General features: G+C 40.1%; 1 protein-coding gene and 1 long non-coding RNA gene across 2 annotated transcripts; one reads left to right on the plus strand and one right to left on the minus strand.

The window, feature by feature from the left end:
- Positions 1-18,248: 18,248 nt before the first annotated feature.
- On the minus strand, positions 18,249-32,934 carry LOC122649013. Its single transcript, XR_006331157.1, has 3 exons — positions 32,867-32,934; positions 31,787-31,789; positions 18,249-18,259 (listed from the first exon to the last, which is right to left on the minus strand). It is a non-coding gene; the product is annotated as an uncharacterized LOC122649013 (long non-coding RNA).
- Positions 32,935-32,980: 46 nt separating this feature from the next.
- Positions 32,981-34,127, plus strand: LOC122649086 (caffeic acid 3-O-methyltransferase-like). The gene is made up of 3 exons (XM_043842454.1): positions 32,981-33,173; positions 33,304-33,368; positions 33,815-34,127. Exons 1-3 carry the CDS (start codon positions 32,981-32,983, stop codon positions 34,109-34,111), a joined length of 555 nt encoding a protein of 184 aa, XP_043698389.1. The 3' UTR covers positions 34,112-34,127.
- Positions 34,128-72,089: the final 37,962 nt, after the last annotated feature.

Raw genomic sequence — 72,089 nt, forward strand, 5'->3', positions numbered from 1 at the left:
TTTACCCACTTGCAATTAAAATGCGATTTTAATTTTATAAGCTTGGATACATATTATCACATGTGATGTGGTGGTTTAATAATTGTAGAAATCCATGTTAATTTTGGTTTACTTGGTTTAAATGCCCATGCATGAAATTATATTATGATGTGATTATGGGAATGGCATTCTAATAAAATGGATGGATTATTTATGTATGTGATACTTGGGGTTATGGGTGGATGTGATGCTTCTCTCTCTTTCTCTCCCTTCCCCTATCTTTTTTATAAACAAATGTACTCCATCCCATGGGCAACCCAAATGGTGGGTTGGTTTCTCCATGCGGGGTTTCTTTATTATTATAGAAAGGAAAGTGTATAGAATTTTTCCTAGGTTTCCATTATAATTTTAGAGGAGCTAGGACTCCCAGGGCATGTTGATGGTGATCCACATGTGGCGCTCAAAGCTTATGGAGATGCAAATCACTTACTTTGAAGACGTGATCGGGTGGAGGAGATGATCGAGGCGTGGCATCCATGGCATAGTTGATGCACCCAAGTTATTAGTTTATTTTTATTGGGAGGATTATTTAATTGCTTCTAATAAAATTGCTGCCATCCTATAATCACCTTTAATTAATGTTGATTAATTATGAATGTTTAGATCTATCCATGATATATGAGAGTTGATTAATCCCTCTTTATTCATAATACATGTATGATATGGACTAGTCTTAATCGGTAGACATGTCCATGGCCTCCTATTGAAGATAAATGTAGAAAATGTGTGACATGACTCCGCATAAGCCGACAGGACATTGCCAGAACCTCTGTCACACATTTATCTATATTTACCTCTATCTAGATACGTTAGGTTATAGATAGTGAGAGGGCACTACGATAGTGGGCGATCTTTCATGATTTCATGATTCTAACTAATGCAATAGGTAAGTACATGACTTGGGTGTATGTCAACCGACAGGATCTGGACATGACACCCAGGTGACAAAAAATATTGGAAGTCCATGAGGTGGCAGCTTAGTCCACACTACCACGGTGTGTACAATGACTCCCGACAGGGTAAGTTATGCATACAAGGATTGTAGATATCTAATTCATCATTTGGGTTATGAGGGAAACCCAAATCACGAAAGACCATTGATGTGTATGCTCAATTTATTAATTTCAGTCATTGTTAATTAGCATGTGGTTGTTACTTGTGCATGTGTAGATTAATATATGATGGCTGCCATTAATTCCAACCTTTTGACACTCATTAGTGAATACAAACTTAATAGTACAAACTATGTTGATTGGTACTGGAGCATTAAGTTGCTCCTGACGGCTGAAGGACTGTATACAGTTCTAGATGAACAAGTTCCTCCTTAACCCGACCCAAACGATTTTGAGGCAAATGAAGAGATGCAGGATTTCCTCATGAGGGATTCCAAGGCATCGATTTATATCCTAGGATCGTTGGAAAAGTCAGTTCTGGACTCGGTCAAGGATATACGCACTTCTGGGGGTAACATGGATAAGCTTGCTGAATTGTTCAACAGGCAGTTGACACATGCCCATTCTGATGTGGTGAGTCAAATCTACAATACCAAGATGCCCCAAGGGACTCCAGTGATGGATCATGTAATGAAAATGATCAATCTATTTAAAAAATTGGAATCCATGGGGATTGATTTCAGCCTATGATACAAGACCGATGTGATCTTAGCGTCACTCACCCCTGCCTATGCACCCTTTAAGATGTCCTACAAGATGTCTGACAAGGAGATGGAGCTAACCGAGCTTGCTAACGCACTGGTAGAGGCTGAAGCGTCCTTGAAAAAGGATAAGGCTGAGGTCAATGCAATTAAGGTAAAACCTTCTTCAACTAGGAAGAAGAAGAAAAAGAGAAGTAAGGGTGAGACCCTGAAAACCAAGGGTGGGAAGTTTAGCAATAAAGGCAAAGGCAAGTGCTTCTATTGCAAGAAGGAGGGTCATTGGAAAAGGAACTGTCGTGCTTACTTGGCAACTTTAAAAGACAAGAAGCTGGATGAAACAGAGGCTGTTAAAGAAGGTACATGTGATGTTCACGTTCTTTACAGGTCTAATTTATCTTTTGAACCGATCAATTCTTGGTTGGTGGATAGTGGTTCCACTGCTCACATTTACAATGATTTGCAGAGGTTCAAGAAGACAAAGAACCTGAAAAGAAATGAGGTGCATCTTCGGATGGGCACTGGAGCTGAGACCATGGCAATGGCTATGGGGACTTTTATTTTAAATTTTAGTTCTGCTTGTTTAGTTTTAAAGGATTGCTATTATGTACCCTCTTTTAAGAGGAAGATCATTTTAGTTTCAAAACTTGTTTTGGACGGGTATAGCTTTTCCTTTAATACTAAGTTAATTATTCATTTTAATAATTCCTTTGTGGCATCCGATTATATGCAAAGTGGTTTGTATTTTCTAGATTGCGCTATTGTTTCAAATGTTGATTTGAAACGGAAAGCAACTCCAATGAACTCAACATACCTGTGGCATCTAAGATTAGGTCACATTAATTTAGACCGAATCAGTAGATTGGTGAGGGATGGGCCCTTAGAGAATCTAAGGGTGGAACCATTCCCTACCTGTGAGTCATGCCTTCAAGGCAAAATGATCAAGAAACCCTTTAGCAATAAAGGTGCTAGAGCCACAAATCTGTTGGAGTTGATACACACTGACGTGTGTGGACCCATAAACATACAAGCAAGGTATGGGTATGAGTACTTTATCACATTCACCGATGATTACTCTAGATATGGTTACATATACTTGATGCGTAGGAAATCGAAAGCCTTTGATAAATTCAAGAATTTCAAGCCGAGGTCGAAAGATAGCTCGATAAACGTGTCAAGTCCTTACGATCAGATCATGGAGGGGAGTGTCTATCGGATGAATTTAAAGAATATCTCATATCACAGGGGATAGTTAGTCAACTAACTAATCCAGGCACACCACAACAAAATGGTGTATCCGAACGACGCAATCGGACCCTATTGGATATGGTCCGGATGATGCTCACTTATAATGAGCTGCATCTTTCTTTTTGGGGGTATGCTTTAGAGGCGCCGATTTATATCTTGAATAGGGTTCCATCCAAGTCTATAGCTAAGACACCCTTTGAGTTGTGGAAAGGGCACAAGCCCAGTATTCAACACCTTAGGGTATGGGGTTGCATAGCACACGTGCGAAAGCAATAGACAGATAAGTTGGAATCCAGGACTTCAAGATGCTATTTCTTGGGCTACCCCAAAGGCACGATAGGCTATTATTTCTATGACCCGGTTGACCAAAAGGTCATTGTAAGTAAACACATCACATTTCTGGAGGAAGAAATGATGACCTAGAGGTCCGAACCAATAGTCATTAAGGAGCTATCAGATAGCTCAGAAACATCACTTCCAGAAGTGAGACCAATTGACATACCCGCTGAAATACCAACACCTGAAGAACCTCGATGCAATGGGAGGACTATTAGACCACCCACCAGGTTTACTCTTCTAACCGAAAAGAAAATAGTGGAAGAGTTTCACATGGTATCGATTGAATCGGATGATGATCCGATGACATACTCTGAGGCTCTAAAGGATGTTGATGCCACTAGGTGGCTGGAGGCAATGCGCTCTAAAATCGATTCGATGCATTCCAACAAGGTCTGAACTCTAGTCGATCCACCACTTGGCATTAAGCCGATTGGATGCAAATGGATCTTCAAGAGGAAGAAGGGCGTAGATGGAAAGGTCAAAAGATTCAAAGTGAGACTGGTGGCAAAGGGCTATACCCAGAAAGAGGGTATAGACTATGAGAAAACCTTTTCACCAGTGGCGATGATGAAATCCATCAGGATTTTATTGGCTATCACTGCACATTTTGATTATAAGATCTGGCAAATGGATGTGCAGACTGCATTTTTTAACGGGTTCCTACAAGAGAAAATCTACATGGAATAGCCAGAGGGGTTCTCTTCCTTGAAGGAAGAAAGAAAGGTGTGCAAATTACAGAGATCCATTTATGGACTGAAGCTGGCTTCCAGGAGCTGGAACATCAGGTTTGATCAATCAATCAAATCATTTGGTTTTGATCAAAAAATGGATGAACCATGTATTTTTAAGAAGATTAGTGGGAGGGTAGTATGTTTTCTTATTTTATACGTAGATGACATATTGCTGATTGGTAACGATGTAGGTTTTCTTTCATTAGTAAAACAATGGTTAACCACAACGTTTTCGATGAAAGACCTTGGTGAAGCTATGTCCTTGGGATCAAACTCGTAAGAGATTGCCAGAAAAGGATGTTAGGCTTGTCACAGGCTACCTATATAGACAAAGTCCTGGCCAGATTTTGCATGGAGAACTCCAAGAGGGGAAGTGTTCCCTTCCAACATGGAGTCAGTCTTTCCAGATCTTAATGTCCTCAGTCTCAGACGGACATTGAAGAGATGAAGAGGATTCCCTATGCCTCAGTAGTAGGGAGTCTTATGTACGCTATGTTGTATACGAGGCCGGAAATTTACTATGCAGTAGGTATGGTAAGTCGTTATCAATCTAACCCTGGACGCGAGTATTGGAGTGCTGTCAAGAATATCCTTAAGTACCTCATAAGGGCTAAGGAATATTTCTTGGTTTTTGGATTTGATCAGTTGTTAGTATTGGGATACACAGATTCGGATTTTCAAACTGACAAGGATGACAGAAAATCCACTTTTGGGATGGTATATCTAATGGGTGGAGGTGTCATTGTGTGGCGGACTGCGAAACAGAAGTCTATAGCTGATTCCACTACCGAAGTAGAATACCTTGCAACTTGTGATGCGACAAAGGAAGGTGTTTGGCTGAGGAAATTCCTATCAGATTTGGAGGTAGTCCCTGACCTTATCAAGGGCCCCATTCCCCTGTTATGTGACAACAGAGGGGCCATTGCACAAGCTAAGGAGACTAGGGCTCATCAGAGGAACAAGCACATGCAGCGGAAGTATCACCTCATTATAGAGATTATCCAGTAGGGTGACGTGAATATCTCCAAAGTAGACACAACTGAAAATGTGTCTGATGCCATGACAAAGGGTTTGTCTCCAGGAGTGTTTGAGAAACACATGGAGGACATGGGTTTAAAATGTATGAGAAATTGGCTTTGATGTACAAGTGGGAGATTGTTGGACAAGTGTGTGTCCATCAAACCCGGTTCGGTCCGGTTCAACCCGGTTCACCTTTGTATTGAACTTTTATACATTTTAGTTTAATATTATCACATGTGATATAAAATTTTTGAGCATTATGTGTCCGTAAGTTTTACTTAAAATGGTAGTCACGACTAGGGTTTGGGCTGGGCACCCTTATCATATGGTCGTCGCATTGAGTACGCCTAGACATGTGATGTCAGGGTACGAATGCGAGTGCTCACATGTTTGATGTGTGCATTGGCGAAGAATCTACTTTGTCGATTCCCTCATGTATTACTGCCAAATGTAGGAAGGGATAGACATGTGTCACCGACACCCTATGCCTGAGGGAACCCTATCACTACAAAGTGTGACCGCATTCTTTGGTTCATCAATGACTGAGACTCAAGCGAGTCAAAGCCGGTGTTCTGGGAATGTGTGAACACTTTGTGTAAAGGAGTTATCCAACATGGTCACCACTGTCCGATTGGGGAACACCAAGATTTGGACTGTTTGTGTATGGTCGGATCAAAATCTGGATCCAGTGCCATTTTGGAAATGGTTTTGCAAAAATCTATTTTACATAAAATGATAGATTATTTATAATTATTTGAACAAAGTGTTTTGTCGAGTTTTTACGGGACCCGATCAGCTGCACATACGCTCGTATATGGACATGTACTATGGGTTGGGGTTTGGCAGTACATGTGTACATGCCCTAGATTCCATAATGATGGTGTTGATTAGTGGGGGGGTTGTATATGATAAATTGTTATCATACAGGGAATTATTTGGAATTTACTATTTTAATTGGTTCTTTATTTAATTAATGGATATGGTGCTAATTATAATTATCCATAGCTATTAAATAAAGTAATTAATTAATACTTTCCCTATTAGATTCTGCTTCTTCACCAAGCAAAGGACTCTGAGATAAACCGATAAAGCCAATTTGAGATAAATGTATAAAGCCTATCTGAGATAAACAGATAGAGAAAAATAGGAGAGAGAGTGTCAAACTCTCACAGGGATTCTTCCCATCTGGGTTTTGAAACCCAACTATAAATAGAACCCAAAATGCAGGAGGGAGGCAGGCTTCCACGTTTTCCATAGCCACCCCCTCCCACATTTTGGCTCTCCTTCTTTCTCTCATGATTTCTTCTTCTTACTCTCTAGTTTTGAGAGCTAGGGTTTTAGAAACCCAGATTTGGTTGGAGAAATATTCGGATTGGCTTAGAGAACCTTGGTAGCACCATTGGAGGTTCAGATCTGTCTGCTTGGAGTGCTTCTTGGAGGAAGATCCACTGTCTATTGGAGGAGCAACACTTGAGGGTCACCAGGTTAGCAGTTCTTGATTAATTCCTTTTGTTTTAATTGTTTAATATTTATGGGATGCGAAAGAAACTCGAATCGATTCATTTTCGCTGCGCATTCGAGTATGGGATGGATTACTCATGCCATGTGATGACTGGAGATGTATTTTCTCTGTCCCTAATGTATTCTATAATTGCGTGGGATACATGAGGGAAGGAGAAACCCTGTTAGGGATGCACCACGGTTCCCATGGGCAACCATGGGAAACCTTAAAATTAAAATGGGGCACCCATGGGACACCATGGGATAACCCAGGGCGTGCAATACCCTAATTGGTTTCCCTAGGGAACCATGGTTGGGAAACCATGGTTTGATCCCTGGACCGTAGTTTTGCCTATAGAATCTTTAAAATACTTGGATTTTAATAGTTTTGCCCACATCTCTTCTGGTTGGTTGAGAAGTCTCCATCCTACTTTCAATATCAAGGATTTATTATGAATTTTAGCCTTTCTTAACCCAAGACCTCCAGCAGAAGGGGGGGAACAAATTCTATCCCATGAGATCAAATAGATTTTCCTCCACCATTCCAAAAATTTAGGCATATTGAATCAATGCTCCTACAAACCTTTAAAGGAAAAATGGAAAGAGGACATTAGGTAAGCAGGTATAGAACTAACGATAGGTTGGATAAGAATTTTTTGACCTGCAAAAGAGAGATGATTTGCTTTCCAAATAGATAACCTAGACTTGATTTTATTCACTAGGCTTCCCAATTCTTTGGCTTCAGATCTCAAGGGTAGAAGGTTTGTACCCAAATAAGATGTGCTAGGATTGTCATTTTGGATGCCTAGAATAGATCCAAGTCTATTTCTTTTAGACTGTGGGACATTTCTACTGAAAAATAATCTATTTTCCCCAAAATTAATTTCTTGACCAGAGAGATCTGCAAAGAGGTCAAGGACTGCTTTAATGGTAAGCAGATCATTTTCAGTAGCTCTGCAAAAAATAAATGTATCATTTGCAAAGAAAAGATGAGAGATTTCAAGGGCTGATCTTGAGATTTTTATACCTTTAAACATCCCCATATCTCTGTAGACATTTAGTAACTTGGACAAAACTTCCATTATGATAAGGAATAGGTAAGGGCTTAAAGGACAACCTTGTCGAAGTCCTCGGGAGCCATGGAAGAACCCAAAAGGACTGCCCTTAATCATAATGGAAAAGGAAGAGTTTGAAATCAAATTATGGATTAGATTTCCCCACGATGTCCCAAAACCAAGAAACTTGAAAATGCTTTCAAATAATCTCCATTCAACTTTATCATAAGCCTTAGACATATCTAATTTTATTGCCACTACACCAGATTTACCCTTTTTTATGGGACAAACAATGGAAGATTTCTTGGGTAATAATAATATATGTTGTTTGAAATTTTCCTGCCAGAGATAAAAGCCGCTTGGAATGGAGAAATAAAGGATGAAAGAAGAGGTTTCAATCTGCCAGCTAACAATTTGTTAATTAATTTATATGACACATTACAAAGACTAATTGGTCTGAAATCAGTCACCTTCATTGCATCCTCTTTTTTGGGAATGAGGCACAAGAGTATGTGATTAGTTCAAGAGGGGAGGGGGTGTCCCTAAAAGAATTGTTGAACAAAAACAAGAACATCACAAGCAATCAATTTTCAAAAGTTTTGGTAGAAACAAGCCTGGAACCCATCAAAACCTAGAGCTTTAAGAGCTCTAATAGAAAAGTATATCAATTCTGCCAACGATGACCTTTTCTGTCCTGTCAACCTCCCTATAACATGCATCATGTAAGAAAATAGACCATATATGATTAGGCTACGCCACAAGCTAACCTAACTTTTTCTGTGAGGACCGGAGTCGAGATTCTCGATAATACATCTTGTCTTCACATAAGGTGTCTAAGTAGGAATTCCATAGTCCCTCGATAGTCCCTCAGAATGGGTATGTCTCTAAGATAACGTGTCATTGGTCTTCCAAGATACACTATTTAAAGACGATACACCAATGGAATCCTACATATCTCGTGATAAGAGGCACTATATATTAAATCAGCGTGTATTGTTAAGAAAGATTGATTAGATCCTCTTTCATGAAACAAAAGTGGGTTACGTTAGGAAAAGTAACAAAATGGTGAAAAGACTAATAAACGTGAGCAATAGGATATTGGGACAAACTAGATATTTCATTTTCTTTTATTAGAATCTCATAACTATATTGTAAATTGACATTTAGAATGGTGTTTGTGTCATTTCATCAGACTGTCTGTGTTACCGATCTCGTTTCCTATAGGGATCAAGCTCTCAAGCTCTCTTGAGCTGAAGTAGCTCTGGTGCTTAAAGAGGTTAAGGATTTGATTTGCTAAAATTGAAGCCTCCTAAGCCTCTTCTCTCATGTGCCTTCCTCTATTCTTCTCCAATCTGAAACCTAATCGTCCTTTATGATGCGTGCCTAATCATAGAGTAGAGCTTCCCACTTTCAATCTTTCTTGTTAAAGTATTTCTTTCAATTTTCATAATGATTTTGATTGATTAAAATCAAGTTATTTGATTTCCTAACATCAAAATACGTAATCAACAAATGAAAATGCCAAATTAGTTAGGACATTTTGACAATTACATATGTTTTGATGAGTTTGTGTGATTCAAAAGTGACTTGGCCATTCTGCTGGTGAACATAGACGGCGTTTGAATTCTGAGATCAATTCTTAATGCTCTAATCATCTCCCAAGATCGATTTGGGTACCCACTATAACAGAAATGTGGTTTAGAAATGCCTGAAATATGTTGGAGAAGAAGGTTGCCCTCGAATCATTTAGGAACTAACAATTAACTCTCGAATTGATCGAATCTTGCTGGACCCTTATGGAAATTATGTTATTCTAGCAGCACTTAATCAGTCTAAGGTAGGACTATGCTGGAATTTCTCTCTTTCTCACACACTATTCTCTATCTATCTGGTTTATTTTCCTAGTTGCAAGTTTCTATGGATCTTATAAAAGTGTTTGATAAAGAGTAAAGAAGAAAGCCTTTGATAAAGAGTAAAGAAGAAAGCCTTGAATTTAGCTATTGAGACTTGATTTTCTATCTAGAAGGTGAACTCAAGAAAGAATGGTAGAGATGACTTGTATAGGCCATCTGAACAGTTGAAGGTGGATTTTGCATTTTATTGCCTTTTTTCTCTTAGTCAATTAGTGCTTATTTAGAGGTGACATGAGTCTGTATGTTAATGAACTCGTATTGTTGCTTGGTAATAAAAGCATAAGCAGAAGAGGTTTTGAGTTTCTTTATGCATGTGGGGAGAATACTGTTCAATTATTTTACTGAAGTTAAGCTGGTAAGAGAGTTGTAGGTTGGATACTTAAATTTATCTAATTTCTTGCTAAAACATCCATTTGGTGATGTACTCCCTTATAGACTCTCCTTCTAATGCTCATGCTATTAATTTATGGTTAACATGCTTCTTTTTCTCATATAATGCTTTAGTCATTTAAATTAATTGTTTAGTTTTTCTCTCCTCCTTTTTGAAAACATTTGTGAGGAATACCAAATTGTTATAATATTGGTTAGAGTTTCAGATATCCACATTGAATCTAATTTTTTATTATGGAATTCCCCTTATGATTTAGTTCTATCTTGATTTATTAGTAGCTTTCTCAGGAATGTTGTCATTGCAGATTATATTAATACAACCAAAAATATTATTGTGTTTTTGGTGATAATCAGTCTTTTTGCTTGGCGTTTATTGATGGGGAAAATTCCTACTGATGATGTGGTAAGGTCGAAGGAGATTTCTGTGGTTTCCGGTTGTGAGTTGTGTGGCCTTGCTTCCGAGTCATCCCTCCATCTTTTTCTGGACTGTAATTTCTCATGCCTTGTGTGGAATGATTTTTTGGATTTTTTTGGGTTGCTGTGGCCTGACCCTGAATTGTTTGAGGCATTGGTCCATTGGTCGAGGAGGAAGGGTAATGTTGTTCCTATGCATGATGCGTGGAAGGCAGGGGTGATTCTGATTCCTTATTTTTGTGGACGGAACGAAATGGCAGGAAATTCGAGAATAAATCGAGGTCAATGCAAGGCTTCTGTGCTTCGGTTTTGGGCTCCCTCATTGAGATTGCAGGATCCTTCAAATGCCCTATTTCTTCTACTTCAGATCTGGTATGTGCTAGACGGCTGAACCTCCCCCTTCTTGCCAAGGCCCCTCATGTGATTAGGGAAGTTCTGTGGTGCCACCCTCATCAGGGCTGGATTAAACTTAATATTGATGGCTTTTCTTTAAGGAACCCGGGAAGGGCAGGCACTGGTGGCATGTTTAGGGATGACCAGGCTGTCCCAGTCTCTGCGTTTTGGGTTTTTCTGGGGGTGACCACGAATTATGTGACTTAGTTTTGGGCGTTGTTTCACGGCATCCTTAAACTAAGAAGATGGGCATCACTCGGCTTTGGATTGAATGTGACCCAACCTCTGTGACTGGAGCTCTTCAGTCAGGGAAGATTCTATGGTTTGTTAGGCAATATTGTTTTGGCCTTCAGCCCTTTCTTCAATCGATTCAATGGAAAATTTTGCATTGTTTTCAGGAGGCTAATCCAGTTGCAGCCTTTCTTGCTAAGAAGGCTGCTTCTAGTGGTGGCTCTTCCCCCTCGGTGCCTAACTTTCCTACAGCTGTCAATGGTTTCTTGCTTGAGGATGCTCTAGGGAGAGCAAGATACATATTCTGTTAGTTTGGGGGTCTTCCCTCGTTTGTGTTTTAGGTAAGGCCCTCCCTTTGGGGCCTTACTATGTATCGATCTTTTGTATCCGTCTGGGTTTGCCTGGACGTTAAATAGTTGTATTTCTTTTTTTCTCTAATATATTTCTTGCTGACCTTTAGCAAAAAAGAATGGCAATGAGAAGACCTTATAGTAGTTGTCATGCATTGCGACAAGAGTGATTTCCATCACACTTTTACAGTCCTGATGAGAGTTGATAATGTCTTCTTAGCAAAACAAGCAATTCTTCATTGAGTTTATATATTAGTGCGATCCAAGAGGTGGCCATTTAGTGGGTGTTAAGATTTGTTGAACTCTTTAATTGTCTTAAGAAAACTAGTATGCTTTTCTTGCCAAATCATTTCTTGCATTTTGTAGATTTATGCAAAACAGGCAATTCTTCATTGAGTTTATATATTAGGCTGATTATTTGGTCTGTGCTAGATTTTTCATAATTATGAACTGTGCACATAGGTGATTCTTTTACTGGTTACAAGGTGTTAGTTTATAGTCTTGGTCATGACTTCATTGTATGAGAGGAGATAAGTTGAGAGAGTTGGAGAAATCCATTTGTTTCACTCTATAGATTTGCTTGTAGGAATTGTTTTGTTGCTTATGTGGAGGATATGTACAGTAACGAAGTCCTCCCCCCCCCCCCCCCCCCCCCCCCCAAAAAAAAAAAAAAGAAAAGAAAAGAAAAACAATTGTTATGACTTTTCTGAATCCAATAGGAAGGTCTTTTTTTTTTTCTTTTTTTTTTTGAAATGCATTGAAAGTTCAAGAGGTGGCCACCAAGATCAATGTGATCGACAATGGTTCTACCTTAGAAACTCAATTTGCGAACCTAGGGTTTTGTATTGCTATTGCAATGTTTGGGTGAAAGAGAAACTGTTGGTTTAGGGTTTTGAACAAAGATGTTCAAGGTATAGCTCTCTGTCACAAACTATCTATTGCTATTTCTTTCAATCTTTGTAGTTAATTGGAGATGTCTGGGTATTCTATGGCAGAAAGTGATAATAATGAAGTATTAATTTGTATTGCAACATTTATTGGGGATGAATCTGTCTTTGTCTTTGATGTTTGTTCATGTAAAAGAATCTGCTTGATCTACAAAGCATTTTGAGTGGGACTAGGATTTATCTTTCTACTCCAATATTGGGTCCATTTATTTCCCTTTACACTTTCATCATGAAATTATTACAAGGTATTTTGATTCTAGTAAGCTCATTACTTTATTTTTTGGTAACAAGTGAAAACATTAATTATGAAACCCTTTCCACTTCCCCCTCAATCCTCCATCTCTCTCTCTACTCCCCCGTCCTCGTCTATACTATTTGCAATCCCTCCTTTCTCTCTCTCTCTCTGTTTGTAGCTCTCTCGTCTCTGCAAACCTTTTCACTCCTCTTTCTGTCTCTCTCTCTCGGGCGAAGGCACGCAACTCCATTTCCTCTCCACTTCGCGTGATGACTGATTTTCTCTCCACTTCTCACCAACCCGTGTTTAACCGAATCAAAACGCACCTTATCGACTTTGATCTTCTTCAACGAGCTCCTGGCTGCAGTTGTTCCTCTACGATACGGCCTTTTGAGATCTGCTGCTGCTGCTGCTGCTGCACCTTAGCGATCCACCATGTTTTGTGTGCTTCAATCAACCCAAGAATTTGAAGATGTGTAACAACCGAGAGATATCCTTTCTCCCTATTTTCTCTCTAAAAACTATGAGTTGGCCAAGTTCCTTGGAGAAGTAGCACTTAATTACCATCTTGGTTATTATCACATATACAATCTCTAGTTTCCTATTTCATGTAGATCTCTAAAAGATCTCACAAGATGTAATTTTAATTTCCTAACCGATTGGGATTTCTTGTAATTAATTATCTTATAAATATCTGCACTATTATGGAGACAATTAAGGTTATTGAATCACAATCTAAATCTAAAGTTTATCATGGTATCCAGAGCCATATGCTCAAACGAGCCTCTGTCCTCTAAACATTGATTTTTTTTTTTTTTAAATTTTCTTTCTCTTCCATCTCCAACGAGTAGAAGCTATGGGCGATCCCAACACCTCCATTGTTTCAACACCCGCTCCTCCTACACATAGTTTTGGCGCTCATCACTACCTCTCCATCAAATTGTCTTCCAAAAACTATATCTATTGGAAGACGCAGGTTGTCTCTTACCTGACTGGACAACGCCTTTATGATTATGTCACCAACGATAAACCATGCCTTGCTGATCCGGTCCAAGCTGCAGACTAGCGTGTTCAAGATGTCACCATCATGAGTCTACTAATTACCTCTCTTGATAAAGATGCTCTCCCTTTGGCCATTGGATGGCTTACCAGCAAAGAGATTTGGGATGCCTTTACTGTCGCCTTTAGTAATCCCAATACTCCTCGTCTGCTCTCTCTCAATGTTGCGTTACAAAACTTGGTGCACAAACATGATGAGATCACCACTCAATTCCTTCATCGTGCAAATGAGCTTGCAGCTGTTAGGAAGCCCCTACTAGCTGTAGACACTTGATTTTTGCCACCCCCTGGCGATGACGATACATGAAGTACCGGCAATCTATACATCAAAAAATAAAAAAGGAGAGAGAATATATGGACTTGGCCCATGGAAAAACCCATTGGTGCCAAGTCCATAAGGGTGCCACATGGCATCCAAAGGGAATCAGATAAGAAAGAAGGGGAAGGTAAAAAAGGAAAATAAAAAGAACGAAATAAAACCCTAACTATTAAAGGGAGGGGTCAAATAGGAAAAAAATCTAAAAAAGGAGGGAGGGAAGGTAAAAAAGGAAAATAAAAAGAACGAAATAAAACTCTAACTATTAAAGGGAGGGGTCAAATAGGGAAAAAATCTAAAAAAGGAGGGACATAAGAAGGGATTCCATTTAATGAAAAAAAGCAAAAGATACCTAAAACCCAAAAAAAAATGAGATATTTGTTTGAGAGGGCAAAAGGATAAAATACCTAAAACCCTAAAAAGAATGAGATATTTGTTTGAAAGGATAAAAGGTTAAAATACCTAAAACCTTAAACTAAGAAAAGATTTTTAAAAGAGAAAGAGAAGGAATGTTTCACGGGGAGCTGTCATTCAAAAGGGTAGTTTCCAAAAATAGAAAGGGGGACAAAAGGAGAGAAAATAGGAAGAGGCAGAGAAAGGGAACAGAAGGGAACAAATGAAAAAAAAGGGAAAAAGAGGGGAGAGTACACAGAAAAAGAGGGAGAAAAGAGGAGAAAATAAAAGAAAAGAGAGGAAAGAGAGAAAAGAGATAGAGTGGAGGGGATTTAAAAAAAGGAAGAAACAGACAGTGAGGAACAGGGAGGGGAAAAAACGCAAGAGAGAAGAGAGTGAAAAGAGTGAAACAGCCCGAGACACTGGAGCCGCAGAGCCTCTCCTGAGCCGAGGGAGAAAACGCAGCAACAGGATCTACTCTTCTTCTTCCTCTTCTTCTACTACCTTTTATTTTTTTATTCCCATCATCTACCGTAGCTCACCCATCTGGTTTTGATCCTCACCATGACCCTTTCCCCCATTTCTCTCTTAGTTTCACTTACGACCTAAACCCATTTCCCTTTCTTTTTTTTTTTAATTCCCTATTGTGGCGGAAATTCGTCCCGCACTGATCGGCACATACGAAGTCGAAGTGTGTAATAAAGACTCACGGAAAAGTAAAAAGATGCAAAGACACAGGATTTATGTGGTTCGGCAAAGTGGCCTACGTCCACGGGGCAATAACACGGAGTTTACTTCACTAGTACAGGAAAAATTACAACACACACCCCTCACTCACAACACGGTATGTGGGACCCACTCAACAAGGAAACTCACTCACAATATAACTCTCACAAATTCCCCAAAGGAATTATACACAGAGATAATACCCAGAGTACCCTACAAGTGTAACCCAAACCCAAACACAAGAACACACTCATATCTCTCTGAGAATCCCGTTCTTGGTTCTCTGTTCTGTGTCTCAACTCTTCTCCCTTCCTCCCTATTTATAAGCAATTGTAGAGGCTATTCACCATGTTTGCACCCTACACCGACAGTCCCATTTTCTTCAAAGTTAGGCGTGGTAGATATGTGCTGTGCTGAACTTCTTGAATTCCAATTTGCCGACTTGTGAGAGAGAGAGAGAGATGCATTTGTTCCATCTTCATTAGTAGCATTCAAATTGCATTGAATGCAATCTACAACCAACGAAACAAAGAGTCCAATCCATGGTGAGGTACGTCTTCATGCATTTGTTGTTTTGCTATTCATGACATCATCTATCACAGTCTCCCACTTGAAGACTAGTTTGGAAAATAGTCTTCACAACTCCGATTTGCCCAAACGTCACCTCTGATCAGGTAACCACAAGCCCAAGAGAAGTTATGCACCATCTGAACTTCTCTCTCACAACAAGCTTCGTTAGAATATCTGCAACGTTGTCGTTGGTGTGAATCTTCTGCAGAGAGATTACTCCATCTTCCACCACATCTCGAACAAAATGATATTTTACATCAATGTGTTTAGTCCGAGAATGAAACATTGGATTTACGACCAAATGTAACGCACTCTGACTGTCACAATGAACAATTATCATCTTCTGCTTGATTCTCAGCTCATCAAGCAACCTCTTCAACCAGATACCTTCTTTACATGCATCTGTAGCTGCGATGTACTCTGCCTCTGTAATAGATAATGCCACCACAAGCTGTAACCTGGACATCCAACTAATAGCACCACTGCCTAATGAAAAATAGAATCCAGTGGTGGATCTCTGTCTATCGCAGTCTCCTGCAAAATCTGCATCCACAAAACCAGCCAACTATAAATCTTGGCCACTATAACAAATAGCCATGTCAGAAGTACCCTTCAAGTAACAAAGGATCCACTTCACAACAGTCCAATGATCTTGACCCGGCTTTGCCATGTATTTACTAAATGCTCCCACTGCTTGTGCAATGTCTGGTCTGGTGCACACCATGGCAAACATAAGACTTCCCACTATTGATGCATATGGTACTCAAGACATCTCTGTCTTCTTTGCTTCTGTGCAAGGACTCTGTTCTGAAGACAGTTTGCAGCCAATAGAAAGTGGGGTGTTAATTGGTTTAGCGTTCTGCAAATTGAAGCGACGCAGAACCTTTTCAACATAACTCTTCTGAGTTATCTAGATCTTCCTATTTTCACGGTCTCTAAGTACAATCATCCCAAGAATATGATTTACGGCACCCAGGTCTTTCATATCAAATTCCCTTGCTAAACGAGCTTTTAGGTCTGCAATACCTTCTTTATTGGTACCTACAACCAGCATGTCATCAACATACAACAATAAGATAATGAAACCACCATTACCATGATTGCGAACATAGGCACAATGGTCTGTTTCACATCTCTTAAACCCCAAGCTCACAATGAAAGAATCAAATCGCTTGTACCAGCATCTTGGCGCCTACTTCAAGTCATATAGCGATTTGTTCAGCCGACAAACCAAATCCTTCTTATTTTCTTCAACAAATCCTTCAAGCTGTGTCATATAAGTCTCATCATCAAGATTCCCATGCAAAAAGGCAGTTTTAACATCCAACTGCTGAAGCTCTAAATTAAGCACAGCTGCCATACTTAACACAATACGAATAGTCATCAGACGAACAACTAGAGAAAAGATTTCGTTGAAATCAATACCTAACTTTTGTGCATAACCTTTCACCACTAATCGGGATTTGTATCTTTCAACATTCCCATTAGTGTCTCTTTTCAGCTTGTAAACCCATCTGCAACCAATAGCTTTATGTCCCTTGGGTAACTTAACAAGATCCCAAGTTTTGTTCTTGTACAGGGCCTCCATCTCCTCTTCCATAGATGCTCTCCATTGGGGAGCGTCGCTGGACTTACAGGCCTCCAGATATGTACAAGGCTCATGCTCTTCAGTGATACAAGCGTAAGCCATGACATAATCTTTATGCCAAGTAGGACGTTTCGAAGCTCTCTTGGACCACCTTTGGTCACCCTGAGTTTCAACACCTAGTTCTTCTATATGCTCTTCATCAACTTCATCTCCACCAGCTTCATCAGTATTGGTCAGCTATTCTTCAACCAGTTGATTTTGAACTTCTTCAAAAGATTCAAGTTCAATTACTTTTGGGAGGTCAGAACTTGGCTGTTCTTTGTCTTTCTGCAATGAATCTTCATTGAAAACAACATCTCGGCTAACGACCAGTTTGTGGGCAGTAGGATCCCATAATCTGTACCCCTTTACTTCTTCTACATAGCCAAGAAAAATACATTTTTTGGACCTCACGTCGAGCTTAGTCCTTAACTCTTTTGGAATCCACATATAAGCATCACAACCAAAGGTACGGAGAAACGAATAATCAACAGATTTTCCAGACCATACCTCTTCAGGAATCTTTCCATTGAGAGCAGTTGTTGGGGAATGTTTCACAATGTAACAAGCAATACATACAGCTTCAGCCCAAAAACTCTGCTCCAATCCTGCACAACTCAACATACTTCTAGCACGATCCATAAGCGCACGGTTCATACGCTCAACCACTCCACTTTGTTGTGGAGTTCTCGGAACCGTGTAGTGTCTCTGAATGCCGTGTTCAGTGCAAAAATCTCTGAATTCTTGCAAGGTGTATTCTCCACCATTATCGGATCTCAGATACTTAATCTTTGATTCCTTTTGATTTTCCACCAATGCTTTAAATTCTTAAACGAAACAAAAGCATCACTCTTCCTTCTAATGATATAAATCCAAACTTTTTTGGAATAATCATCAATAAAAGAAATAAAGTACTTCGAGCCACTCAAAGACTCAACATCTGCTTCCCAAGTGTCAGAATGTATCAAATCAAGAATATTCTTACTTCTAGCAGTGGAACGGGGAAGGGAAGCTCTGTGGAGCTTTCCAAATAGGCAATCCTCACAAAAAACTAAATTAATAGATTTTAAACCAGGTAGAAGTCCACGATCAAGAAGTACGTGTAGTCCTTGCTTGCTCATGTGTCCCAAGCGCCTGTGCCAGATTGTAGTAGACTGTGTCACAGCATTGGCGACAATAGCTTCACCAACCAGGGTATCTCCGATTAGCCTATATAAGCTGCCTATCAATTCTCCTTTTGCCACGATGAGTGCTCCTTTGACAATCTTCAATCGACCATTTTCTAGTGTAATTTTGTAGCTATCATCATCGAACTTTCCTAAGGACAGTAGACTCTTCCGCAGGTCTTGTATGTGTCGTATACTAGAAATGATACGAGTTGTGCCATCAAACATCGTAACTCGAACATCTCCAATACCTACAATTTTACATGAGTTATCATTACCCATGTATACTGTACCACCACCACATGACTGATATGTATGGAACTAGTCTTTATGCGGCGTCATATGAAAAGAAGCTCCCGAGTCTAGAATCCTTTGATGGTTCACACTCTCAACTGGAACCGCGGACATCACCACGCCATCATCGGATGAATCCTCCATCTCAACAATATTGCCTTGAGAACTTGTTGAAGTAGATGCAATATGAGAATCATATTTTGAGTGTTGCTGATTCTCCTTGGATTTACAATTTTTACGCAAATGACCCTTCTGTCCACATTTCCAACAAGGACCACTTTTACGCCATTTTGATTTGGATCTTGACAATCGACTCCCACTGGAACTTCTGTCTGTGGATCTCCCTCTGGCCATTATTGCAATGCCAAAAGAGCTCTCAAGAGTTTTTCTGCGAGACTCTTCCATAAGCAACGTAGCCACGACCGACTCCGTATCAAGATCAGCTCCAGTACTGAGATTCATGATTAAAGAATCCCACGAATCCGGCATAGAACATAGAAGAAGTGTTACCTTTTTGTTATCATCGATTTTCACTCCGATGAAGGTCAATCTGCTCCACAGGGTATTGAAACCATTTAAGTGTTCTTAGAAAAATGCGCCCTGCTTCATCTTCAGACTCTACAACTGTCGACGAAGAAAAATTTTGTTGGACATTGATTTCCCTTCGTAGAGATTCTTTAACTTGTCCCACAAATCTTTGGCAGTGGTTTGATCAGAGACATTAAAAAGTACAGAATCATCTAAGGCAAGAAGTAAGTCTACCATCGCCGTCTGATCTTTTGCTGCGAAATCAGCATCCAACATATCTCTTGGCTTCTTATCTTTTCTGTCAAGGGCAATTGCACATCCGTCTTTCACCAACACAGCTTGGATTTTCAGTTTCCACAATGGATAATTTGATCCGTTGAATTTTGGCACCTCGAACTTTGACGAAGCCATATCGCAAAGCTGAAACATGTACGCCGACACCGATCAAGTGCCAACAAGGCTTTTCAACCTTGGGCTCTGATACCAATTGTGGCAGAAATTTATCCCACATTGATCGGCACGTACGAAGCCGAAGTGTGTAATAAAGACTCACGAAAAAGTAAAAAGATGTAAAGACACAGGATTTACGTGGTTCGGCACAGTGGCCTACGTCCACGGGGCAATAACATGGAGTTTACTTCACTAGTACAGGAAAAATTACAACACACACCTCACTCACAACACTATATGTGGGACCCACTCAACAAGGAAACTCACTCACAATATAACTCTCACAAATTCCCCAAAGGAATTATACTCAGAGATAATACCCAGAGTACCCTACAAGTGTAACCCAAACCCAAACACAAGAACACACTCAAATCTCTCTGAGAATCCCGTTCTTGGTTATCTGTTCTGTGTCTCAACTCTTCTCCCTTCCTTCCTATTTATAAGCAATTGCAAAGGCTATTCACCACGTTTGCACCGTGCACTGACCGTCCCATTTTCTTCAAAGTTAGGTGTGGTAGATATGGGCTGTGCCGAACTTCTTGAATTCCAATTTGCCAACTTGAAAGAGAGAAAGAGAGAGATGCATTTGTTCCATCTTCATTAGTAGCATTCAAAATGCATTGAATGCAATCTGCAACCAACTAAACAAAGAGTCCAAGCCATGGTGAGGTAAGTCTTCATGCATTTGTTGTTTTACTATTCATGACATCATCTATCACACCTATCTTTTAAAATCCCAATCCCAATCCACCGAACCCTTTTTCTTTTCCTCTTTTCCATTTTTTTTTTATCCTTCTTCCATTAATTTGAAACCACTTGCAGTCCACTTTCTCTTCTTTTTTTTAATCCATTAGCATGTTTGGAGGAATCCTTGACGGCAGAACCGCATTCAGAGGCAACGACCCAATTGTGTCTGGGATCGAGTTCGAGGATTGGGATAAGCTGTAGCTGTTGTTCTTACTTCATTTTGCTTCTGTTATCTAATTTTATTTGGTTTGTAATAAACCCCTTCCCCATCCCCTGGCTTTGATTCCTCTGCCCACCGATACCATGACCTGCCATTGGGTTCAAGCTGCCGGCCATCATCTACAGGTAAACATCCTTCCCTTCTTATTTTTCTGATTTCAGTAGTGCTTGTTAAACTTTCATATATGCTTGACTGCTGTTATTTATTTTTTGTTTATGATTCTTGCCATGTATGATGGATCTATAACTATGTTGCTGTCATTTATTTTTTATGATTCTTGCCATGCGTGACGTATGATCTTTTATCATTCTCTGTGTTTAGCTTTAGATCTAAAACGAAATATGTCTCTGCGGTCTTTGTCATGATATTTTCAAGTTTAATTCCAAAGGGAAACCATTCTTGAAGTTTGACTCTCAAATAGATCCCAACAATTTGGTGTACTGTATTAGACACTGTATATATTTGGCTTTGGAGCAGGATGGGTAATCATGGATTTGTTCCAAGGCCCAAATCTCTGGTTCATAACAGCCCATTCATAAGCCCATTCTTTTTAGATCCTTTTGTCAAAGAGCATCTGTAAAATCTATCTAGCCCCATTGATAAAGCCCATTGCCTAATTTTGGAAATCTCAACCAGGCCCATTAATGAACCTAGTTGTAAAATTCAGCCCATTCCAAGATCAGATGGGTATTTCAATCTTCTTTGGTTCTATTATCTAGGTCAGTTTTGAATCAAATCTTCACTAATTGAAAAGTCCTTTATTTTCTTTTTTAGTAGCATTTGTTTGAGCCCATAACCCATCAATAGATTAAGGCCCATATTGATTTGGAGCCAATTGGCTTTGGCTTTGGTTTAGGCATCGGCCAATCGACCAAGATTAGGCCATGAGTGGAGAGGTCATAACCCACACTTGGGTTTGAGTGTATGTTACCGTCTAAAGTGGGATCTCAGGGTTTGTATCACTCGATACCTTTTGGTCGACCTTAGATTTGGAAAGTGTGAGAAGGAAAGAGCCCATCCGGTGGCCATGAGTCAAAATACAAAATATATTAGGCCCCGTGGGATGTGGATGTATAGGACTGGATTTGGGCTAGCCCGTCATCTAGTCCGTAGATGTCTAGAAATTCGTTTTTGCTTACTTGACATGACTAAGATTAGTAGATTTGCATATTTTAATTATGTGAATTCCATGCATGCCATGTCTAGTTAAATTAGAATAATTTAGCTATGTATTGCATGTGCTGACATGATTAGATTGTACATATTCATTATTTTTAATTGTTTGTTTAACCACTTTAAATACCCTAGGGTAGAATGATATAGGAATTTGGCATAGGGTTGCTCAGTCTGTACATAGATACCTAGTCCTAGGTGTTCAGTTCTAGGATGACTCAGATCTAGAATAATTAGTTTTAGGGTTGCAAGCAAGATCTATCCAAGCAAATGGTCAAAGGAAAGGACGACCGGTTCCGGCTGGGCGGACTGGGTGCCTAACACCTTCCCAGTTCGTAACTTGACACTTACCCAATGATCTGAGTGGACCTCAGCCTTTATCCATTGAGTCATTAGTCTTTCCCGCAGTGGGAATACTTATGGGTCCTAGACCCTTTCTAGGTGGCGGCTCCTATTGACCCGTTTACCCTTTTAGAAGGAATTAGGGTATTTGCTTTAGGGTTCACAGGCGAGATCCGGTTCGCACATAGACAACCCCTTATCAGGTGGATTTGGATTTTCAGAACCCATGGTTCTTACAGTGGCGACTTCGCTGGAGACATGTCAAACTCCTGATTGACCATTGTTTGCTTAGCTTGCTTGTAATTTTAGTTGTAGTTTTCTTTGTTAATTTTCTTTTCATGCATTCGCACTCACGTCATTACATTGTGCACTGCACGGTCTGCTTCTACCCTCGTGGTGTTATTGGTAAGGCCCCATATGCAGTTGTGGGATTCCCCCATGGCATCACAATTCTTGATCCTGTATCGTTTTAAGTCACAACTGATCATAACAATCGATGTATTACCTAGTGATCTCCAGGCCATACATTTAGGTGTGCCTTGGAAGGCACTATAGGACAGTTCTTGGATTGTTTTATCGAGTTGTTTCCTCAAAGCGGTATAAAAAGGATCTGCTGACGTATCCACGGACACAACTATGACCGGTACAATATGGTGCTCCTTGACAAGGGGACCCTGTCTTAAGCTAAGCCAATTTTGTGCAAGCATCATGTAGGAACATAGATCCAATACTTAGGTTCGCCACAACTAATGTAAGTATTGTTTGAGGTTCAAATTTGAACACCGATGTAGATAGCATTATATGTGTTATTCCGTCACCCACCAACGGGGGTTTTGAGTTTCTACCCTCTTTTCATTGAGGTATGAGTGTTTGTTTTCTCTACTAGCGTTTCATTCCACTGTAGGGGTGGTATCATAGGGTGATTCCTATGTCCACTCCAAGATTGTTGTGATTGGGGTGATGCCTACACGACCAATCTAGAAACAGTGTGTGTTTCAACTGATAGGGAACCATGCGTTTGTACCTTGATGTTGAGGATGAACTCAATTTCCTCCATCACACAGTGCTTGGCGATTGATTCGATGTAATGCCATCTATACGGGTGTTCTTGTTTGAACCACCTTGTTTGATCCGTTAGTTGAGAGTTCCCTCAACTTTGGCATTGAGTTGATGGTACTCTCAATTGAGCTAACTTGCTCGGTATAGTCACCCTTTGTTCTTTCTTTTTCATGTGGGAATTACTTTAGCTTAGTTCTATCCGATCCAACCTGTTATCAACCAAGATGTTTTAGCTCGGCCTAATCTAGGCTGCCTCATTAGACTCTTTCATACCAGACTTTTGATTCACATGATTTTCATAGCATTGTTTTACATAGATGGTTGAAACATTAGGATCTTTGCATCTTTGGCAAACCCCTTTGATCCAAAGGCAGCCAATTAGAGTCCTTGAAATAGAATCATTCTACCTAAATCTTTGATTTGCAAAATTGATTTTCAAAATATTGCTAGTTCAGGCCTTAGCATTTTCTGACTAAAGAGTCAATTGATTTTAATTGATTTCCAATCAACCAGATTCTAGTCATTAAATATTTAAAGGGTAGATAGGTTTTACCTTTTGTCTTTTGAATTTGAGAATGCTTTGAGTTGTTTCCTCGATATTTTGATCATGTACAGTCAAAATGAATTTGTGTCAAAATTTCCATTGGATATGATTCCAGTCAAGTTTTTCAGAAATTGATTGGCGTGATTCCTACCCTATTGTACTTGGTACCTCCACATCAAGTGATTTTCGATTAGTGGTTTTGGTTAGAAAGTTTGAACCCATATTGGTCAGAGCATTGTTTCCCATGCTATTAGAAGCTTTCCTATGTAGCATAGTTCACTCCTCCCGATTTGCATGAACCGAGCTAAGCATCTTGGTCCTCAATGAATTAGGCCAACATAGAACCGGGTTAATTTTGTTCCCATATGAACTAACTTGTTAAACTAACCTTCTTTGAATCGTGTCACATGTATATGTTTTGGGTGAGCACTTAAAATCCTATACTCGCATGTTTTGCATGTATGGGTCTTACTTGATTTTGGTTGAAAGATAAACCATTTGGACCTAAGATCGGTCCCCCACCCTTCAAAAGTCTTGAGCATAGGAGTAGCTCCATGTGAGTTTGAATTAGGGTCAAAAGAGATCCATTTAGAATGACCCAATGCATAGGTTGAGTTTTGATTTGGCATCATTTTAGTCATTGAATTTTTCCATCTGTGAACCAAACCTTTCACCGGCATCCTACCCTCATCTAGTTTCTCTTCATTCCTCTCTTCATCAAGACCATCTTAAGCATTGCCCTAGTATTCTAAGCAGCCATGAGTCAGAACAATGATCCTCCACCACTTCCACCTATGGATCCTTTGGAAGCTCGAGTCGTCAGAATAGAAGCAATGATGGAACAAGTGTTGGACTTGGTCTGAAACCAATTGGATGTAGCCCGCCCTGGTCCGAAACCAAGGAAATCTGATATGTTGTCTGTTTTCATTACTTTTAAGGCTCATGTTGAGACTTTTTTTTTTTGTTGCAAAATACAAATCTATCCAATTTGATTGGGGGAGGGGAATTCCAGAAGATGGATCCTTTTCTTTGTTTACATGGTATTTCACATAGAATTTCATGTCTACACACTCCGACACAAAATGTCTTGCCGAGAGAAAGCATAGACATATAATTGAAACTGGCCTTGCACTCTTGTACCATGCACATTTGCCCTCTAATCTTTTAGCCATTTACTTAATTAATCGACTTCCTTCTCCAGTTACTGGTAACATAAGTCCATTGCAATGTCTATTTGTGATGTTCCCGATTATACCTTTTTACGCACATTCGGATGTTTATGCTATCCATGGCTACATCTATATTCTCAACATAAGTTGGATCCTCGGTCTCCAACACATTTGATGTCTCAACAACCCATCAATCAGTCTTCTACTATTTAATATCCTATTTAGGCCCAACAACAATCTCCACTTAATGGGTTCTTATTACGTCAGTCCCCCTTGGCTCACTGACCAACACATCTAGTACCTTAATAGCCCATGACTCAGCCTTCTCTTGTTTCACGTCCTACCAAAGTCCCACACAATAACTCCAACATATTGGGTAATTTGCCTTCTAACTCGCAATCTCCTTCACCTATTCTTACACATTTACCCAGTGATGTTTTGCCAGTGAAACAAACTTGTTCTACTATTCCGTCATCCCATCCAATGACTATTCGGTCTCTCACCCATTCTCTCCGACGATTGACTCATATGAATCTCATTGCTACTAAGCATCCGCTACCTGATTCTATTGAACCAACCTGTTACATTCAGGCCATGAGGTTTGCCCCTTGGTGAGTCATGATGCAAGAAGAGTTTAATGCTCTTCTCAAGAATGATACTTGGACCTTGGTGCTTCCCTCCTTGTCATATAATGTCATTGGTTGTAAGTGGTTTTTTTTTTTACTAACGTGACATTCCGATGGCTCGATCGAGCGCTACAAGGCACGACTTGTGGCCGAGGGTTTCCATCAATGCCCCGGCCTTGATTTTGAACCTTTAGTCCCGTTATTAAACCGACAGCTATTCATGTTGTGCTCTCTCTTGCTGTAACAAATGGATGGTCCTTAAACCAACTTGATGTACAAAACACATTTGTACATGAAACCACTAGATGAAACCGTATATATGATTCAGCCACCCGGCTTTGTTGACACTTCTTGGCCTGATTTTGTTTGCCATATATAGAAATCCTTGTATGGTCTGAAACAGGCTCCAAGGGCTTGGTATACACGACTAAGTTCTTTCCTACTTTCTTAGCGATTTCAGTCTTCCAAAATTGATACTTCTTTGTTCATTTACATTAAGAATGGGGTTGTTTCATATTTCTTGATATATGTCGATGGTCTTCTTATAACGGGTAACTCTGAAACAGCTAATGGGGGAGTTGGTTAATGATCTGTCTGAAACATTTGCCTTGAAGGATCTTGGGTCCTTTCATTTTTTTAGGTATTGAAAAAACAAGGTCTTCTACCGGCTTGTTTTATAGTTAGCGATAATATATTACTGACCTTGCTTCAACACATGGACATGACTATTGCTAAACCAGTCTCTACACTTTATCAACACTTCCCCTTACAACTTCATCTGGCACAGCATTGGGTGATGGAGCTCTTCAATATCTCTTGGTGACCTGACCTGACATTAGTTATGCTGTGAACGAGGTTGTACAATTTATGCATTTGTTTACACCCTATTTTTGGTCTATTTTGGTCAATAGACAAATAGATCGAAATCTATTTATGTCAAGACTGACTTGTCAGTAAGTGACCGAAAAACGATCAGTGATTGAAAATGGTCAGAAGCAGTCAGATAAAAAATGGTCAATGATCAAAAATGGTCAATGACCGAAAATGGTTAGAAACGGTCAATGACCAAAAACGGTCAAAAAATGATCAATGACCGATAAACGATCAGCGATTGACGAACGGTCAGTGACCGGCGAACGGTCAGCAAGGTGGTTACAACCAACTCTCAAAGAAGTGGGTAGTTGTGAAACTACCTAGTATGCCATGAAATGGGTTCCTTTGAATTTGAAAAAAAAAACAAAGTGGGAAGGTAGTGCAGGAGGTTATGTGCAGTTACGTAACCACCTACAAGTGTTCAAATTTAAATTCAAATGTGAAGTGACGGAGATGGGAAGTTACTTAACCACCTAATGACTACAAGGGATTGCCAGCAACAACTATATAAGTGATGATGGCGATGAAGAAGAGATCCACAAATCAATCACTCAACAAACTTACATTTTACTTATCTTTCCTTTCCTTGTATTGTTTTATTTTCCTTTCATGATGGTGTTAACTTAAGGTTTTTCTTGTTTTTGCTTTATGCACCCTTATGATTCGCACTGTAGATCATTCACGACAAGTAATCCAAAGTGCTATTCCAGTCCATTGTCAAGGTCATTTGTTTATCTGTTATCCTTGAGAAGTCCTTGGAGTACCGGGGCACGAGTAGAACCTTAGACCGCTGCGACTGAACAGGGTCTCTTGCTCCATTCCAGCCACACCATGTTGGTTGAAGGATTTTTAGCATAACATTTTTGGCATACCCGGTGGGACACCAGCCAGAATTGAATCTTATTGCCAAGAAGAAGAATTGTCGGTGTAGGGTATCCAATCCCGAATCAGGTGCTGAAAGGTACTCAACTGGGGGCAAACCCCATTGTAAATGAGCACCATGAAGCCGGAATCATCAAAAGGGTATCAAGCACATAGTGAAAGAGAGTCTTATGCAACCACATATGGACTTTATAGCATCGTCCACAGTGGTTGCAGGGGGCATTGTTTGCACCCTATTTTCGGTCAATTTTACTCGATAGACAAATAGACCAAAATCTATTTATGTAAAGACCAACTTGTTAGTAAGTGACCAAAAAAGGGTCAGTGACTGAAAACAGTCAGAAGCAGTCAGACCGAAAATGATTAATGACTAAAAATGGTAAAAAACGGTCAATGACAAAAAACGGGAGTCTTATGGAACCACATGTGGAATTTATAGCATCGTCCACATGGTTGCAGGGGGCATTGTTTACACCCTATTTCGGTCAATAGATAAATAGATGAAAATCTATTTATATCAAGACTGACTTGTTAGTAAGTGACCGGAAAATGGTCAATGATTGATAACGGTTAGAAGCAGTTAGGTCGAAAACGATCAATGATCGAAAATGGTCAATGATCGAAAATGGTCAAAAACGGTCAATGATCGAAAAATGGTCAGAAAATGGTCAATGACCTATAAACAGTCAGCGACTAACGAATGGGCAGTGACCAGCAAATGGTCAGCAAGGTGGTTACAACCAACTCTCAAAAAAGTGGGTAGTTGTGAAACTACCTAGTATGCCATGAAATGGGTTTCTTTGAATTTGAAAAAAAACAAAGTGGGAAGGTGGTGAAGGAGGTTATGTGAAGTTACGTAACCACCTACAAGTGTTCAAATTTAAATTCAAATGTGAAGTGATGGAGATGGGAAGTTACTTAGCCACCTAATGACTACAAGGGATTGCTAGCCACAACTATATAAGTGATGATGGTGATGAAGAACAGATCCACAAATCAATCACACAACGAACTTGCATTTTACTTATCTTTCCTTTCCTTATATTGTTTTATTTTCCTTTCATGATGGTGTGAACTTAAGGTATTTCTTGTTTTAGCTTTATGCACCCTTATAATTCGCACTGTAGATCATTCACAACAAGTAATCCAAAGTGCAATTCCAATCCATTGTCAAGGTCATTTGTTTGTCTGTTATCCTTGAGAAGTCCTTGGAGTACCGGGGCACGAGTAGAACCTTAGACCGCAGCGACTGAATAGGGTGTCTTGCTCCATTCCAGCCACACCAGGTTGGTTGAAGGATTTTTAGCATAACAGCATTACCCCTATAATGTGCATTGGTTTGTTGTTAAACGCATTTTGTGTGATCTCAAATCCTCGGTTGATTATGGTCTTCTTTTTATCCGAGCAGTCCCTTCTTCAATGCATCTAACCGCCTATTTTGACACGAACTGGGATGACTGCTCAGATGATCGCCAGTCTACCACAAGGTATTGTGTATTTCTTGGATCCCACTTGTCCTCATGGTGTTCACGCAGACAACGAACGGTGTCGCAATCTTCCATAGAAGCCGAGTATCGAGCAGTTGCTGTAGAATTGATTTGAGTTCGTTCACTGCTTAAAGAACTTGGTGTCTATTTAGCTCATCCCCCAGTGATTTGGTCTGACAATGTGGGAGCTATGTATCTCTCGCCTAACCCAGTTTTTCATTCCCGGACAAAACACAATGAGATAAATTTTCTATATGTTTTGACCAGGGATCAAGTGGCCGATGTGTTAACAAAGAACCTCTCTCGTGTTCGTTCTCTTTTTCTTCGTGGCAAACTGACAGTAGGTTCCCCTCCCCTCAACTTGAGGGGGCCTGATAGAGCTACGCCATCATAGGCAGATAGAATTGAAATAACCCAGTGGAAAGTTAGAGGAATCACGTGGATAGTTAGTCAATTATATTTTATGGTTATTTCTTGTAATATAATTATGTGTAATCTGTAGCTTATCTAATATGACAAAACACAGACTCTTTCATCTATAACTATACGTAAACACACAATTTTCTTTATTATAAGACAAAAGGTTTCGTGCACGGTAGTCATGGTGCATGGCCGTGCTTGCAACTGTTGGATAGGGATGAGGGGTTGTGTCCTATATACGATCATGCCCATCCAACGGTTGAAAGCATGGCCTTGCATGGTACCATGCATGATCGTGTACGAAAAACTCTTCCCTTATTATAAATACTAGACCACCCAAAATGAAAAACACTCATGCACCCACGTTACCTCGCCTCGCCTACACTATGATGACAAATACCAAGTAAAACAAAAAAAGGGGAATTTCCTAGATCTACTAGACTAAAAAAAGATTTACAAAACCAGTAGCTGTAAATTATGTTTTACATTTAAAAGTCACTTGATTTAAAAAGATTTAACAAACCCCCATGTGAGTAAAAGAAGTTAAATGAATAACTCAAAATGCCCCCAGCATCCTTCTCTCTCTCCTTCTTCTTCTTCTCCGAGGAAACCAACCACTCTCTCCTACAACCACTCCCTTGATCCCTCTCTCTTGCAATCCTGCCCCCACCCTTCTCCTTGCAAACCCGCCCCGTACCACCACCTCCACTGCCAGCCACCCCTTAGATTTCATCTTCGTCTTCATCCACTTCTCCTGAGAGAGAGGGGAGATGAAGATAGAGGAAGAAATGAAGAGTGGGAATTGATTGGTTTGTATGATAGCTGAGGAGCTGTGAGTAAGAAGGAAGGAAAAAGTTAGTCCTCTCTCTCTCTTTCTCTCTTTCTCTCTTTCTCTCTTTCTCTCTCACACACGAGAATACACAAGTGACAAGTCTATGCTACAGAGGTATTTGGTTCGTCGGTACGTGGCTCTTCTAAATGGGTCCGGAGTTTTGTTTGTGAGTGGAGATAGTAAGATAGAGTAAGACCCTATTTGGATGGACTTAAAATATGAGCTGTTGGTTGTGGAGGATGGATTAGTGGTTGGCGTGGATTTGGTTTTAGATTCTTTTATTGGAAGGGCAAGTCAGAAATCACGGCGATGTCTTCTGCAACAGAGAAGACAAAATCAACTGCATTAATGAAGACAAAGATGAAATCTTATGGGTGGTTGACTGTGGAAGATTGTCTCATAAAAAAACAAACAAGTAACGAAGATTGAGAAATAGAACCATATGACTTGATTAGTAAATCTTTAATTTTAAATTCATTTTAAAACGAACAAGATTATGGAGGACAAAAGCCCAAGTACATGGCAAGGGCGACGCAAGATTCAAATTCCCCTGCTTCATTCATTCTCGACTAACCATTGAAGAGCACATCGCAAAGCCACAATTACTTCATTAGCAATGGTGGGCGCAATGGGGTTTGAATATAAAATTCACTTTATTTCTTAGTAAGGGTAGGGTGTACTCAATCACATTCAAATTTATAATTCCTTCTCTTTTATTTGGTAATACTCAATGTAAAGTTGACTTAGGGTCAGTTGAGATTCCCCCCATTCCTTACGCCATTGGAATCAATTCAGATTCTCTAAGGCGCGCGCAATGATTACCTTACTCCCGCTGAAGCAAGACATTTGGCAGGGGTAAGGAGATCTTTGCACGCACGGCTCAGTCCGCGCGGTTCAAGCCACTACGAATAGCGCACCGTAGAGGATCTGGATCCAATGTCCACATTCGATGATGAAAAACAGATAAATGTGTCAAAACTGAGCTAATAAAGAAATTAAGGTTCGGTTTCTTGGTCTAGTTTGGATTCGATTGTTTTTTATCGATTTTTCTTATCGATCGGTTTGACATTGGCTTCAGTCAAGTTTGGGCTTGATTTACGTTGTATATATAAATTTTTTTTTAATGATTTTCAGGTTGTTATTAGTTTGGGTTCAGTTTTGGTCCGATTTTTCATGTTTGGTACAGTTTTCAATTGATCGATCCAATGCGATTCAGTTTCCAGACGACTTGATAATTCCCCAATCTAAAGCCGGTACAATAAGCCTTGGTTCGTTACACATTTTGACACCCCTACAAGTGGAAGTCCTCTTTTCCTTTCCAAAGGATATTCTAAAGTTTGATATTTAGTCTGATAAATCTCAATAAACTATGGGATTGAATTTTCTGTGTATATTATTGATGTAATGAGCAGTATTTATACAAGAAAATGCAAGGGTCAATCACCCAACAAATATGGAAAGGACCTAATCTATTCCTAAGAATATGTTACAGTGTCAATTATCCTAATCAAGGGTAGATAAGGATCAATTATCCTAGTCATGGGGTAGGAAAGGATCAATTATCTTAGTCATGGGGTAGGTATGAAAACTCATGTGGTAATAAACTTCTTTGGTCATGAGAGTGTATGCACAAAAGAAAAAAAAAAAAAAAATGAAGAGGTCAGGGAATACGTCTCATGATATTTTTTTTCGTTCTTGGCTGCTCATCAAAACTAGCTTAATGTCGCCTTCACGATTCCAGAAGGTGTTATGAGAGAGTGAGGACTCGAATCCTTATATGGACCACGAAACCGTCTTCAATCCCTTCAGTTACTACCAACATGGGACTATCTAAGTAGCCCATATATGAGAAAGAAAAAAGAAAAATTAAAAAATGGACCTAGCTCTTGACTCTTTCAGTTCCTGGCGTGTGGTTTACACGGCTGCGTGTTCTCTCTCTATATATATCAGCTGTGTAGTCCAAGCCATTTTAGCCTGTGCGTGTGCAAAAATATACATTTGTGACTTCAATAAGAAGAAATATGGCATCAGCAATAGCAAACCTGGGGCCTGAAGAATTCGACGAAGAAGAACAATGCTGCTTATCGATCGGTTGTTCATAAGGTCATGAAAGCGGTCATAGATCTAAATCTGATAGATATCATGGAAAAAACTGGTCCAGAAAAACAACTTTCCTGTGTAGAGATAGCAGCTTTGCTCCCTATAAAGAACAACCCAGATGCACCTGATATGCTTGATCGTATCTTCCGTCTCTTAACCAGCTATTCCGTATTCACTTCCTCTCAATTCACTGGTGATGATGGTAAAGTTCAAAGGCTGTATGGTTTAGGACCTGTTTGCAAACATTTTGCTTCAAATGAAGATGGAGGTTTGTTGTGTCATTTGGTTCACTTGACTCAAGATAAGGTCTTCTTGGATAGTTGGTTAGTCTTCCATAATTTGTTATTAATCCATTAATATGTACAATATTACTTTAGTGTTTGTTATGTGTGTCTTGAATTATTGTATGCTTCGATCCGACATTTTTTGGTGGCGACCTGAAGGAGAAATTTTGTGAGATCTGCGATGGTAGCGGATGTACTGGAAGAGTATTACCCTGTTTTATTGTCTTGTTGACTAAACAAGAGTGAGAAGAGTGATTTTGGGAATTTTCGTATTAGGGTTTTCTAGGGAGAGTTCTTGCTGCAATTTTCAGTGTTTTTGAGAGATCTCCAATCCATTAATTTTCTTCATTACATAGTGAATCATTTTCAGCTTCGCCCATAAGTGTATCACATTAAATTGGTGTGTGAACCACGTTAAAACTCTGTGTCATCCTTGCTTGAATCTTTTTTGTTTCATTGTGTTTCTTGGTGTTTGCGTTAATAGTGTCTTTATTCATCTTGATAATATGAATATTGTAGGCACCACTTGAAAGATGCCGTTCTTGAAGGAGGAGTTCCATTTAACAAAGCCCATGGAATGCCAATCTATGACTACCTTGGCATTAACCCAAGGTTCAACCAAATTTTCAATAGAGCAATGTGTATCACCTCCATCACATTATTGAAACTAATAATTGAGGTTTATGAGGGATTTGACAATGTGAATGTGGTGGTTGATGTGGGTGGTGGAGTAGGGAAAACTCTTGAGTTGATCACTTTCAAACACCCTACCATTAAGGGTATTAACTTTGATTTACCACATGTGATAGCTGATGCACCACCTTATCCTGGTAATATATTCTTGTACAAATCATAGATAGTTCTTTCTTTCCTTTTTTTTTTTTTTTTTCTAACTTTCTATTTTAGTTTTATAAATGTTGAAGACAAAGGATAGTTTTTAACAATTTTGTTTATTGCCAGGGGTGGAGCATGTTGTAGGTGAAATGTTTTTGAGTGTTCCAAAAGGGGACATCATCTTTATGAAGGTAAGCACATGTATATATATATATGCCTAGTTGAATGGTTCCTTTCGTGACTTATATATATTTTCAAGGAGAATATATGTTTCCTGTGGGGGAGCGTACTATCCCAGCAAAGATAAAGAGGGGGTGAAATGACTACCCCGCTCCCATTAAAGGTGGAAATGACTGTCCACCTGATACTTTTCTGCACATATAGGAGCTACGCTCTCTCACAGGAAACACTTCCCCTATTATTCAGTTAATGAATGTTGTAGTTCATGACTTCCTTCATGGTTGTTAAATTAATGTCAACCAAAATCGTTTATTGAAACCATTTAATAAACATTAGGAGGATTTTGATTTCTACCTACTACATTCTGAATCAAATCAAATCGAACCATTTAACCCAAAACCAAACCGTTTACCACCCTTTAACTAATATTTTGTATGTTTCTTAAAACTGCTTGTAGACCGTACTTCATAACTGGGGTGATGAGCATTGCTTGAGTATATTGAAGAATTGCTATGAATCCCTACCAGAAAATGGGAAGGTGGTTGTTTTGGAGACGATTGTTCCAGAGATACCTGAGACTACTTTGCTAGCAAAAACTACACTTGGAATGGATTTGGTTATGATGACACAACACATGGGAGGTAAGGAGAGGACTGAGAAGGAATACAAGGCCTCGGCAAGTGGTGCTGGATTTAGTGGCGTTACACTCGTCTTTCGTCTTGCTGCCTTCTCTGTCATGGAATTCTATAAATAGATATGTGAAAACCCTACGTGCATGGGTGTATTGCATGAGTTCCAACTCATCAAGCTAGCTATACATGATAGACAATAAAATACATAAGGGCATGTTAGTCTTTATTATTCCTATAATTCCTACTTATGGTATGTCTTTGAAGAAGTTAATGTTGAACCCATTTACACATATAATTTCAATGTATGTTGTTCTTGGAGCAGTTTTTTTGTTTTTAAATTTTTTTTTTTTTTTTAATAGAGAATATATTCAACACTGAGCAAGATATAAAAGGGGCCCCTAATATATTAACCATGCAAATATGGACAGATATCTTGAGGTTTTCCTGCCCAAATAGGAGGCCTTCGAATAGTGCCCTTTCAAGTGTTTTGGTGTTCCTAGCCCTTTGTTTATGGGCTTTGTCTCTTGGTTTTGATGGTTAATTTTGAGGTTGTTTTATGGGCGAAAATCAAGGTTAATCGACCAGAATGGGAAGTACTCCATTCCACAAGATTGTGATCATATGCTCTAGGCCTTCTACCAATCCCCTCACAAGATCTATGTGTTAGAATCGTGGGTACGATCAGGTGGAAGCAAATTGGAATCGTTGCAACTGATGGGATAAACCATTCAAAACACAAAATGATACTTAGAGTTTCGATCGTTACCTGAAACTTCACAAGTGCAAAGCCTCCACGCGATCTTAGCCCTTTCGCAATGAGTCCCACACACACGTATAGCTTTGCGTTCCCTTGAATGCAAGTTCCTCCACAATCAGTTGGGTTTTTACCAAAATCCTAATCACTGACTGGTAGAGAAGAAAACTGGAGAAGATGGAAAACCTCAATAATATTATTAGAGAGACCCTAGAGTTTTCACATCATATCTATATATAATGCAAAACCCTATTACAAAGTAATGGGATAATTACCAAATTACCCTTGGGTTTTCCTAGCGAGAATCAAAATCCGATTCATAATCATATTCCTTTTCCAACAATCACCTCCATCCTAATATGAGATCTTATCTCATATGAGGATCCATCACGAAAAGAATTCATGATCCAAGCGTTGTACATGTGAGTTGGACTTCAAGGAAAGGGGTAGGATCCCATTGGGATTGCACCTAGTATGCCGTGTGTCTTAACTGAACTATATTCCAAACACAGGGTTAACCAACACAAAGCTGTCAAGCAGATGTAACAATCAATACCCAAAGAAAGTAGTAAATACACGTATCAGTCCTCCACTGAGCAATATCGCATGGTTCAATATAGGGCATGTGTAAAATACTGTCAAATCCCCAATGAACCGTAATGCCATGTCAGAGATTCCATAACCTTGATTGGACAGAGAAAAACATTTTCAAAAGGCTCGAGAAAATTGATAAATTTTTTTTGTATATATAATTATAAAAACATTTTCAAACCACGAGAAAATGTCACCGGATCCGGGTTTACGTCCAATCTATCATAGACTATCTCTCTCTTTGATATTCTCCTAAAAGAATGGGCAGTGGATTCCTTGTTGGGCATCTCTTTCAACTACAACCAAACACCATGAATCCAACGCACCGATGTATAGTCAGAGAGTCATCAAAACTTTGGTACACCAAAATGCATAGTGCGTGACTGCATCGATAAGGACCCCTTAGGTCCAGGGACTAATCATGAACTACTTAAGAGAATTTCATTTGTCCTTTTCAACTGAGAGTATCACCACATGTGAAATTTTCAAGTGATCCAGTTCAATGTACACACTATATGTACACTCACACTTACGCCTTGGAATCAACATTCCTAAGAACACACAGTCTGACCACCATCTAAGACAGGGTGTCCAATCTCATCCCAAGTGGTGAACAATTTTAGGTAAACAAACCTATGGACAAACTGAGCTCAATATATGATCATGCCAATCAAAATAACTTAAACACTTTAATTTAAATAATCAAGTTTGTACATCAAAGCCAATCTCTTATAAACCTAATGCCCAAGTTCTTAACATGTTTCTCAAATACAATAGGTGACAAACCCTTTATTAAGGGATAAAAAATATTGTCTGTAGAATCAATCTTAGCAATGGCTATATCACCACGCTGTATGATCTCACGAATCAAGTGATACTTCCGTTCCACGTGTTTATTCCTCTGATGAGCTCTAGGTTCCTTTGCTTATGCTATAGCTCCCCTATTATCACATAACAATGCAATGGGACATTCGACTAGCTTAGGAACCACCCCTAGGTTGATCAAGATTTTCTTGAGCCAAACACCTTCTTTGGCTGGCTCACTAGCTGCCAGGTATTTAGCTTCAGTTGTGGAGTCGGCTGTTGACTTCTGTTTGGCACTCCTCCAAATTATGGCTCCACCATCCATCAAAAAGACCATCCCTGATGTAGACTTCCTGTAATCTTTGTCAGTCTGGCTGAGTCTGTATAACCCATAACTGACAGCTGATCACAACTATAAACTAGGAAGTAACCCTTGGTCCTCAGGTACTTGAGGATCCCTTTGACAGTAGTCCAATGCTTTTGTCCTCGATTGGATTGATGTCGGCTCACAATCCCTACCACATGACAAACGTCTGGCATGGTACACAACATGGCATACATGAGACTCCCTACAGCAGATGCATAAGGGATTCTCTTCATAACCTCAATATCCTCAACAGATTGAGGATACTGTGACTTAGAAAGACCGATTCCATGCTTGAGAGAAACATTTTCTCTCTTGGAATCCTGAATGTTGAACCTATTCAGCACTTTGTCAATATAAGTGGGCTGTGATAAGCCTAACATCCTATTCTTGCGATCTCTCACAAGCTTTATCCCTATGATGTATCTGGCTTCACCAAAATCTTTCATTGAGATTGTCTTGGATAATCACATCTTTACAGATGAAAGAAGTCCCACATCATTCCCAATGAGCAATATATCATCCACATAGAGGACAAGAAAACACACGTCATTCCCACTAATTTTCTTGTAAACGTATGGCTCATTGATATTTTGTTCAAATCCAAATTCTTTGACAGTTTGATCAAAATGGATGTTCTAGCTCCTGGAAGCCTATTTTAGCCCATAAATGGACCTCAACAATCTGCACACATTATTTTCTTCTCCTGAGAAAGAAAACCCTTATGGCTGATCCATGTATATGACCTCATCTAAATGTCCATTAAGGAAAGCAGTCTGTACATCCATCTGCCATATCTCATAATCATAGTGTGCAGCGATTGATAATAGAATCCTGATGGATTTAATCATCGCCACTAGTGAGAAGGTTTCATTGTAATCAATACCCTCTTTCTGAGTGTATCCCCTCGCCACCAGTCTTGCTTTGAAATGTTCCACTTTTCCATCCACACCTCTCTTCCTCTTGAAGATCCACTTGCATCCAACAGGCTTTACGCCTTGAGGTGGATCCACAAGAGTCTAGACGTGGTTCGAGTTCATGGAGTCCATTTCAGAGCGCATTGCTTCCAACCATTTTGCAAAATCAACATCCTTTAGAGCCTCAGAGTAAGTATAGGGATCTATGTCTGAAGCATTAGACACCAAGTGGAACTCTTCCACTTTTTGATTTTCTTCAGTAAGAAGATTCAACCGAGTTGGAGGCCTGATAGATTTCCCACTACGTTGAGGTTCTTGAGGTTGTTGTTCCTTAGTGGGTATGTCAACTAAAGTTACTACAGGTGTAGAAGATTCTTGGTCATTAACTACTTTAATGACTACTGGATCAGATATACAAGAAATCATATCATCCTCCAGGAATGCCACGTGTTTACTTACTATAACCTTCTATCTAACGGGGTCATAAAAGTAATATCCAATAGTAGTTTTCGGGTATCCAAGACAATAGCATCTATCAGTACAAGATTTCAACTTGTCTGCTTACTGCTTACGTACATGTGCAATGCAACCCCATACCCTAATATGTTATAGACTAACTCAAAGGGTGTTTTGGGTACAGATTTTGTTGGCACTCTGTTCAATGTATAGATTGTTGTCTCCGAGGCGAAACCTCAAAATGATAAAGGTAATTCTGAATAACTCAACATAGACCGGACCATATTCAATAAGGTTCGGTTTTGTCTCTTTGAAACACTGTTTTGTTGAGGTGTTCTCGGGGCCGTTAACTGAGATATAATCCTAGCATATTTCAGATAGTCCCTGAACTCATTTGATAAGTACTCTCCTCCTTGATCTGATTTGAGGCACTTGACACACTTAGCTAATTGCTTTTCAGCCTCAGCTCGAAATTCTTTGAACTTTTCAAAGGTTTTCGATTTGTGGTGCATTAGGTATATGTATCCAAATTGAAAGTAATCATCAGTGAAGGTTACAAAATACTCGTAGCCATACCTCTCTTGAACGTTAATGGATCCACATACATCTAAATGTATCAATTCTAACAAATCTTTAGTCCTCTTGCCCTTATTGGAAAAGGGCTTCTTGGTCATTTTTCCTTGCAGACATAATTCACAGGTTGGATAAGGCTCTACCTTTAAACTATCTAAAGGACCGTCATTTACCAATCTATTTATCCTTTCTACTCCAATATGACCTAATCTCAAGTGCCAAAAATAAGTTGAATTGTCTTGGGCTGATTCTCTTTTAGTAGTAATATTGGAAATTTCATTTACATTAAGAAACAATTATAAGAGATATAATCCATTATCAAGGAAGCCAGTAGTAACATATGAACCATTCTACCGAATAGATAACTTAGTTCCAAACTGAAAAGTATATCCATCAAAAACTAGCTTCGAAACAAAAATAATATTCCTCCTAAAATTGGGAACATAAAAACAATCTCTTAAAATCAAAAAGGTATTATAAAAATGTAAATAAAAATCTCCAATGGCCTCAGCCCCGGTACCTATTCTGAGACAAACCTTGTCCTTACTCAGCTTTCTTGTCAGCTTGAACCCCTGCAACATATTGCAAATGTGGGTGGTAGAACCAGAGTCCACCAACCAAGTATTAAATGGTTCTTCAAAGGACAAAAGTTTCAAAAATACCTTCTTCCGACTTTTTTTTCAAAGATTCCAGGAAAGCACGGTAGTTTATCTTCCAATGTCCCTCTTTTTTTGCAATAAAAGCAAGGTCCCTTTTCAGTTTTCTTGTTCTTCTGAATGCCCTTGGATTCTACCTTAGGGGTCGTACCCTTGTTGGTCTTCTTCTTCTTCTTACCCTTGGGCTTAGAAGAAGAAGGCTTTTGTTCTATTATTAAGACCTCTGTTTTGCTTTTTTTTTAATGTTGCCTCAACTTCTTGGAAAGTTCTACGGAGATTTTATTCATGTAAAAATTGATAATAAAATACCCGTAGATATCCCGAGGAAGAGAGTCGAGTATAACATCAATCTTATATTCCAACTGATGAGTTGTTCCAAGGGTCTCCAGTTCCTGGAATAAATTCCTCAACTTCATGACATGGTCAATCACTGGAGTCCCTGAGGTCAACTTTGTATTGTGGATAAGTGAGACCAGCTGATGGTGGGAATGTCTGTTCTGCCTACTGTACAACTCTTTCAGCTCCTCCAGCATGTCCTTTGCCAAGGAAAGATCCTTGACAGAATCAGCGATTGTTTTATTAATAGAATTCAAAATAAGAAGCTTGGCCTTAGAATTATTTTATCTAAACAACTCATAGGCATTTACAAGTTTAGGGTTCTTGTCTTCTGGGTATTCAGGCTCATCTTGCTCTAAGAGAGACATCAGACCTTCTATGATCACGAGCAACTTAATGTTCCTCCTCCAGTCAACATAGTTGGCACCATTTAAAATGTGGCCTTTGATAAGGTTAGCATAGTTGATTTGGGAAGACATTGTAGCAAATCTACACGATATACAAAAGAGAAAATTAGCATGATCTAAAACCATTGAAAGGAGGGGGCATTATCAACGGTCACTCACACCTTAAACTTTCCTCCAAGCTTTGGGGTGTGCATTGGAACAAAACAACCCTTATATACATGACTTATCCTATTGAAGTTCATCACATACATGTTGGTTGAGTAGAATTTTCTATCAGTCACGTAGACTTCTAATGATTTTTGGCCACCTGAGTGTCATGTCCATTCCTATCGGCTAACACACACTCAACTCAAGTGCATACCCTTTGCCTCGGAGTAAATCATGGCATCGTGGGTTTAATGCCCACTAGCATAGTGCATCTCCCACTGACCATATCCTCTACCTATCACATAGGAGATGAATGTAGATCATCCCATTAAACTACTGAAGCATTATCCTATCGGCATCTGTAAGAGTAGGTCAACAGAATTTCTACACTCACCGACTAAGGGAGGTCATGAGAATCCTACCAATTAGGGTTTCTCATATCACACTTGCTTTAAATAGAGGAAAAACGAAAACGCATACAATCATCACCATAATATGGTCATCCATCCATCCATTCATCACATGAAAATAAAAGAATCTAGTGGTTATGGAATTACGTCTACAATCAACATGAGTTCGCATCCAATGCGAATTCACTTTGACTATACGATGGGTGGGAGTAATCATAGCCTCAAATGTCACTCCAACACGGCATTATTAATGTGATAATGCAAATGCAAATGCAATTAAAATTACATCCTCCATAACTATTACAGGAAAATAATCAAAAAAGTCTTGAACTCTTCAAGAAAGCAATCACATCCTCCAATTTTCTCTCGATCAGCACCATCGAATAGGCATCGATCCACGATCATGATTATATCACCAAAAAAAAATTTTAAATCTAATCCTATTTATTACATTCTTTTTAAATAAATAAACTCAGGAAACCAGCCCACCAATTGGACTGCTTGAGAGGAATTACAACCTTTACATAAAGAGAGAAAGAGGAGAGAGAAATAGAAGAATAAAATACACATCACCACATGCATGCCATGTCATTCACCATCCACATAATGCATCTCATGATTATAATATTTTAATCCCATAGCCATAGCCATTGTATTGTACATGATCCTTTCAATTTTAATTCCAATATATGTGAAAAATAATAAAAAGACATTATTTAACACTAACTCTTACTATGGCATGACATCTTATGTCAAAAAAGAATTCATGTACATCCAATGTACATAAAAATTTAGATCAAAATCCAATTAAGAAAAAAAAACATTTAGTTTAAAAAATAAAACCAAGCCCATGCCAAATAGCCTAAGGACCCACTGGTTTCTATAACCAATAGCCAACCCACTCCAAATACCACCCAAAACCCATGAAGCTAAAATTACCTTCAGCCCATAATTTAATTTAAAAAAAATAAAATTGGGCAGGAGTAAGGGTGTCAATTGGGATGGTTCCCGATATTTGGGACAGGACGATACCGGTATCGGTACTAAAAGTGTCAATCCCAGTACCGTCCCATTTAGTTAATGGGACCAAACCTAGATCCCAGTCCCGATTACTAGCGGGACGGGACGGTACCAATTCTTAAACAGTTCTAGGCGCTATAGAAAAAGGGAGAAGAAGTTTAATTGTTTCTAACAAGGCGGGTTTATTAGTGTTGTGGAATTTTTTCACTATCATGAAATCTAAGTTGTTTACTGCTTTTTATAAGACAACTTAAATTATGAAATCATAGTTTTACTTCTTCGAAATTCCTAAGATCATATGTAATAAGCTTCTCATTTTTTTAAATCTAGAGAAGTCCTACAAAATGGAAGAATCCCATTGTGTTTCCTCATTGATTTTTCCAAACAAAACTCTATTTATCACACATGTCACATGGTAGTATGATACGAAGACACGAAGTACGAAGTGCAAAAAAGAAGAACCTGGTAGATGTAGTTGGTCGAGGGAGGAGGGAGTAGCACTTTTGTAGGTTTTGTGAGGAGAGACTTCAAGCTACGGCTGTTGACATGTTGTTCCTCTTCGTATTCAAAAGGCAATTAGTGAAACCCTAATGAATCGTAATTCTTATACCCTTTCTTCTTCTTTTATTTTTTTTATTTTTTTAAAAAGATCTTATATACTCTTTCTTTTTAAACAGTACTAGTAGTTTCGGTATCATCCGGTACCTAATTGGTATTTCGGTACTGGTACTATTGGGAATCCCGTCCCATTTATCATTCGGTACCAAAATCAGATACCAGTACCATCCCATTTACTAATGTGATGGTCCAGTACCGGATTTTAGTGGGACGGTATTGGGACGGTTCCCGGTTCCGGTCCCAAATTGACACCCTTAGGCAGGAGGGTCATTTTAGTCTTTTCATGATAGGGTTTCAAAAACCCCTAACATCTTCTTCCTCTCCTTCTATTGGCCGCTTGACACAACTCTTGCTGTGTAGGTTACAAACAACTTTACCATGACCGGTAACCGCCACGGCCAAGCACAAAAAAATATGATGGGCTACAGGCAAGGGCCAGGCTGCAGTCTGGTTCCATGACCAAGGAGCCTTGAAAAGAAGGCAGCAATGGGTGTGGGGCTCGTGGTGCAGGCCGCAAGGGCTGGGTGAGGTTCCATGGCCGTGAAGGCTGGCTTCGGTCTATAGTGCGCGAGGCCCCAGGTATGAAACCAAACACTTTTGTATTCAATTATAAACAAAACAAAAGCTCCACAAATAATAATAATAATCAAAACAAAAACTCTTTTGTTTGTTACTATTCTGTGAACATTACTATTCACGGTACAGTGTTCAAAAACCTTTTCTTTTAATCAAAAGCACTTTTGTTTGTTTTATTTTTATTTTGATATTCGATTACAAAGTACAGACAACCATGATCGGCATGCCCATGCCATGTAATCCCTGCACAGCCAAGGTTCAGCCTGTGGGCTATGCGACGATTCTTCGCCCGCCATGAACAATTATTTTTTTTAATTAGAATAAAAATTAAAGGATCACGCATAATACAGAAAAAAAATTGAAGGTTTTCCCATACAAAAGCGAGGCTTTGATATCACTGTTAGAATCGTGGGTACGATCTGACGGAAGCAAATTGGAATCGTTGCAACTGATGGGATAAACCATTCAAAACACAAAACGAAACTTAGGGTTTCGAACATTACCTGAAACTTCACAAGTGCAAAGCCTCCACGCGATCTTAGCCCTTTCACAATGAGTCCCACGCACACGTAGAACTTTGTGTTTCCTTGAATGCAAGCTCCTCCACAATCAATTGGGTTTTTATCAAAACCTTAATCACAGACTGGTAGAGAAGAAAACTGGAGAAGATGGAAAACCTCAATAATATTATTAGAGAAACACTAGAGTTTTCACATCATATCGATTTATATATAATGCAAAGCCCTATTACTAAGTAATGGGGTAATTATCAAATTACCCCTGGGTTTTCCTAGTGGGAATCGAAATCCGATTCATAGTCGAATTCCTTTTCCAACATTATGCAGCTCATGTATACTAGGAGAGAACACCCTATAAAGACACTAACAACCATCGATGAGAATGGAAGATATATTGGCAAACTTATTTGACCTAGAAAGGTAATAAATGGAATCACCATAAAAGTTGTGATCGAAGTACCCCCAGGGGATGCCAATTGTCCAGTTAAAGGATAGTAGAAGAATCATCATTTAAATTCGATTTGCTTACCAAAGCGTCAAAATGTCTATATTTCAAAATCTTACGCCACGACCAAGAAGCATCTAGGGGACAAGAGACCACCCAAATAGGAACCTCCTTAAGGTATATGGAGTACATCCAGTCGCCTTATAAGTTGTTCCTTTTAGATGCCAATTTACAACCGAGCTTCAATTTCCCTATATGATGCAGTTTTTTTTTTTTTTTAATCATTCTCAACCCAAGGCCCCCTTCTCTTTTGGGAAGAGATCTCTACTTGGTCGCATGTTCTCTACACAAGCGTCTGCACCAATGGGAGAGCATGTCTAGGTACGTATCTACCCAGGGGGTAGAGGCATCATCTCACAGTGCCCTATGAGAGGGCATAGGAAACACCACCAAATAGAGATATTTTTCCCTATTATTATTGTTATGACTTTTCACAAAAAAAGTGTTCGTCATTGATTCCACTCTCTCGATAATGGATTGAGGTAACCCAAAAATACAAGTCCAATTATATAAGAGCTCTACATGATTGAGTTAACCAACACCAACCTACCATCAAATGATAGGAATCTAGTTTTTCCACAGTTCGAAATTTTTCCTAAGATTATTAGAATAGGAATATATAGTGGTGGGTTCAAAGTTTGCCGTAATGAAGGGAAGGCCAAGATATCTTAATGGGAACGAACCCTCAGTAAACCCTAAGGTAGCCCTAAAGCTAGCTTTCCATTTGTCACATTCAATTCTGACATGGCCGCAAAAGAGGAGAGAAGATCTACAATAGACGTCACTGAACAAAGATTGGCCTTGGAAATACCATCAGCAAAAGCAATATGATATACCACTTGGGAAATGGACAAAAGAGACATATGGAAATACCAAACCAATGAAGGTTGATGAAAATCTCAACCATAACCTCCTTGAGAAATTCACATCTCACATAATTATAAAGCTAAATATCAACTTTCCACATGCCTGCAAGAGAATGAGTAAACCTACCGAAGCCTCTAACGAGTTCCGTATATAGGAGAATGGGAGCATTGATTTTATGCAAGAAATACTCCCATGGTCATTTTAATAAATGATAAAATTGGTGTATTTATTTTCATATATGGGTTGTTTAAAGTTCAAGGGCCACGCTCTCCCACAGAAAACATTTGTATGAAAAAACAAGTGGATCATTATTAATAGCCAATTATCAATAAATTTGCAAATATTATTAAGTCTTAAAAGTGTATCATCCAAGGGTATAAGATGTAAAAATATATGAAAGAAGTATACAATAGGAGTACCAAAAACTGGAATCAAAATGGATGTCAGATATTTCAAAAAAATATTTATATAATGTGAGATATTTTTGGAAAAATATAGTCATAATGATTGTCAAATTGTGTGGATTATTGACTATTAAAATTTAAACAACCCAAATTTGAATTATATTCTATTCAAGCTCTAATTTGGTTGCCATTAAAGTGTTGAACTTTGAGCACAGGATTGACACTTTTTTGTCCATATTCCAAACTTTAAATATAGTGATTTATAAATAAATACTTTACATCTAAGATAATCTCCATATTTTTAACAAAGCAAGCTTAATAGCCAATTTTTTTTTTATGAAAAAAGAAAAGATATATTAAATAATAAAATATAACGATTGTACAATATTGTTGGATAATTGTATCTATTCTTGGTGAACATACATATATTTAGCAAGAGCACAAAGTAAGGAAAAGATTAAAACATCAGGATTGAAAACAAAAAGACTAGAGTTCGAGGCTATGTGGGCTATAAGACCAAGATATATTAATGGTAGCTGGAGGACTGATTTGTAGGGGTTTTTGACCAATTCCACGATCTCCTTGTTGTTGCATATATCACACCTAGCTCCCTGATGTTGTATCCTTGTCTGGCAGCAAACTCCATCCCTTGAGTAATGTCAAACAATTCTGTTTCCAAAACATTGTTAGTACTCAAAAAAACCTGCAAAAATAAATTTAATTTCTCCTTACAGCAGAACTGTAAAAGCCCAACTAGATCTGTTTAGTTCAAAGACAACAACTCCTGCGCATATAAAAATTGGGAAATTAAAAACTGGTACATTATCCAGAGATGATAACCTATTGAGCCCATTCGTGTAACATGTTGAAGATTCAAAAGAATCACTACAAGGTGGGTTAATCAAAAGCTCACAAAGCCATTTGTTAGCCATAGTCATGATCCATAACGGATCTGGCTTATCCTTCTGAAATAAAACTTTGTTCTTGTGAATCCAAATGAAATAGCAAAAGATGATGAAAACAAAGAAAAACCATCTTGTCATGGCTTTATCTTTGAAATTGCTTAGATTGTAGGACTCACAAAAGTGTAATAAAGATGGAAAAGATATGTGTTCAGTTCTAAGCCCTAAAGGTCCCGCAGCCCATATATGTTTTGTCCACTCCCAAGAGACCAAACATGCCAAATAGACTCCACATGTGTCCCACAAAAGACACAAGTTGGATCGATATGAGTCCACTTTGAAAGGATTGCTTTGACAGGTAACCCTTTACTCAGCACACGCCAGAAGAAAATTCTGAACTTAGGGTTGATTGGGATTTTCCAAAAGAACCTCCACCATTGAGTGTGTGAAGGGGTAGAATTTAGAAGAGCATGTGCAACTTTCTTAATAGAAAAAATAGATGAATTAGTAAGAGTGCATAACCAAGCATCTGTTCGATTGACAAGTTGAATATTACCACAAGCTGAAGCAAAGCAATTTGGCAAATCATTTGTAAATGAAGTTTGTTGAGAACCAGAATTATCAAAAGGCATTGCAGACAGGCACATCAATTACATTGGTAGGAGCTATACTAGATAATTTATGTCCAGGAATTATAGTTACCCAAGAATCATGCCAAAAGAAGGAATTGTGACCATTATCTATTTTACAAAAAATCATACCTTTCAGGACTGGAAGCATTTGGGTAATGCTGTTCTAGGACCAAGATCCTTTTTTCTCCTTACCTTTGGATGCAAGATGGAAGAATTTGTTGGACAAGTGTGTGTCCATCAAACCCGGTTCGGTCCGGTTCAACTCGGTTCACCTTTGTATTGAACTTTTATACATTTTAGTTTAATATTATCACATGTGATATAAACTTTTTGAGCATTATGTGTCCGTAAGTTTTACTTTAAATGGTAGTCACGACTAGGGTTTGGGCTGGGCACCCTTATCATATGGTCGTCGCATTGGGTATGCCTAGACATGTGATATCAAGGTATGAATGCGAGTGCTCACATGTTTGATGTGTGCATTGGCGAAGAATCTACTTTGTCAGTTCCCTTATGTATTTTTGCCAGATGTAGGAAGGGATAGACATGTGTCCCCGACACCCTATGCCTAAGGGAACCCTGTCGCTGCAAAGTGTGACTGCATTCTTTGGTTCATCAATGACTAAAACTCAAGCGAGTCAAAGCCAGTGTTCTGGGAATGTGTGAACACTTTGTGAGTGAAGGAGTTATCCAACATAGTCACCACTGTCCGATTGGGAAACACCAAGATTTGGACTGTTTGTGTATGGTCGGATCAGAATCTGGATCCAGTGCGGTTTTGGAAATGGTTTTGCAAAAATCTATTTTACATAAAATGATAGATTATTTATAATTATTTGAACAAAGTTTTTTGTCAAGTTTTTGCGGGACCCGATCAGCTGCACAGACGCTCGTATATGGACATGTACTATGGATTGGGGTTTGGCAGTACATGTGTACATGCCCTAGATTCCATAATGATGGTGTTGATTAGTGGGGGGGTTGTATATGATGAATTGTTATCATATAGGGAGTTATTTGGAATTTGCTATTTTAATTGGTTCTTTATTTAATTAATGGATATGGTGCTAATTGTAATTATCCATAGATATTAAATAAAGAAATTAATTAATACTTTCCCTATTAGATTTTGCTTCTTCACCAAGCAAAGGACTCTGAGATAAACCGATAAAGCCAATCTGAGATAAACAGATAAAGCCTATCTGAGATAAACAGATGGAGAAAAATAGGAGAGAGAGTGTCAGACTGTCACAGGGATTCTTCCCATCTGGGTTTTGAAACCTAACTATAAATAGAACCCAAAACGTAGGAGGGAGGCAGGCTTCCACGTTTTCCACAGCCACCCCCTCCCACGTTTTGGCTCTCCTCTCTCTCTTGTGATTTCTTCTTCTTACTCTCTAGTTTTGAGAGCTAGGGTTTTAGAAACCCAGATCTAGTTGGAGAAATATTCGGATTGGCTTAGAGAACCTTGGTAGCACCATTGGAGGTTCAGATCTGTCTACTTGGAGGAAGAACCATTGTCTATTGGAGGAGCAACAGTTGAGGCTGACCAGGTTAGCAGTTCTTGATTAATTCCTTTTGTTTTAATTGTTTAATATTTATGGGATGCAAAAGAAACTCGAATCGATTTATTTTCGCTGCGCATTCGAGTATGGGATGGATCCCTCTTGCCATGTGATGACTAGAGATGTATTTTCTCTATCCCTAATGTGTTCTATAATTGCGTGGGACACATGAGCGAAGGAGAAACCCTATTAGGGATGCACCAGGGTTCCTATGGGCAACCATGGAAAACCCTAAAATTTAAATGGGGCACCCATGGGACACCATGGGATAACCCAGGGCGTGCAATACCCTAATTGGTTTTTAATTGGTTTTCCTAGGGAACCATGGTTTGATCCCTGGACCATAGTTTTGCCTACAATATGGTATCAGAGCCACCTTTCCCACCCATGAATATTAAATAATTAATGGTTAATATGATTATCATGAGTGGGATGTAAGTTGGCACATGGATGATTAAAATTATGGTTGTTGTAACAACCTTCCCATGTGCACATGGGTAGTTAAAAAGTTGTTCGCGTAACAACCTACCCATGTGATGATGGATTTGATTATTATTTTGTTATTTCCAATTATTGAAACATGTATCCATGTATGATGTGATTATGTTTTTTTTTTAAATTAATTTTTAATCATGAGTATATGTGGGGGGGGGGGGGAGCGCACGCTGCCAAGCCACTGCGCAACCCCTCCCCCCTTGACCCTGCCTATGAGCGCATGCCCCACTTGGGCTGCTGCCTATGGCTTGCAGGCTGCTGTCCGTGGGCTGTAGCTTGCGGGCAGCAGGCCTGCAGCCTTGGGCTGCTGTCCATGGGCCCTGTGCCTATGGGCTGCGCACGGAGTGCCTGCAGCCTACGCATGTGGGCTGCATGCACCCCCCTTGAATCCCCTCTAGTTTTAATTAAAAAAAAAAAGGGAATTTTTCAAAATAGAATTTTCTTTATTTTGTTTTGTGTTTGGAGAATGATGATGTGTGAAGGGATTCCCCCCTTCACCCACTTGCAATTAAAATGCGATTTTAATTTTATAAGCGTGGATACATGTTATCACATGTGATGTGGTAGTTTAATAATTGAAGAAATCCATGTTAATTTTGGTTTACTTGTTTAAATGCCCATGCATGAAATTATATTATGATGTGATTATGGGAATGGCATTCTAATAAAATGGATGGATTGTTTATATATGTGATAGTTGGGGTTAGGGATGGATGTGATGCTTCTCTCTCTTTCGCTCTCTTCCCCTATCTTTTTTATGAACAAATGTATTCCACCCCATGGGCAGCCCAAATGGTGGGTTGGTTCTCCATGTGGGGTTTCTTTATTATTATGGAAAGAAAAGTGTATAGAATTTTTCTTAGGTTTCCATTGTAATTTTAAAGGAGCTAGGACTCCCAGGGCATGTTGATGGTGATCCACATGTGGCACTCAAAGCTTATGGAGATGCAAATCACTTACTTTGAAGACGTGATCGAGTGGAGGAGATGATCGAGGCGTGGCATCCATGGCATAGTTGATGCACCCAAGTTATTAGTTTATTTTTATTGGGAGAATTATTTAATTACTTCTAATAAAAATGCCGCCATCCCATAATCACCTTTAATTAATGTTGATTAATTATGAATGTTTAGATCTGTCCATGATATGTGAGAGTTGATTAATCCCTCTTTATTCATAATACATGTATGATATGGACTAGTCTTAATCGGTAGACATGTCCATGGCTTCCTATTGAAGATAAATGTAGAAAGTGTGTGACATGACTCCGCATAAGCCGACAGGATATTGCCAGGACCTCTGTCACACATTTATCTACATTTACCTCTATCTAGATACGTTAGGTTATGGATAGTGAGAGGGCACTACGACAGTGGGCCATCTTTCATGATTCCATGATTCTAACTAATGCAATAGGTAAGTACATGACTTGGGTGTATGTCAGCCGACAGGATCTGGACATGACACCCAGGTGGCCAAAAATATTAGAAGCCCATTAGGTGGACAGCTTAGTCCACACTACCACGGTGTGTACAATGACTCCCGACAGGGTAAGTTATGCATACAAGGGTTGTAGGTATCCAATTCATCATTTAGGTTATGAGAAAAACCCAAATCACGAAAGACCATTGATGTGTGTGGATGGGCCCTTAGAGAATCTGAGGGTGGAACCATTCCCCACCTGTGAGTCATGCCTTCAGGGCAAAATGATCAAGAAACTCTTTAGCAATAAAGGTGCTAGAGCCACAAATCTGTTGGAGTTGATACACACTGACGTGTATGGACCCATAAACATACAAGCAAGGTATGGGTATGAGTACTTTATCACATTCACCGATGATTACTCTAGATATGGTTACATATACTTGATGCGTAGGAAATCGAAAGCCTTTGATAAATTCAAAGAATTCCAAGCTGAGGTCGAAAGACAGCTCGATAAACGTGTTAAGTCCTTACGATCAGATCATAGAGGGGAGTATTTATCGGATGAATTTAAATAATATCTCATATCACAGGGGATAGTTAGTCAACTAACTAATCCAGGCACACCACAACAAAATGGTGTATCCGAACGACGCAATCGGACCCTATTGGATATGGTCCGGATGATGCTCACTTATAATGAGCTGCATTTTTCTTTCTGGGGGTATGCTTTAGAGACGGCGATTTATATCTTGAATAGGGTTCCATCCAAGTCTATAGCCAAGATACCCTTTGAGTTGTGGAAAGGGCGCAAGCCCAGTATTCAACACCTTAGGGTATGGGGTTGCATAGCACATGTGCGAAAGCAACAGACAGACAATTTGGAATCCAAGACTTCAAGATGCTATTTCTTAGGTTACCCCAAAGGCACGATAGGCTATTATTTTTATGATCCGGTTGACCAAAAGGTCGTTGTAAGTAAACACATCACATTTCTGGAGAAAGAAATGATGACCCAGAGGTCTGAACCAGTAGTCATTAAGGAGCTATCAGATAGCTCAGAAACATCACTTCCAGAAGTGAGACCAATTGACATACCCACTGAAATACCAACACCTGAAGAACCTCGACGCAGTGGGAGGACTATTAGACCACCCACCAGGCTTACTCTTCTAACCGAAGAGGAAACAGTGGAAAAGTTTCACATGGTATCGGTTGAATCGGATGATGATCCGATGACATACTCTAAGGCTCTAAAGGATGTTGATGCCACTAGGGGGCTGAAGGCAATGCGCTCTGAAATCGATTCGATGCATTCCAACAAGGTCTGAACTCTAGTCGATCCACCACTTGGCGTTAAGCCGATTGGATATAAATGGATCTTCAAGAGGAAGAAGGGCGCAGATGGAAAGGTCAAAAGATTCAAAGCGAGACTGGTGGCAAAGGGCTATACCCAAAAAGAGGGTATAGACTATGAGGAAACCTTTTCACCAGTGGCGATGATGAAATCCATCAGGATTTTATTGGCTATCGCTACACACTTTGATTATAAGATCTGGCAAATGGATGTGCAGGTTGCATTTTTGAACTGGTTCCTACAAGAGAAAATCTACATAGAATAGCCAGAGGGGTTCTCTTCCTTGGAGGAAGAAAGAAAGGTGTGCAAATTGCAGAGGTCCATTTATGGATTGAAGCAGGCTTCCAGGAGCTGGAACATTAGGTTTGATCTAGCAATCAAATCATTTGGTTTTGATCAAAACATGGATGAACCATGCATTTACAAGAAGATCAGTAGGAGGGCAGTATGTTTTCTTATTTTATACGTAGATGACATATTACTGATTGGTAACGATGTAGGTTTTCTTTCATCAGTAAAATAGTGGTTATTTATAATGTTTTCGATGAAAGACCTTGGTGAAGCTAGCTATGTCCTTGGGATCAAACTCGTAAGAGATTGCCAGAAAAGGATATTAGGCTTGTCACAGGCTACCTATATAGATAAAGTCTTGGCCAGATTTAGCATGGAGAACTCCAAGAGGGGAAGTGTTCTCTTCCAACATGGAGTCAGTCTTTCCAGATCTCAATGTCCTCAGTCTCAGACGGACATTGAAGAGATGAAGAGGGTTCCCTATGCCTTAGTAGTAGGGAGTCTTATGTACTCTATGTTGTATATGAGGCCAGAAATTTACTATGCAGTAGGTATGATAAGTCGTTATCAATCTAACCCTGGACGAGAGCATCGGAGTGCTGTCAAGAATATCCTTAAGTACTTGAGAAGGACTAAGGAATATTTTTTGGTTTTTGGATCTGATTAGTTGTTAGTATTGGGATACACAGATTCGGATTTCCAAACTGACAAGGATGACAGAAAATCCACTTCCGGGATGGTATATCTAATGGGTGGAGGTGTCATTGTGTGGTGGAGTGCAAAACAGAAGTCTACAACTGATTCCACTATCGAAGCAGAATACCTTGCAGCTTGTGATGCGACAAAGAAAGGTGTTTGGCTGAGGAAATTTCTATCAGATTTGGAGGTAGTCCCTGACCTTGTCAAGGGCCCCATTCCCCTGTTATGTGACAACAGAGGGGCCATTGCACAAGCTAAGGAGCCTAGGGCTCATCAGAGGAACAAGCACGTGCAGCGAAAGTATCACCTCATTACAGAGATTATCTAGCAGGGCGACTTGAATATCTCCAAAGTGGACACAACTGAAAATGTGTCTGATGCCATGACAAAGGGTTTGTCTCCAGGAGTGTTTGAGAAACACATGGAGGGCATGGATTTAAAATATATGAGAAATTGGTTTTGATGTACAAATGGAAGATTGTTGGACAAGTGTGTGCCCATCAAACCCAGTTCGGTCCTGTTCAACCCGATTCACCTTTGTATTGAACTTTTATACATTTTAGTTTAATATTGTCACATGCGATATAAACTTTTTGAGCATTATGTATCCGTAAGTTTTACTTAAAATGGTAGTCACGACTAGGGTTTGGGCTGGGCACCCTTGTCATATGGTCGTCGCATTGGGTATGCCTAGACATGTGATGTCAGGGTACGAATGTGAGGGCTCACATGTTTGATGTGTGCATTGGCAAAGAATCTACTTTGTCGATTCCCTCATGTATTACTACCAGATGTAGGAAGGGCTAGACATATGTCACCGACACCCTATGCCTGAGGGAACCTTGTCGCTGCAAAGTGTGACTGCATTCTTTGGTTCATCAATGACTGAGACTCAAGCGAGTCAAAGTCGGTGTTCTGGGAATGTGTGAACATTTTGTGAGTAAAGGATTTATCCAACATGGTCACCACTGCCCGATTGGGGAACACCAAGATTTGGACTGTTTGTGTATGGTCGGATCAGAATCTGGATCCAGTGCCGTTTTGAAAATGGTTTTGCAAAAATCTATTTTACATAAAATGATAGATTATTTATAATTATTTGAACAAAGTGTTTTGTCGAGCTTTTGCGGGACCCGATCAGCTGCACAGATGCTCATATATGGACATGTACTATGGGTTGGGGTTTGGCAGTACATGTGTACATGCCCTAGATTCCATAATGATGGTGTTGATTAGTGGGGGGGGTTGTATATGATAAATTGTTATCATATAGGGAGTTATTTGGAATTTGCTATTTTAATTGGTTCTTTATTTAATTAATGGATATGGTGCTAATTATAATTATCCATAGATATTAAATAAAATAATTAATTAATACTTTCCCTATTAGATTCTGCTTCTTCACCAAGCAAAGGACTCTGAGATAAACCGATAAAGCCAATCTGAGATAAACATATAAAGCCTATCTGAGATAAACAGATAGAGAAAAATAGGAGAGAGAGTGTCAGACTCTCACATGGATTCTTCCCATCTGGGTTTTGAAACCCAACTATAAATAGAACCCAAAACGCAGGAGGGAGGCCGGCTTCCATGTTTTCCATAGCCACTCCCTCCCACGTTTTGGCTCTCCTTCTTTCTCTCGTGATTTCTTCTTCTTACTCTCTAGTTTTGAGAGCTAGGGTTTTAGAAACCCAGATTTGGTTGGAGAAATATTCTGATTGGCTTGGAGAACCTTGGTAGCACCATTGGAGGTTCAGATCTGTCTGCTTGGAGTGCTTCTTGGAGGAAGAATCACTGTCTATTTGAGGAGCAACACTTGAGGCTCACCAGGTTAGCAGTTCTTGATTAATTCCTTTTGTTTTAATTGTTTAATATTTATGGGATGCGAAAGAAACTCGAATCGATTTATTTTTGCTGCGCATTCGAGTATGGGATGGACCACTCATGCCATGTGATGACTGGAGATGTATTTTCTCTGTCCCTAATGTATTCTATAATTGCGTGGGACACATGAGGGAAGGAGAAACCCTGTTAACGATGCACCACGGTTCCCATGGGGAACCATGGGAAACCCTAAAATTAAAATGGGGCACCCATGGGACACTATGGGATAACCCAGGGCGTGCAATACCCTAATTGGTTTCCCTAGGGAACCATGGTAGGAAAACCATGGTTTGATCCCTGGACCGTAGTTTTGCCTACAGAATTGTTAAAATACTTGGATTTTAATAGTTTGGCCCACATGTCTTCTGGTTGGTTGAGAAGTCTCCATCCTAATTTCAATATCAAGGATTTATTATGAATTTTCACCTTTCTTAACCCAAGACCTCCAGCAGAAGGGGGGGAACAAATTCTATCCCATGAGATCAAATAGATTTTCCTCCACCATTCCAAAAATTTAGGCATATTGAGTCAATGCTCCTACAAACCTTTAAAGGAAAAAAGGAAAGAGGACACTAGGTAAGCAGGTGTAGAACTAACGACAGGTTGGATAAGAATTTTTCGACCTGCAAAAGAGAGATGATTTGCTTTCCAAATAGATAACCTAGACTTGATTTTATTCACTAGGCTTCCCAATTCTTTAACTTCAGATCTCAAGGGTAGAAGGTTTGTACCCAAATAAGATGTGCTAGGATTGTCATTTTGGATGCCTAGAATAGATCCAAGTCTATTTCTTTTAGACTGTGGGACATTTCCACTGAAAAATAATCTATTTTCCCCAAAACTAATTTCTTGACCAGAGAGATCTGCAAAGAGGTCAAGCACTACTTTAATGGTAAGCAGATCATTTTCAGTAGCTCTGCAAAAAATAAATGTATCATTTGCAAAGAAAAGATGAAAGATTTCAAGGGCTGATCTTGAGATTTTTATACCTTTAAACATCCCCACATCTCTGTAGACATTTAGTAACCTGGACAAAACTTCCATTATGATAGGGAATAGGTAAGGGCTTTAAGGTCAACCTTGTCGAAGTCCTCGGGAGCCATGGAAGAACCCAAAAGGACTGCCTTAATCATAATGGAAAAGGAAGAGGTTGAAATCAAATTATGGATTAGATTTCCCCACGATGTCCCAAAACCAAGAAACTTGAAAATGCCTTCAAGTAATCTCCATTCAACTTTATCATAAGCCTTAGACATATCTAATTTTATTGCCACTACACCAGATTTACACTTTTTTATGGGACAAATAATGGAAGATTTCTTGGGCAATAATAATATATGTTGTTTGAAATTTGCCTGCCAGAGATAAAAGCCGCTTGGAATGGAGAAATAAAGGATGCAAGAAGAGGTTTCAATCTGCTAGCTAACAGTTTTGTAATTAATTTATATGACACATTACAAAGACTGATTGGTCTGAAATTAGTCACCTTCATTGCATCCTCTTTTTTGGGAATGAGGCACAAGAGTATGTGATTAGTTCTAGAGGGGAGGGGGTGTCCCTGAAAGATTTGTTGAACAAAAACAAGAACATCAGAAGCAATCAATTTCCAACACTTTTGGTAGAAACAAGCCTGGAACCCATCAAAACCTAGAGCTTTAAGAGCTCTAATAGAAAAGTATATCGATTCTGTCAACGATGACCTTTTCTGTCCTATCAACCTCCCTATAACATGCAGCATGTAAGAAAATAGACCATATATGATTAGGCTACGCCACAAGCTAACCTAACTTTTTCTGTGAGGACCGGAGTCAAGATTCTCGATAATACATCTTGTCTTCACATAAGGTGTCTACCAAGTAGGAATTCCATAGTCCCTCGATAGTCCCTCAGAATGGGTATGTCTCTAAGATAACGTGTCATTGGTCTTCCAAGATACACTATTTAAAGACGATACACCAATGGAATCCTACATATCTCGTGATGAGAGGCACTATGTATTAAGTCAGGGTGAATTGTTAAGAAAGATTGATTAGATCCTCTTTCATGTAACAAAGGTGGGTTAGGTTTGGAAAAGTAACAAAATGGTGAAAAGACTGATAAACGTGAGCAATAGGATATTGAAGGATTAATTAGGTGGGGACAAACTAGACATTTCATTTTCTTTTATTAGAATCTCATAACTATATTGTAAATTGACATTTAGAATGGTGTTTGTGTCATTTCATCATAATGTTTGTGTTACCGATCTTGTTTCCTATAGGGATCAAGCTCTCAAGCTCTCTTGAGCTGAAGTAGCTCTGGTGCTTAGAGAGGTTAAGGATTTGATTTGCTAAAATTGAAGCCTCCTAAGCCTCTTCTCTCATGTGCCTTCCTCTATTCTTCTCCAATCTGAAACCTAATCGTCCTTTATGATGCGTGCCTAATCTTAGAGTAGAGGTTCCCAATTTCAATCTTTCTTGTTAAAGTATTTCTTTCAATTTTCATAATGATTTTGATTGATTAAAATCAAGTTATTTAATTTCCTAACATCAAAATACGTAATCAACAGATGAAATGCCAAATTAGTTAGGACGTTTTGACAATTACATATGTTTTGATGAGTTTGTGTGATTCAAAAGTGACTTGGCCATTCTGATGGTGAACATAGACGGCGTTTGAATTCTGAGATCAATTCTTAATGTTCTAATCATCTCCCAAGATCGATTTGGATACCCACTATAGCAGCAATGTGGTTGAGAAATGCCTGAAATATGTTGGAGAAGAAGGTTGCCCTCGAATCATTTAGGAACTAACAATTAACTCTCGAACTGATCGAATCTTGCTGGACCCTTATGGAAATTATGTTATTCTAGCAGCACTTAATCAGTCTAAGGTAGGACTATGCTGGAATTTCTCTTTTTCTCACACACTGTTCTCTATCTATCTGGTTTATTTTCCTAGTTGCAAGTTTCTATGGATCTTGTAAAAGTGTTAGATAAAGAGTAAAGAAGAAAGCCTTTGATAAAGAGTAAAGAAGAAAGCCTTGAATTTAGCTATTGAGACTTGATTTTCAATCTAGGAGGTGAACTCAAGAAAGAATGGTAGAGATGACTTGTATAGGCCATCTGAACAGTTGAAGGTGGATTTTGCATTTTATTGCCTTTTTTTCTCTTAGTCAATTAGTGCTTATTTAGAGGTGACATGAGTCTGTATGTTAATGAACTCGTATTGTTGCTTGGTAATAAAAGCATAAGCAGGAGAGGTTTTGAGTTTCTTTATGCATGTGGGGAGAATACTGTTCAATTATTTTACTGAAGTTAAGCTGGTAAGAGAGTTGTAGGTTGGATACTTAAATTTATCTAATTTCTTGCTAAAACATCCATTTGGTGATGTACTCCCTTATAGACTCTCCTTCTAATGCTCATGCTATATTTATGGTTAACATGCTTCTTTTTCTCATATAATGCTTTAGTCATTTAAATTAATTGTTTAGTTTTTCTCTCCTCCTTTTTGAAAACATTTGTGAGGAATACCAAATTGTTATAATATTGGTTAGAGTTTCAGATATCCACATTGAATCTAATTTTTAATTATGGAATTCCCCTTATGATTTAGTTCTTTCTTGATTTATTAGTAGCTTTCTCAGGAATGTTGTCATTGCAGATTATATTAATCCAACCAAAAATATTATTGTGTTTTTGGTGATAATCAGTCTAATGTTATGTTTTGAAGCATTATAATTTCTTTGCGATGCAGGGCATCCATTACCAAGGAAAAGAATTGAGGGGGGCTCCAGCTCCACTTGGATACAATTTACATTTTTTTCCCTTTTTCTTTTATTTTTTGTTTTCTACAATTTACACTCTCTTTTTGCCTGGCGTTTATTGATGGGGAAAATTCCTACTGATGATGTGGTAAGGTCGAAGGAGATTTCTGTGGTTTCCGGTTGTGAGTTGTGTGGCCTTGCTTCCGAGTCATCCCTCCATCTTTTTCTGGACTGTAATTTCTCATGCCTTGTGTGGAATGATTTTTTGGATTTTTTTGGGTTGCTGTGGCCTGACCCTGAATTGTTTGAGGCATTGGTCCATTGGTCGAGGAGGAAGGGTAATGTTGTTCCTATGCATGATGCGTGGAAGGCAGGGGTGATTCTGATTCCTTATTTTTGTGGACGGAACGAAATGGCAGGAAATTCGAGAATAAATCGAGGTCAATGCAAGGCTGCTGTGCTTCGGTTTTGGGCTCCCTCATTGAGATTGCAGGATCCTTCAAATGCCCTATTTCTTCTACTTCAGATCTGGTATGTGCTAGACGGCTGAACCTCCCCCTTCTTGCCAAGGCCCCTCATGTGATTAGGGAAGTTCTGTGGTGCCACCCTCATCAGGGCTGGATTAAACTTAATATTGATGGCTTTTCTTTAAGGAACCCGGGAAGGGCAGGCACTGGTGGCGTGTTTAGGGATGACCAGGCTGTCCCAGTCTCTGCGTTTTGGGTTTTTCTGGGGGTGACCACGAATTATGTGACTTAGTTTTGGGCGCTGTTTCACGGCATCCTTAAACTAAGGAGATGGGCATCACTCGGCTTTGGATTGAATGTGACTCAGCCTCTGTGACTGGAGCTCTTCAGTCAGGGAAGATTCCATGGTTTGTTAGGCGATATGGGTTTGGCCTTCAGCCCTTTCTTCAGTCAATCCAATGGAAAATTTTGCATTGTTTTCGAGAGGCTAATCCAGTTGCGGACTTTCTTGCTAAGAAGGTTGCTTCTAGTGGTGGCTCTTCCCCCTCGGTACCTGACCTTCCTGCTGCTGTCAATGGTTTCCGGCTTGAAGATGCTCTAGGGAGAGCCAGATACAGATTTTGTTAGTTTGGGGGTCTTCCCTCGTTTGTGTTTTAGGTAAAGCCCTCCCTTTGGGGCCTTACTGTGTGTCTTTTTTGTATCTATCTAGGTATGCCTGGACGTTAAATATTTGTATTTCTTTTTTTTCTCTAATATATTTCTTGCTGACCTTTAGCAAAAAAGGATGGCAATGAGAAGACCTTATAGTAGTTGTCATGCATTGTGACAAGAGTGGTATTTCCATCACACTTTTACAGCCCTGATGAGAGTTGATAATGTCTTCTTAGCAAAACAGGCATTTCTTCATTGAGTTTATATATTAGTGTGATCCAAGAGGTGGCCATTTAGTGGGTCTTAAGATTTGTTGAACTCTTTAATTGTCTTAAGAAATCTAGTATGCTTTTCTTGCCAAATCATTTCTTGCATTTTGTAGGTTTAAGTTGGATTATTGAACAATTGAGTATAAGGATATTATTTCAACAATGGGTTTAATTTGTAGGTCACACATGGCTGCCACTGAGTGTACTAAAACTTGCTCGCTCTTTGCGAACTGTTGCATGATAAATGATAGTGGTGTACCTAAGAGGAGTGAATGGATTGAATCTTGAATGGTACTCTGAGCTCATATGTTACATTCGCCTCCCTTCTCGAGTCTCCTCTGGTGTCTCTCCTTATCACCTCCTTTTCCACCGCTCACCGGATTATAATTTTCTACATACGTTTGGTTGCTTATGTTTTCCTCTTCTTCGACCCTTCAATTCTCATAAGATCGATTTCCGCTCCTCCCCACATGTTTTCCTGGGTTACAGTCCTTTTCACTTGGCCTACCGTTGTCTCGATCGATCCACCAATAAAATCCAGCTTTTTCGTCATGTACACTTCTCCGAGGACGTTTTTCCTTTTTTCACACCTCCCTCCCCTAATGCCCCACTCTCCACGACCTCTACCCTCCCTTAGGCAGCAGCTTCCATTAAGGCTTTACCATTGCCAACGCCACAGCCCACTCACCATACACTTCCACTCACGGCTTCACATGCTCCCCCATCTCCTATGTCATCCCCACTACACCACACCACCTCACCGTCACCCCCCCCCCACTTCCTCTTGCATCGGTTCCCTCTGGGTCCCCCACATCCATGCCTCTTACCCGTACCCACACACTCACGGATATTTATCACCAAGACCCCCTCCCTGCCACCCAACCCACTATACCATCTTCCTTACCATCAACCATCCCTGGCCCTCCACCACCCTCGGCCTTACCATCTACCACCCATCCAATGACCCTACGTCCTCGCAAACCAGCCCCCCATGCCTTGACTAACTCGCTCTCTTTACGTCTTGAACCTACTTGTTTTTCACATGCTATCAAGCTCCCTCAATGGCACACCGCCATGACTGAAGAATTTAATGCACTGATCAGAAATGGTACATGGACTCTTGTTTCGCACCATCCTCGTATGAACTTGGTTGGGTGTAAGTGGGTTTATCGTGTTAAGCGTAAGGGTGACGGTTCTCTTGAGTGCTATAAGGCGCGTCTTGTCGCCAAAGGTTTTCATCAGTAGCATGGGGTTGATTATGGTGAGACATTTAGCCCTGTGGTGAAACAACCAACCATTCGCACAGTGATCTCTTTGACTGTCTCTCACAGGTGGCCCATTCGTCAACTTGATGTACAGAATGCATTTTTACATGGTGAACTTTCTAAAGAGGTATTTATGGTACAGCCGCCGGGATTTGAGGACAAGTCCAAACCCGGTCATGTTTGTCACCTTCATCGTTCTCTCTATGGCCTCAAGCAAGCTCCTCGTGCTTGGTTCCACAAACTGAGCAGCTTCTTATTGCACTATGGGTTCTTTGCTTCCAAGACCGACACTTCTCTCTTCACTTTCAAACAGGGTCCTACAGTGATTTATGTCTTAATTTATGTTGATGACATCCTAGTTACTGGCAACTCTCCCTCTCATATAACGGCTTTACTTCACCGGATGTCCACCGAATTTTCTATCAAGGATTTGGGTCCCCTGCACTTCTTCTTGGGCATTGAGGTCACTTCCCACGGCACTGGCTTACTTCTCTCTCAATCTCGGTATAGTTCAGATTTGTTACATTGTGTTGGTATGTCAGACTGTGAACCAATATTGACTCCTATGGCTACGTCTATCAAGCCATTTGGTACAGGGGGTGCTCCATTTTCTGACCCGACTCAGTATCAGTCCATAGTTGGTGCTCTTCAATATGTCACTCTTACCCGTCCTGATGTTGCTTTCGCTATTAATAGGGCATGTCAATTTATGCACGCTCCCACGGACGATCATTGGAGTCTTGTCAAATTCATTCTTCGATATCTCAGGGGCACCCACACTCATGGCCTTTTCTTTGACCGTTCCTCTTCATATACCCTGCAGGCATACTCTGATGCCGACTGGGCTGGTAGTTCTGAGTATCGTCATTCTACAGGTGGTTATGCTATTTTTTTGGGCCCTAATCTTATTTCTTGGCACTCAAGGAAACAAAAGACAGTCTCCCGTTCCTCGACAGAATCTGAGTATAAGGCTCTTGCTGATGCGGCGGCTGAATTGATTTGGTTACAGGCTTTATTTCAAGAACTTGGAATTCCCCAACCCGCCCCTCCCATTATTTGGTGTGACAACATTGGGGCGACGTATCTCTCCGCCAACCCTGTCTTCCATGCTCGTACCAAGCATGTTGAGATTGATTTTCACTTCGTTCGTGAGCGTGTTGCACAGAAAGTCTCCAGGTTCAATTTGTTTCCACACTTGACCACATTGTTGATACATTGACCAAGGCCCTTCCTAAAGGTCGCTTCCAGTTTATGCGGGACAAGCTAAAGATACATTGCTTCGGCTCTTCATCTTGAGGGGGTGTATTGACCAATATAATAGTTCCTATTCTAGGATCACTATATTGGTCTTCTAATCACACTTTATCGCGTCTTCTTCATGTTATACATTTCCATGTGATAATGGACTCTTCCATTATCGCATGTGAGACCTACTCTAACTCCAACTCTTTGTATTATAAATATACTTGCTGTAATTGGTTCTATTTGAATTAATGGATACAAACACCTATTATAATACTTTCAAATATAATGGAAATTTGTGTGAAGTGAAGTTTTGGCTTACTTGTGTAACTTTGAATTTCTTTACTTACGTACTTGGTTGCTCAACCTAAATGTTTCTGCTTGCTCTTTGGAGCATGTTTAATTTCTCTTTCCATGGACCCCTTGTTCGCTTACTTGCCGGAGGTTCAGGAAGATGTACTATGTGTGGAAATAGGGATGCCCCTCAAAGTAGCATTTACTATTGAACGGTTGATAGCATATGTATTTTACTTCGTAAATATCTTTGTTCGATTCTGAACAGCTTATGTTGCCTATTCCTTGCGTCTATTTGGGAGAGGGGAGCTTGTTATAGACCCTTCGAAGATCACCTTGAGGTACCTAGCCAGGAGCTTTTGGCTTCACTATCCCTTCCACAAGTATTTTGCTACAATTATCATAGTGCATGATTGTTAAGCCATTGTGCTTTGTTCATTGCTGCTTTTTTTCTATTTGGCTTCTTCCTTAAGTTTGAGGAGCTGCACTTGCTAAGATTTTCGATAAAATGTCCAGTTGGTTTGAAGTGAAAGGGTTTATTTTAGGTAAAAACAAATTAAGGTATGGTTTGAGCTATCGATTTGAAATCTCAACAATCTAAAGGCAGGGTTATAGAAATGGTGAATTTTGGTTTGAGTTTAGGTTCTTGGCTTGCAAGGGATGCCCCATAGATATATATCTTGAGTTTAGAGGTTGAAAAAAATGAAGCTTTCAAGTCTTTTGTATTATCACATGTGATATACATGTGATAAGAATCCATTCATCCATGGCAACTCCAAGCAATCAGTCATCCATCTATGGCAAGTCCAGACAATCACTTACAACAGAATATTTGAGGATTTGTCCAGCTATGGCAACTCCAAGCAATCAATCCTAATTGAATATATTTGTATATTACCCAATATTGGGTTACCATCTTCACAAAGATTTATGATTTACATTGTACATCTGTATATATATCCCATTGGGATTATCTTATCAATTAAGGCTGCGATTAAAGGGACGGAGATATGGGAAACAAAGACACCCAAATACTTTTAGAAAATTGATGTTGCACATCTCGTCAGACTGGGGGGTGAATTTCATACTCTACCTGCCTATTTCGCAATGGGTGCCCGACAGCGGAGAGTGCATCAACAATGGTCTTTGCACATTGTAAGAACTCTGAAACTAGTTCATCTGGTTTCTGCTCAAGATCAGTCAGGGCCATATTGAGTGCCATCAATCGGCTTCCAGATGTAGAAGAGAAGGCCGTGGACAGTGTGTCCCAAATTCCTTTACTAGATTTCTTTTCAACCACTAATGGAAGCACCTCCTCAGAGAGAGAGGAGATAAGAAGGTTGTGATTAAAGGGACGGAGATATGAGAAACAAAGACACCCAAATACTTTTAGAAAATTGACGCTGCACATCTCGTCAGACTGGGGGGTGAATTTCGTACTCTACCTGCCTATTTCGCCAAATTGGGCATTACCCATCGCTTGTCTGCTCCACATACGCATGAGCAACAAGGGGTAGTTGAAAGACGACATCGGCATATTATAGAGACGGGACTCTCCCTTCTTGCCCATGCGTCTGTCCCTCAAATCTACTGGACATTTGCCTTTGAAACCGCCATTTTTTTAATAAATAGAATGCCTTCCTCGGTTTCGTATGGCATCTCCCCTTTTCAATTAGTCTTCCATAAATGCCCAGACTACAATTTTCTAAAAGTATTTGGGTGTCTTTGTTTCCCATATCTCCATCCCTTTAATAGCCACAAAATGGACTATAGATCTTCGGCGTGTGTCTTCCTTGGTTACAGCCCTTCACACATGGGCTACAGGTGCCTTGACCTTCAATCTCACCAATTCATTATTGTTCGTCATGTCCGGTTTGACGAGATGAGCTTTCCTTTCTCCACATCTCTACCACTTAACCCACAAAATGTGCAGCCCACATTCTCCCAACCGTGGGCCTCTGTGCCATTACTTGCAATCCCAGCCCAACCTCTATGAGATCCCCCACCAATACCACCCTCCCCATTACAAGCATCTCCACCATCACCCATCACTCCACTAACATCACCACCACATTCGGCCCAACCATCACCCACATCCAACCAAACCCCTTCTATAACCTCATCAACCTCCCCACCCTTGCAAACTAAGGCCGTGACTGACCTCTATAGAACCTCACCACCACCACCATTACAACCTCTAGCGGAGCCTGCAAATGATCCTTTACCCAACCAGTCCGTTCCCAAGCACCACATGCGACTATGCTCTCATGGGCGTCCCCCACAGGTACTTAATGCCACTGCGGTTATTACTGAACCAACCTCTTTTTCGCAGGCCAATAAGGTGTTGGAATGGTGGATGGCTATGGCCGAGGAATACAATGCCTTGATAAGAAATGGTACATGGACTCTTGTACCTCGAAAGGATCAGATGAACTTGGTTGGAAATAAATGGGTGTATAGAGTAAAGCGCAAGGCCGATGGGTCTCTTAAGCGCTACAAAGCACGACTTATTGCGAAAGGTTACCATCAACAGCAGGGCTTGGATTATGGTAAAACTTTCAGCCCAGTGGTTAAACCCACCACCATCAGATGTGGGCTATCTATTGCAATTTCCAATGATTGGCCCATCCGGCAGTCGGAAGTCCAAAATGCCTTTCTCCGTGGGCTTCTAGATGAAAAAGTTTACATGGCCCAACCACAGGGGTTCATTAATCCAGACTTTCCTAATCATGTATGTCGCCTACACCGGTCCCTATATGGACTCAAACAGGCTCCAAGGGCTTGGTTCCATCGATTGTCGGAATTTTTGCTCAGTCTGGGGTTCTTTGGTTCGAAGACCGATACATCATTATTTATTCGCAAGATGGGTGGGCATATCTGTTACACTCTAATATATGTTGATGACATCATAGTCACGGGTAGTGACCCGTCCATGGTCTCTAATTTATTGCACCAGCTTTCAAAGGAATTTTCCATCAAGGATCTAGGGGATCTTCACTTTTTCTTAGGCATTGAAGTGCGTCGCAACAAAAATGGGCTGGTTCTATCTCTGTCTAGATACATATCTGATCTTTTAGAGCGTACAGGCATGGTGGATTGCAAACCTATGAAAACCCCCATGGCAGCAACTACAAAAATCTCTGAGTCAGGGGGTGTACCAATGTCAGACCCAACAAAGTACAGATCAGCCGTGGGGGCACTGCAGTATGTTACTCTTACACGGCCCGATGTATCATTTGTTGTTAATCGTGCATGTCAGTTTATGCATGCTCCCACAGAGGAACATTGGCAACTGGTCAAGAGAATTATCCGATACTTGAAAAGCACACAAACCGCAGGTTTATTAATTGAGCGCTCCAAATCCAACAGCCTACAGGCATTCACTGATGCTGACTGGGCAGGTGATGGATCGGATCGCAAATCCACAGGAGGTTTTGCAATTTATGTAGGGCCAAATCTGGTCTCTTGGATCTCCAGGAAGCAATGCGCAGTGGCACACTCCAGCACAGAAGCCGAATATAAGGCTCTGGCCGACGCATCTGCAGAATTGGTCTGGCTAGAGTCATTATTGAATGAACTTGGTTATCCAATGTCTGGTCCTCCAATCCTTTGGTGTGACAATCTCGGTGCCACCTACCTCTCCGCGAACCCGGTTTTTCATGCTCAGATAAAGCATGTTGAGGTTGACTTCCATTTTGTTCAGGACCGGGTTGCAAAGAAACAGCTACAGGTTCAGTTCATTTCCTCTCAAGACCAGATTGCAGACACATTGACCAAGCCACTGGCTCATTCCTGGTTTGAAACTCTTCGTGACAAGCCGAAGATTCGGTTGCCCGATTCTCCACCTTGAGGGGGTGTAATGAGAGAAAGAATCTCACCTACCTTCCTTTCTCAGATATTATCACATGTGATAAGAATCCATTCATCCATGGCAACTCCAAGCAATCAGTCATCCATCTATGGCAAGTCCAGACAATCACTTACAACAGAATATTTGAGGATCCGTCCAGCTGTGGCAACTCCAAGCAATCAATCCTACTTGAATATATTTGTATATTACCCAATATTGGGTTACCATCGTCACAAAGATTTATGATTTACATTGTACATCTGTATATATATCCCATTGGGATTATCAAATAAATTAAGGATATCATTCCATTCTATTATTTTGCAGGTTTTCTGATGTAAATGGCAGGCAACCATAGGGGTTAGCTTTGTCGTTTGGCAACCATGCATAGGGGTCACTTGACTATATGTTGCTCATTTTCAGGTTCTTCACTGGCAAGGGATCCTGTTTTTTGAAATGCATTGAAAGTTCTTTGCCATATAAAATGGGTATTTTTGTCTTTCGTTTACTGCACAATTACTGGATCTTTAGCTCAAATTGGCTGAGCACTTGGGAGTAGCTACTACATCTCAAGAGGTGGTGGTTCAAATCCACCAAGATCCATGTGACAATGGATGCATCTTATTTGTGAAACCCCTCAAATTGAACGACACCAACCTGCTTCCCCACCAAGATCAATGTGATCGACAATGGTTCTACCTTAGAAACTCAATTTGCGAACCTAAGGTTTTGTATTGCTATTGCAATGTTTGGGTGAAATTGAAACTGTTGGTTTAGGGCTTTGACAAAGATGTTCAAGGTATAGCTCTCTGTCACAAACTATCTATTGCTATTTCTTTCAATCTTTGCAGTTAGTTGGATATGTCTGGGTATTCTATGGCAGAAAGTGATAATAATGAAGTATTAATTTGTACTACAACATTTATTGAGGATGAATCTATCATTGATGTTTGTTCATTTAAAAGACTCTGCTTGATCTACAAAGCATTTTTAGTGGGACTGGGATTTATCTTCCTACTCCAATATTGGGTCCATTTATTGCCCTTTACACCTTCATCATGAAATTATTACAAGGTATTGATTCTAGAAAGCTCACATTACTTTTTTTTTTTTTGGGTAATAAGTGAAAACATTACTTAAGAATTCATATAGTTCACTCCATGCGTGAAGGATCTCTAAAGAGCAACCTGTGTAAATTAACTTACCATATAACAACACTGAAAATCATATGGTCCTAAATTAATCCATAGTGCTAGTAAACCGGGTCAAATTTTCTATAGGTAGACTGTTATATTGGTAATATAAGCCTTTGAAAAATGAAACATTTAATTACTAGTCTATTAAGAGATAAATAGCTCAATAGCTCGTTTAAAGATCAATATCCGATCGACCATTTATAAATAGAACTATACTTAGTACAAAAATTGATTATTTAAACAAGTTAATCACAGTGCGAGATCCTAAAATGGGGGAGGGACCGACTAGGCACACCGAAACCGTCTAGACTGATTGAAATCCTAATTAGATGGTCCCAAATCAGTCCATGGGACTAGTGTATAGGGAAAGTGTATGTTGTGCAAATATCAAGTCAAACATATCTGTCATATCATTCCCCTTTACCAAAAAAAAATAACATTCCCCATCTATTAAAATATGAAACCCTTTACACTTCCCGCTTCTCACTCCCGCTCAATCCCTCCCCCTCTCTCTCTACTCCCCCCATCCTCTTCTCTACTATCTGCAATCCCTCTCTCTCTCTCTCTCTCTCTCTCTCTCTCTCTCTCTCTGTAGCTCTCTCGTCCCTGCAAACCTTTTCACTCCTCTTTCTCTCTCTCTCTCGGGCGAAGGCGCGCAACTCCATTTCCTCTCCACTTCGCGTGATGACTGATTTTCTCTCCACTTCTCACCAACCCGTGTTTAATCGAATCAAAACCCACCTTATCAACTCTGATCTTCTATAACGAGCTCTCGGCTGCACTTGTTCCTCTACGATACGGCCTTTTGAGATCTGCTGCTGCTGCGCCTTAGCGATCCACCATGTTTTGTGTTCTTCAATCAACCCAAGAATTTGAAGGTGTGTAACAACCGAAAGATATCCTTTCTCCCTATTTTCTCTCCAACAACCATGAGCTGGCCAAGTCATCTTACCATCCACGGTTCCTTGGAGAAGTAGCACTTACCAACTTAGTTATTATCACATGTACAATCTCTAGTTTCCTATTTCATGTGGATCTCTAAAAGATCTCACAAGATGTAATCTTAATGTCCTAACCGATTGGGATCCCTTGAAATTAATTATCTTATAAATATCTCCACTATTATGGAGACAATTAAGGTTATTGAATCACAATCTAAATTTAAAGTTTATCATTGTATCCAGAGCCCTATGCTTAAATGAGCCTCTCTCCTCTAAACATTAATTTTTTTTTAAATTTTCTTTCTCTTCCATCTCCAACGAGTAGAAGCTATGGGCGATCCCAACACCTCCATTGTTTCAACACCTACTCCTCCTACACCTAGTTCTGGCGCTCATCACTACCTCTCCATCAAATTGTCTTCCAAAAACTATATCTATTGGAAGACGCAGGTTGTCCCTTACCTGACTAGACAACACCTCTATGATTATTTCACCGGCGATAAACCATGCCCTGCTGATCCAGTCCAAGCTACAGACTAGTGTGTTCAAGATGCCGCCATCATGAGTCTACTCGTTACCTCTCTTGATAAAGATGTTCTCCCTTTGGCCGTTGGATGCCTTACCAACAAAGAGATTTGGGATGCCCTTACTACCTCCTTTACTAATCCCAATACTCCTCGTCTGCTCTCTCTCAATGTTGCATTAAAAACTTGGTGAACAAACATGATGAGACCATCACTCAATTCCTTCATCGTGCAAAGGAGCTTTCTAATGAGCTTGCTGCTGCCGGGAAGCCCCTACCAGCAGACGATTTCAACATACATATTATAAATCTCTTTGCGACGAGTACCAGTCCGTGGTTCCAACAATGATGAATTGCCAACCGCCTCTCTCTTATTCTGAATTGTGTGACTTGTTATTGAGTCATGAGTCTCTTCTCATGTCTCACCGTGCCGTGCTAGATCCCTCCGCAGCAGCCTCTGCCAATCTCTCTCAGGGACGTGGTTCTGGAGCTTCATCTGCAGGCCATGGTGCACCTAGGGGCCGTGGCTATGGCAGTGGTCTCGGTCTCTCCAACGCTTTCGCTCATAGCCCTTGTACCATTTGTGGCCGCACTAATCATCAAGCACCATCCTTCTACTATCGCCAGTCATCATCGGGTACCCCATATCAACCACCCCTTCTACCTACCCCACCACCATCTCATTCATACCCTAGACCACCTCCCAATCCCACCGTCTACTATACCCATAACCCTCGTTCATATGTCCAAACACCCCTCACCACCACCGTCCCTCCACCACCACCACCACTACCTCAAGCTCCCATCCCTTGGATCCCTTATACGGGTGCAACCCATCACGCTACACCTGGTCTCCAGTCCTTATCTACCTATGATCCATACACAGTTACTAATAAGCTTCATGTTGGCGATGATAATGGTCTACCCATCTCTCACAGTGGTTCTATTTCTCTTTCCTCTCCCACTCGTTTTTTTTTGTTTTCTAATGTTCTTCATGTCCCCTCCCTCACTAACTCTTTATTGTCTATTGAAAAATTTTGCCGTGATAACCAGGCTTATTTTGAGTTTCACTCCTCTTTTTTTTCTTGTGAAGGATCCGGTTACCAAGGAGACTCTTCTTTCCGGCCCAGGTAAAGATGGTCTCTACTCCATGTCCACCGCATCTCCTCCATCTGCACACTTGGCATTTGCTTTATCCTATGATCGTTGGCACAATCATTTGCTCTTCGTCTCATGCTTCCGGATCAGCTCCTTCCGAGGACTCCTTCTCTTTGTCCAGCTTGTCAAATGGGCAAGGCCCATTGTTTATCTTTACCTACATCTTCTTCACGTAGTTCTTTTCCATTAGATTTACTTTTTAGTGATGGATGGGGACCTCATCCAACTGGCTCTTCTGAAGGCCATCGTTATTTTGTGACTTTTGTTGACAATTTCAGTAAGTTTATTTGGTTTTATCCTTTAAAATTAAAATCGGATGTGTTCACCATTTTTCTTAAGTTTAAAACCTTGGTGGAAAAGCAATTTTCTTGTCCCATAAAGGCTATGCAAACTGATTGGGGCGGTGAATTCTATTCTCTATCCTCTTTTTTTGCCACCCATGGAATCCAACACCGTGTGTCCTACCCACACACCAATGAACAACAGGGCTCCGTTGAACGCCGTCACAGGGATATTGCCGAAACCGGCCTCACTCTCCTCTCCCATGGATCAGTTCCCTCCATTTACTGGGATTATGCTTTTGAGATTGCCATTTACTTAATTAATTTCATGCCCTCCCTTGTCACTGGGGATATTTCCCCCTATCAACTTGTGACTCAACGGGTTCCTAACTACTCTTTCCTACGGGTTTTTGGTTGCTTATGTTTTCCATGGCTCCGCCCCTATCATGCTCATAAAAGGGACCCTAGATCTGCTCCATGTGTTTTTCTAGGGTACAGTCCTGACCATGTTGGTTATCGGTGTATGGATCTTCAAACCCATTGCATACCTCGCCCTGTTCGGTTTGATGAAACTGTTCTCCCATTTTCTCACCAAGCATCCCCCCTCCTCCACCATACCCACGGCTAGCCCCATTCCTTGGGCAATGGCCCCCAATATTAGCTCTTCCATGCTCCCCCCACCAATCCCTCCCCCTCCCCCAGCCGCATCACAACCTCCCTCCCCTATCCCCACCTTCCCTGATTCCATTCCGCCCTCCCCTCCACCCACCCCTCCCTTAAAAACTAGATCCCTACTTGATCTCTACGCTAACCCTACCTCCCTTCTCCAACCCCATGCTCATATCACCAACTGTATCCCTATTGACCTCACCACTGAACCTACCTGCTTCTCCCAAGCAAACAAGTACCCTCACTGGCGCAAGGCCATGACTGATGAATTTAATGCTTTGCTACAGAATGGCACTTGGTCACTTGTGCCCTACAATGAATCGATGAATTTAATTGGGTGCAAATGGGGTCTACAGGGTCAAGTGCAAGGCCGATGCCTCTATTAAGTGACATAAGGCCCGGCCCGCCTTGTGGCAAAGGGCTTTCATCAACAACCTGGGCTGGATTACACTGAAACCTTTAGCTCTGTCATTAAACCAACCATCATTCGAACCGTTCTTTCCCTGGTGGTCTCCAATGGGTGGACGGTCCATCAACTGGATGTTCAGAATGCTTTCCTGTATGGCATCCTTGATGAAGTGGTTTATATGTCTCAATCACAGGGCTTCACCGATGCTGCACTCCTCTTCATGTTTGTCGCCTCCATAAGTCACTTTATGGCCTCAAGCAGTCCCCACGGGATTGATTTTATAGGCTATCTAAGTTCCTAATTGCCTCTGGTTTTTTATCATCCTAAACCGACCCATTCTTATTTATCTATGTGCAAGGCAATATCACTACTTATGTTTTAGTTTATGTTGATGACATTTTGGTCACATGTAACCAGGGCATAGATTTCACGACTCTTCTCTCCAAGTTGGCCACCGAATTCTCAATCAAAGATCTCGGCCTTCTCAGCTTTTTTCTTGGTGTTGGGACTTTATACCAACCAGACTGTATTCTCTTATCACAGTCTAGATACATCTCTGATCTCTTACAGCGTGCAGGCATGACAAACTGCAAGCCCGTCTCCACTCCCACGACTACCATGGCTACGACATCGGATGCAGGGGGTGCACTCATGACAGACCCTACTAAGTGTCGGTCCATAGTTGGTGCTCTACAGTACATAACCCTAACTCGTCCAGATGTCTCTCTTTGTCAATCGGGTTTACCAGTACATGCACGCTCCATCTGAAGAACATTGGACCATGGTCAAACGAATTCTTCGGTGTCTTAAGCGCACCCAAGATCATGGCCTCTTTTTCTCCAAATCCAGCACTCTCCAATTGCAAGCCTTCTCTGATGCTGACTGAGCTGGTGTCAGTATTGATAGAAAATCTACGGGCGGATATGCTATTTATATGGGTCCAAATTTGATCTCATGGGCCTCCAAGAAA

This window comes from Telopea speciosissima, chromosome 1 (assembly GCF_018873765.1).
Source record: "Telopea speciosissima isolate NSW1024214 ecotype Mountain lineage chromosome 1, Tspe_v1, whole genome shotgun sequence".
In the NCBI taxonomy this organism is placed as follows: domain Eukaryota; kingdom Viridiplantae; phylum Streptophyta; class Magnoliopsida; order Proteales; family Proteaceae; genus Telopea; species Telopea speciosissima.

What these genes read in the sequence shown, in the direction of transcription:
- LOC122649086 (XM_043842454.1), top strand. Translation starts at nt 32,981, where the DNA reads ATGTGTATCACCTCCATCACATTATTGAAACTAATAATTGAGGTTTAT. An exon ending in TGATGCACCACCTTATCCTG is followed by an intron (nt 33,174 to 33,303) that starts GTAATATATTCT and finishes GTTTATTGCCAG; the next exon opens with GGGTGGAGCATGTTGTAGGT. An exon ending in GGGACATCATCTTTATGAAG is followed by an intron (nt 33,369 to 33,814) that starts GTAAGCACATGT and finishes AACTGCTTGTAG; the next exon opens with ACCGTACTTCATAACTGGGG.